Raw genomic sequence first — 72089 nt, forward strand, 5'->3', positions numbered from 1 at the left:
TTCGTGAATTGAAATAGAAATGTATTATTTTACATCTACTTGACGTGTGATTTGAATAATGTTAGAAAAATGTATAGTGCATAAGGTGAGTCTCTGTGCTTATGTGTGATAGTGTAGAGTACTCACCCTTATATTTATTTTTCAGGTGACTAAGACGATCAACACCAGACTTAGTGAAGGGATGGATGAAACTACTATAAGACTTGGAAATTTATTTTGAGAACTCTGATGTAATTAAATTTTAATCCATCCTTATTTTGAAAGACTTTATTGAAATCATGTATTGGGAACTAATGGAAAGAAATTTTTATTTATTCCTACTTATTGAGAAATTTATTTATTTTAGAAATTAAATTTAAGGTGTTACAATTTTGGTATCAGAGCAGTTCATCCAAACCAGACTGGGGTATTGGGCTGAAGCGTGCAAGTTGAGTGTTGATATGTTTTGATTACCTAAGATATAAATATTGTTATTGATCTAATATATTGAAATGTGGTTTACTAAATTGTTGTTAGATTAGATTAGAAATAGCTAGTAAAAGTAGAGGAGTTGGAGTCACCAATGACCTCTTAGAGCGAATGACCCAAGTTCTGGAAGCCTTGGTGCACAACCAAGACGTGGAGCTGGGTCAGTACTGAGGATTGTCTGCCTTCACTAGGCATAATCCTCCTAAGTTTAAGGGCAAGTTTGACCCTGAGTGAGCCTAGAGGTGGTTGGCTGATGTAGAAAAGATCTTCCATGCCATGGGATGCAGGGAAGAGCACAAGGTGAACTACGCCACCTACATGTTATATGGGGAGGCTAAAGACTGGTGGAGGTTTGCCAGCCAGACGTTGCCATAGAAGGGTGGCTATATCCAATGGGAAGCATTTAAGGCAAGCTTCCTGGGGAACTACTTTTCTCGGGACTTGAAGAAGCAGAAGACTCGAGATTTCCTTGAACTAAAGCAAGGAAACATGACGGTGAGGGAGTATACTGCAAAATTTCAAGAGTTAATGAAGTATTGGCCTCACTACCAACATGAGGATGGGGAGGAGGACTTGTGTGCTCAGTTTAAGCATGGGTTGAGGCTAGAGATCCGTGTTGTAGTCAACGTGTTTCAGCTGACCAGCTTGCCCACTTTGGTGAGCAAGTGTAGAATCTTTGAAGCTAACTCAAAGGGGAAGACTGTGGACAGTAGGGGGAGTGGTCCAATGGGACAAGACAGAAGTCTCCCTATATTCTCTAAGGGGTTGTATTCGAGCTCCAGTCATTCACAATCCAAAGGGACTTCATCACAGGAGAGGAGCAGTGAGAGTGATTCAGGTTCAGACTTTTTCAGAGGGTCGATCAAGTGCTTCAGGTGTGGAGGGCCACATATGCTGAGAGATTGCCCACAACCACAGACCAATTGTGGTAATTACGGGAAGTTGGGGCACACTGCTAATGTGTGCTGAGATGCCAAGCAGAGCAGTAGTACAAGCACAACCTAGAGGCCTGAATCAAGAGGGAGCTTGGGGCCAAGCATGGGGTCGAAGCCGAGTATTCGTGGGAGAGTCTTTGCCATTAGTGTGGCAGAAGCTTCACAGTCTAAGGAACTGATAAGAGGTAAATGCACTATTAAAGAAAGATTATTGGATGTGTTATTTGACTTGGGTTCTACGCCTCTTTTGTTTCTGTGGAATGTGTGAAGAGTCTGGGTTTGTATGTGACTAAATTTCCATGTAGTGTTATGGTGAGTACCCCTACAGGTAAGCCGATTATGATGTCGTGGGCGTGTCTGGGATGTTCAATAATGGTGCATGGTAGGGAATTTGAGGTAGACTTGATTTGTTTGCCTCTTTCCCAATTGGATGTAATTTTGAAAATGGATTGGCTAGCTGCCAACCATGTTTTGTTGGACTGCAAAGAAAAGACGTAGATTTTTGGTGCGTCAATGACAGAAATTCTTAGGCTTCTGAGTCAAGGTGTATGGGAGAACACAGTAAATGCTAAGGCCTTTATGGTCATGTTCTTGCTAGAGGCTGAAAGTATAATGAAACTGGAGTACATCTCGGTGGTGAGGGACCTCTTGGAAGTTTTTCTTGAAGAGGTTTCTGAATTGCCACCTGAGAGAGAAATAAAGTTCGCTATTGACCCCATTCCAGGAGCAAGCCCAATTTCTGTGGCACCATATAGGATGTCACCGATGGAGTTGGCAGAGATTAAGAAGCTAATGGAAGACATATTGCAAAAGCGGTTTGTGAGACCAAGTATGTCACTATGGGGAGACCAGTACTCTTGGTGAAAAAGAAAGATGAGAGCATGAGAATGTGTGTGAATTACCGACAGCTAAACAAGGTGACGATTAAGAACAAATATCCTCTTCTAAGAATCGACGACTTGATGGACCAGTTGAGTGGAGTAGCAGTGATGTGATCCTAGGAGCCAGAGGATCAAACATGTATATACTTTTGTACTGGCTTTGTTCATGTTTAGAATAGTTTGTTTTGGGCCTTGTATTTTGGCCATGGGCCCAAGAAGCCCATCCTAGGAGCCAGAGGATCACACATGTATATACTTTTGTATTGGCTTTGTTCATGTTTAAAATAGTTTATTTTGGGCCTTGTATTTTGGCCATGGGCCTAGGAAGCCCATTGGGCTTTCGGGTGGAGTCTTTTATATTTTTGTTTGGGCTTGTATTGAGGTATGTTTCCGGGCATGTATTCAGCCCAAATCCCCATCCTCTTTCTTTTCTTTGTTTTGAGGCCCATTAGAGACCATTTGGGGCTTTGAGATAGCTTGCCTATATATAGGCTAAGCTCATTTATAATTTTCAGATCTTAGATTCATTTGATGCATTGTGCATTTTTCTCCTCCCTTGTGAGTTAAGTTTTTCTCTGAACTTTCTCTTTAGAAAATTCAGAACACTACTCCTATCATGGATTCTTCCATGTGGTGAGTGCAAACTTGGCTTATCTTCAATCCTTTGAAGTGGTGCTACATCAACACTTTCTCCCTTTTGCTTTCCATTTGCAATTTTCTTCTTTCTTTTTGTTGGAATACGTGATTTGAAGCATATATCAAGTCAAAACGTGGCTAGTCTACCTCTTTGAGATCCAATTCTTTGGTCCTTCTTGAAGATCTTTTTAATGGGTGGTAACCCTATATCTTTTCTGTGAAATTTTGCCTTGTGTGTGGCTACTCTCAATAGCCAGAGTGTTTTTGCGCATTGCTACTCTCAGAGTGAAAGTGTTTACGTGCAAGGTGTATGGCTAAATTAGCCTTGGGTGTAGCTACTCTCAGCAGAAAGAGTGTTTACGCGTAGACCCTTCATGAATTCTGTTGCTGGAGTTTTCACTTTTAGTACTTAGAGTTGCTACACACTTGATTGATGAATCCATATTTTTACTGATATTTTAGCATAATTCTAACACAATTAATAAGAAAAATATATGAAGAAAGCAGAAAAACTCAGAAAAAAAAAGAATAAGGAATTGAAGTTTGTTTACATATGTAGTTCTTTTAGCAATTGTAGAAATTTTGCTTAGAAATTAAGTTTTTAATCTTGTTTTTGAAGGAATAAATTGAGCAAGGATCATGGAAATGGAGGCTTGAAGACAAGGAAGAAGAAAGAAGCAAGTCTGGACTCCAAAAACACAAGACCAAGAAAGTGCAGACTGAGCGTGATCACTATTGTCAGTAAAAGTGATCACTCCAGAGTTCAAAGAAGAAGAAAGCCTGGGCGTTATCACTTTTATCAGTAAAAGTGAGCGTTCCAGAGAGCCTTCAACCTGGCGAGTTGCGCGTAATCACTTTTATTCATAAGAGTGATCACGCGCAACCACTTGAACTCTGCGTAGTCACTTTTATCAGCAAGAGTGATAGTTCCAGAGAGCCTTCAATATCAGAAAAGTTGCGCGTGGTCACTTTTTCTTATAAAAGTGTTAACGCGCAACCATAAACCTTCTGCGTGGCTACTATTTTTCATAAAAGTGATAACGCGCAAATCTGAGAAATTCTATAAATAACAGAAACATGCAGATTTTTCGGAGTGCAGTTTTATTTTTCCATTTTTTTGTTAGATCTCGTTGAGAGAGATTGAGAGAGAAGATTGGGGTCAAGTCTTGAAGCTTCCACAAAGAGGAATCGGATTGGAGCTTCCTGCTATAGCTTCTTGGAGTTTTTCTTCTTCTTCTTCTTCTTCTTCTTTCTCTTTCTCTTCTCCCATGTTTGAGTAGTTTTCTTGTAGTTACGGGTTTATGATACTCGAATTGATGTATTGATTTGATTCTTGCTTCTGAATTTTGAGTTCTTAGATTAATTGAATTGTGAATTCTACTTTTCTTTCAATCTATGAATGGAAATTCATATGGTTCATCAAAGAGGAACATTTACCAATGGAAGTTGGATTTGAATCTCTAATCTGAGTTTGCAATCAAAATTTAGGAATTTCTTAGGGATAAGGGGACCTAATTCTGCAATCTTAAGGTTCTAAGTCTTAATGCAACTTGAAATTGAACTTCACCTAAGGGATTAGGGTGGTTTAGTTGCTTGTTAGGGTCAATGAGTTAAAGGATTAACCTTTGGCTATTGATATGCGAAACTGATTGTCAATTAATCAAGTTTTTGAATTTTCAGAAGCATAATTGAATTAATATTGACATTCTTATGAAGTAAATTCCTAACTACCTTTCAATCCATTTCTAATCTCACATTGCATTCATTGATCTGTTTTCTGCATGTTTTTCTTTACTATTAATTGTTTTGGTTTATTGCTTTTGTATGTTACAACTCTCCTTTCAAATTTGTATGGCTCAAATGGTTATAATTTTGTGAAGTGGTACTTGAAACCTAAATTTCCTGTGAAGACGATATTTGGATCTTAAATTTACTCATTACTTGCTGCAATCCTAGTGCACTTGCTAATGTTAGATTGCGAACAACATTGATCTTCATGGATTTTCTTCTTCAAAGTGTTAACTCTATGCACCCAAAGTGGCTACGCCCAGCACTTATCACTTGATTCTTGATCTTTTAAGCTCAATTCTTCTACTTCTTCACATCAATATCAACTTCAAAGTCTCAGCTCAAGCTTCTACACAAAAATTAATTCTTTTTAAGTTAAATTTCTCCAGAATTAAAATAAAATCCAAAATTCCAAACTAATTACATAATTATGAATATCAATGTAATTTTTATGGTATTTTTAAGTTTATTTAGTATTTAACATCTTATTTATTAACAAAAACTATGCTAAAAATGTGGTAAAATGTGGATTTATCAATAGGAAGGTCCTTTATGCTGCTTATATGCTGACGGGAATGCTGAGATGTGATGGCATGGAGCCCGTACTATGCTAGAGGCCTGAGGTCAAGTTATCACTTTAATTATATTAAAAAATAGTTTTCTAGGGAAGTTTTTCCCTACCAATGTTCGTGCTGCTAGAGAGCAAGAGTTCCTAAGCTTGACGCAAGGGAGCTCATCAGTTTATGAGTATGCTATACAGTTCGAGCAGTTGTATAGGTTTTATTCTCACCCAACCTCAGATGAATGGAAATGTGAGAGGTTTGCTGATGGCTTGAGATCTGATATAAAGAGGATTTTGATTCCGTTGAGGATTACAAAATTTGCTGATTTGGTGGACCAAGCCACCATTATTAAGAGCCTAATTGTTGAAGACACTGGTGGAGTTGGAAAGGCTCCATCCAATAGAGCCCCTAGCAATTATGTTAATGGAGGCAAGGATGCTAAGAAGGGCCCTTATAGTCGACCATCTCAACAGTAGCAGTCTCGACCATTTCTGTCGAAAGGATCGGCAACATCGACCCTGGTGCCGCTGGGGACTGCTACTTCTACACTTCAGCCTAGGGAGCAGCTACCTCAGCCCCTTGAGCCACAGCGCCGGAGACTGTTAGGTGCTTTAGGTGTGGTGGACCGCATTACCTAAACCAGTGCCCACAGGCTGATGTTAGAGTTTTCTTTTCACGCTAGCAGCCTGGGCACCTTGCTAGAGACTGTCCTACACCTAGTGGGGTAGCCTCATCTTCTGTTAGTGCCTTGCATTCTGTGAGGCCTAAAGTAGCCAGAGCCTTAACGACAACCAGACTAAGAGCAGAGGGACATGTATTCACTACTTCTACATCAGAGGCAGCCCAAGCGACGAATCTCATTGCCAGTGAGCGATCTAGGATGTGAATTAGTAGTATCGACACCTACTCTGAGTTTGATCAAAACTTTGACAATTTGTGTTAGGTGTCCCATAATAGTTGAGGGACGAAGGTACAAAGTAAATCTTATTTGTATCCTAATGTCATGACTGGATGTAATCCTAGGGATGGATTGACTGATTGCCAATCGTGTACTAATTGATTGTGGGCGGAGGTGTCTGATTTTTCCTAAGCAGCAGGGCTGTGTTGAGCTGACTTCTACTCGTCAAGTAGAAGCATCCTTGAGTGAAGGGGTCTCTTGTTATGTTCTTTCGACCATTATGAATGCAGAGAATGAGTAGAATTTGCAGTCAATACCAGTAGTATGGGAATTCTCTAAGATCTTTCCAGAGGATATTCCTAGAATACTTTCGCATAGAGAGGTGCTATAGACTTGATTCCTGGAGCTGAGCTAGTGTCTATAGCACCTTATAGAATGGCAGCGAAAGAGTTAATGGAACTGAAGGAGCAGATTGAGGATCTAATGCAGAAGCAAATGATTAGGCCGAGCGTATCAACTTGGGGAGCACCAATTATCTTAGTGAGAAAGAAGGACGAGAGTTCTAGGTTGTGTCTTGATTTTCGTAAGCTGAATAAGTTGACAATCAAGAATAAGTACCCATTGCCACAGATTGATGATTTGATGGACTAGTTAAGAGGCACTAAAGTATTCTCTAAGATTGATTTGAAGTCTGAGTAACATCAAATCTGAGTAAAGGATGAAGATATCCGAAAGACAGCATTCTGCACTAGATATGGTCATTACTAGTATATAATGATGTCTTTCGGAGTCTTGGCAGTGTTTATGGACTACATGAACTGGATCTTTAGACCTTTTCTGGATTGGTTTGTGGTAGTCTTCATTGATGATATCTTGGTTTATTCTAGTTCTCCAGACGAACATGTAGAGCATTTGAGGACTGTATTAGGTATTTTGAAGGAGAAACGGTTGTATGCTAAATTGTCTAAGTGCGAGTTTTGGCTAGAGAAAGTGATGTTCCTTGGCCATGTTATTTCAGCTAAGGGAATTGTAGTTGATCATTCCAAAGTTCAAGCAATGTTGCAGTGGGAAAGGCCGAAGACAATGATGAGGACATGACCATAAGCAAGGGCAAGGATCCACTTGAAGGACTTAGAGGACCTATGACAAGGGCTAGAGCAAGGAAAGCAAATGAAGCTCTTCAACAAGTGCTGTCTATATTAATTAAATACAAGCCCAAGTTTCAAGAAGAAAAGACCAAGGTTGTGAACTGCATCATGGCCCAAATGGAGGAAGACTAATGCGCCACTTTGCTTTAGTTTTTAAGTGTTTAGTTTGTTTTAAATAATGGTCCAATCCTTTCTAAAGTTGGCTGACCAAATTATGTTTTGGGTTAATCAATTAATGGGCTTTAGTTTGGTTTTATTTCAAGTTGTAATAAGGGCCCAATTGGCAACTTAGGCATCAGCCTTTGGGAGACCAAGAAGGCACATATCTGGTGGCTTTTGGGTGACTTTTGGTTGCCACAATTTCAGTTACAATAAGCCATTAAGTAGTTTTCATTTCCCTAGGTTAGTGGATCATTATTAGTTTAAGTGGAATGTATTGAAACCTTTGTAATTCTGATGGTAAAGTTTCTATATAAGTTGAACCATTCTTATCAATAAGACAAGTTGAGTTTTATTCAGAAATATTAGAGTTTATCTCTTTTATCTTAGTGAGAGTGATTCTCCTAAGTTCTTGAGTGATTCAAGAACACCTTGGTTGTATCAAAGGACTTTCACTTCCCTTTGTGTGTTGCCTTCCTTGGAAAGAGTGATTCTTTCCTTTCACCATTCGTTCTTTACCAAAATTCCAGAAAATTTAGTTTTGCCTAGAATTTCTTGTAGTCATAACTCTCGTTCTACTCGCCTAAATTGAGTGATTCTTGAGCCTAAATTGAAGTTCAAAACAAGAACTTTCACCTCGTTTTGGGATCACCTCAATTGGAGTTCTATATGGCCTAGGATGTGGTTTGGTGGTGGCTGGACAGAATTTTAGAAACGACGATATCTCGAGTTATAGAACTCCAATTAAGTTGATTCCAAAACGAGGTGAAAGTTCTCGTTCTGAACTTCAATTTAGGCTCAAGAATCATTGAATTTGGGTGAGTAGACTGAGAGTTGTGACTATGAGAAATTATGGGCAAAATTGAATTTTTTGGAATTTTGGTAAAGAACGAATGGTGAAAGGAAAGAATCACTCTTTCCAAGGAAGGCAACACACAAAGGAAAGTGAAAGTCCTTTGATACAGCCAAGTGTTCTTGAATCACTCAAGAACTTAGGAGAATCACTCTCACTAAGATAAAAGAGATAAACTCTAATATTTCTGAATAAAACTTAACTTGTCTTATTGATAAGAATGGTTCAGCTTATATAGAAGCTTTACCATCAGAATTACAAAGGTTTCAATAAAGGAAAATAAATTTCACTTAAGCTAATAATGATCCACTAACCTAGGGAATCCACTAAGTTAGTAATGATCCACTATCCTAGGAAATGAAAACTACTTAATGGCTGATTGTAACTGAAATTGTTGCAACCAAAAGTCACCCAAAAGCCACCAGATATGCGCCTTTTTAGTCTCCTAAAGGTTGATGCCTAAGTTGCCAATTGGGCCCTTAATACAACTTGAAATAAAACCAAAATAAAGCCCATTAGTTGATTAACCCAAAACATAATTTGGTCAGCCAACTTTACAAAGGATTCGACAATTATTTAAAAAAAACTAAACATTTAAAAACTGAAGCAAATTGGCACGTTAGTCCTCCTCCTTTTGGGTCATGATGCAATTCACAACTTTGGTCTTTTCTCCTTGAATTTTGGGCTTGTATTCAATTAATATGGATAGCACGTGTTGAAGAGCTTCCTTTGCTTTCCTTGCTCTAGCCCTTATCATAGGTCCTCCATATCCTTCAAGTGGATCCTTGCCCTTACTCATGGTCATGTCCTCATCATTCCACAGAGATTCAAAGTTTTGTGGGCCTAGCAAGTTATTACCAGAGATTTATAGAGGAATTTGCAAAGATAGCTGCACCATTGACATAGTTAACTCGCCATGATCAACCCTTTGTATTGATTGAGAAATGTGAGCAAATTTTAATGAGTTGAAGCAGATATTAACTACCTCGTCGATGTTAATTCTCCCTAATACTAGCCGACCATTCGAGGTGTATTGTGATGCTTGGCATCAAGGATTAAGGTGTGTGTTATTGCAAGATAAAAGGGTGATAGCTTTTACGTCTCGCCAGTTGCGAACTCATGAGCAAAATTACCTGACCTATGACCTTGGGTTAGTTGTTGTAGTCTTGCCCTAAAGGTGTGGCGACACTATCTTTATGGAGACCGGTTTGATATGTATAATGATCACAAGAGTCTGAAGTATTTGTTTGATCAGCGAGAGTTAAATATGAGGCAGAGACGTTGGATAGAGTTCCTTAAGGATTATAATTTTCAACTCCAATACCATCCAGGAAAAGCTAATGTGGTAGCTGATGCATTAAGTAGGAATGTGTAATGCGTTGTATCCTCATCTTTTATCTGAGGGATGAAATTTTTTAAGACAAATTTATTTTCAAGGGGAGAATTGTCAGCCCTGTAATTTATTATCGAGTGATATGTAATTTTTTGTACTTGTTAAATGTTAATTGAAGGATTATTTGGTATTAGAATAGATTTAGATGGAGTTTGAAATTATTTATATAAAAAAAAAAGTGAACAGTAAAGTCGGCGTGAACAGTTCCTTAAATTTTTTTGAAATTTTGCCTATAAAAAGGAGGTCTTGCACAAAATTGTCATTTTTTTACCCTTCTCAAAGGTTCTAAAGAGACCCAAGGCCATATACCATCATTTTCTCTCATACTAAACCCTCCTAAACTTAGCTTTCTCACTAGATCTGAGATTCTACGTCTGTTCTAAAGGATCTGAAGTAAGTTTCTATAAAATTGAAGTTAAATTTACCATTCGTTTTTCTTCTTCTCTTTCTTATAGATAGTTGATATCTTAGGAGAAACTTCGTTATAAAGCTAAATCTTCAGTGAATCCTGCCTTAAAATAAGGAATATTCAGTAGATTTGGTATGAATATCTTTTCTAAGGTAAGGAGAGCTTACTTTAACTATTAAACGATGTTTAAAACGATTTGGTATGCTATTACAAAAAATTTTGAGATGATTTTGTTAGATCTCTTGAATAAAAGTTATTTTCTATGCTGTAACTACTATAATTGATTTAAAATGCTGAGATTTGGCTGAAATATTGTGAATTATTTAGCTGAACTATTAAGAATGTGATTTTGTCTGTGCTGTATCATACTGAGATATATGTCTTACTTCATTATAGCACTAAGTTACATGTTTAGGTGGGTAGACGTGTAATGATAAAGCATGTTGAGTTGTGTTGTGCTGTGCTGTCTAGATTCAGATACTGAAATAGGTCACTCCCAGACTGGCTCGGTTCCTTCTGAATTACTTAGATTATGAAACAGTTAGAACTGTTTTCATGTTGTGCATTAGATGAGCTGGGAATGCATGAGACTGTTGTTATGAGTAATATTTTACTCTATATATATGATTTTTTTTTCTTTTGTAAGCTCACCCTTGCATTTCTGTCTATGTTGTTGTGTGCGTGTGTACTGCGATGATCGTACGATGGTATGTGAGCAGATGTAGCAGGTGTTGTCTCTACTTCATAGGCTGAGGGGCCAGTGGAGAAGTATTTAGAAGGCTGGAGTCAAGTAATTTTACATCAAAGTCCTTTTCCTTATATTTTGAGACCCTATTAACAGGGAGTTATTAGTATGATTTTTGTGTATTTTGAGTTTTATGAACTAAATGTAACATTATGTTGTTCTCCATTACTTATTTTGAATGAAAAGTGAATTTTATATTCTATTCTCCATTATTTATCCATCTTAAATAAGTAAGTGGTGTATAAATAATATTCTCAGTTTCTTATAGAAAGGGGTCTTGACACAGACAGTTGAAAATAGAGTGGTTAAGTTGAACATTAGGATCATTGAGTCAAGGAATTGACCTTTAGTTAAAATTAAGAAAAATTGATTATCAACTAATCAGAATACTTAAGAGTTCAAAACATGATTAAATTGTCATTCAGAATTTGCTGAAGTAATTCCTTAACCCATTCTATTAATCTCATTTCAATATAAAATTCATAGCTTTCTTATGATTACAAATTTATACTTTTCTGCACTTGTTATTTCCAATTTTCATATGATACAAAACCTTTCAATCATTTGTATGGTTCAACTAGTCATTAATTTGTGAAATGATACTTTAAAAGAAAGCAATCCTTAAGGACAATATTTGGAACTCAAAAATTGATTCTAAATTTTATAACTTGCTACAACCACACTAGTGCACTTGCTGGTTGACTCTCTCTAAGTTGTATTATGTGCGTAACACCCGTTGCACTTCTAACTTGCCTATTGGGATCACCTTTTCCTTGCCTCTACATGCCACCTTTGTACCTTTTCCCCTTATAATATACCCTCTAAAGCTACACCAACCCCTATGGACACCAATATCCCCACTCTTGACTCCAACCCTAATAGGGACCCTAACATTTGTTTGTCTCGACAATCCTCACCTCCTCCTGAGCCCGAATGGATGGACATCAACGTGGTGGAGTCTTCTGTTCGCCCATCCACCTGCCCAGTCACTTAGACCATTACCCACCGACGAGGTTGGACCTTCCCACCATAGTCCTTCACCACCTACTCCCTTTTCACCCTCCCGCATATCGCCACCTACTTATGGCTAGTTAGAGGATGTAGATGGAGACCTACCTAACCTATTTGTTGAACCCCAATGCTTCCTTGTCTACCTCTTATGATTCTGACCCTTCAGAGGAGTACACTCCTCTCAATTGATGTTCTTAATCTTGTTTGTTTTGGGTCTGGGATTACCCGAGAGGTTATTTTTGGGAGTTGATGATGCATTTTGTTTCATTTTGGTTATATGATAGTATCCTACCTTGAAATGTAATAGTTATTTAGTACACTTTTTGCTCCCCTTGATGATTGGACAAAGTTTTTATTATGTGTATGTTATTTCAGGCTTATGTAACCCAACAATGATTGGGTGGATTATGACGGTTCTCCTTATAGTTGGAATATATTAAATGTTTGTGTGTGACATTACTCTTTAGTATGATTTAGAATAATACAGGTACCTAGATAAAGAGTAGAGAGATGAGAGTAAATTTCTCTTGCTTGATGTTGATTAAGTGATTTAACTTATTGTATGTTATATATGTTAACTCTCTTTTGAGGATATAAAGGGTGTTGTATGATTTTATGTGTATGCTCATTGTATGCCAAGTCTAGGATTTAAGTTGTCATATTTTGTCTCCTATTTTGGTTATCTCGATGCTTGATTGCTAAGGCCTCTTCAATAGCTCCTTCTTGTGCCACTGCTTTTGTGCTTGCAAGGCACTTCAAGGCTCTACTAGAGTAATTTAGGACAAGTTCTTAGTATTCTCTATGGTGGTGATGGTAGCCTCTAATCTTTCAGGTACAATTACAAGGATTTTGTAAACAATCCTCGAATCTACCAAAGAAGAACTCAACAACCTAACTCAGTTGGCTAAGAAGTCTTTCAGAATACTCCTTAAATGTCTTAGTTTCCTTCATCTTTTCCAGCTTAAAATCATGAACCAAATTCAACACCTACATTCTACAAATTCTTTTATCTCCTTTAAATTCAGACTTTACATAACCTTATCCTTTGTTACTTTAGAGTAGGGATGAAAATAGGTTAGGTTAGGCTAGGTTTTGCATAAATAAAGCTAGCCTGTTTAATAATTTTGAAGCTTAAGCCTGACCTATTACCTGTCATAGGCTTTTTATTAAACTTAGCCTGGCATTTTTAAAAGCCTGATTTGACCTATTAGCCTTTTTAATGGCCTACTTCATATTGGAACATTCAATAGGTCATTAAACCTTTATAAATAGTGTATTAAACCATTTAAATATGTATGTATTTTTAAAAGTCATATATCTATCCAAATAAACTATTAAAAAATGATGTAACACCTTGAATATGTATAATAAAATTACATATTCCTATTTATCACTTTCAAACTATATATTTAATTTAAATAAGTAAATCACAACACATAAAAAATACAATAAAATAAACATCAATTTATAATTATTAAGCAAATCTAGTAACATAAATCCTACACAATAAATTAACAAACACAATATAACTAAATAAGTTTAAGACCTAAATTAGCAAATGCAACAAACAAAAATCTAAAATGCATAAAATAATAATATTTTTTCATAGTAAATGAGAAGCAACAAATATGTCATCAGATCTTTAAAAAGATTTCTTCTTGTTATTCATTAACCTTCAAAATAAAGAAAAATATTATTAGAATAAAAATATTTTAAAAATAGCAATTACAAATATTTCTTTAAAAAACTTTTAGAAGTTATTACCTTTGATTTTCTCGTCAAATTATACTTTTGATGAAGTCAATCTCCACCACAAGTTAATGCTTCAATGACTCCTCCTTCAAATGAGAGTGATATTCATCAATAACTCTATTTCCAGCACTAAATGTAGACTCTGATGCCATGATTGAGATTTAATATACTATTATACTATAATTTTTATATAAAATTATTTAATATATTATTATAAACTTTATAAATTTTAAATAAGTCATTCTAATAGGCCTAATAGGCTTTTTCTTAAGCACAAGTTTGGCCTATTTAATTAAACTTTTTAAAATGCCTAAATTAAGCCTATTTAATTAAATAAGTTAGGCCGAGTTAGGCTTTAAAAAGGCTAAGTCATAGGCTCATGTTAAATGGTCTGGCCTATTCCATCCATACTTTAAAGACATTATTTAGGTAAAAATGGTTAATGAAACTACAGCAAACAAATAATATTTTGTCTTTAGATCTCTTTGTCTTCTTTTCCTTATGAACTTTGATCTAGCCAAGGCGAGATTAGTAGGAATTGCTACAATTTCATAGTTCTCTTCCACTACTTCCTAAAGATCCAAAGCTTCCAAATATGTCTTCATGCATGATGAAATACCAAATGCAAATGTCAAGTGGGAATGGTGAAGAATAAGGTATCTTCCTATATTATTCATTGTATCGCGTATAAGACATGTTGCCAATTCTTCTTATAGAATTTAATTATGTTTTAATATGCAAGTTCTTTGTTTCTAAAAACATTTAGAATAAGATTCATGTTTCCTTACAAAGGAATGTTCAACAACTTGCTTATATGAGAAATCAAATAATTAAAAAATAATATCATTGAAATTAAATTTTTTACAAAGGACTATGTATGATTATTAAGTATTATTAAATATGAATTCTTTTTTATGTAATAAGTAGGACTAGTTGTGGATCATTGCTTATGCAACCTTATTACTTATAAGTAGGACGTCAGATTTCTTACAAAGGAGTTAAACCAGATCCTTCCAAAATTGAGGCACTTCAATAGCCTAAACCTCAGAATCATAGAGACTTAAGAGGATTTCTCGGCCTTTAGGGGTATTATAGGAGGTTTATACACAATTATGGCAAGTTGGCAACTCCACTAACAGCTTTATTGCAGAAGGAGGTTACATTCTCTTGGTCTTCAGCAACAACAATTGCTTTTCAGTCCCTCAAACAAGCACTGACTTCAGCCCCTATATTGGCATTACCTAATTTTTCTAAACCTTTCACTATTGAGACTGATGCCTCAGGTATAGGAATTGGAGCTGTCTTTTTATAATCAAATCATCCAATTGCTTTTATTAGTAAGGCAATGGGACCAAAGTATCAACTTTTATCAACATATGAGAAGGAGTTTTATGCCATTCTCTTTGCTGTAAAGAAGTGGCACCACTATGTTATGGGTCAACACTTTATAATCAGAACTGATCAAAAGGCACTCAAGAAAATTTTGGAGAAGCCACCTACCACTTTAATGTAGAACTGGGGATTGGAGAAATTGCTTGGTTTGGATTTCAGTATAGAATATAAAAAGGGGAAAGAAAATGTAGTGGTTGATGCTTTATCCAAGCAAGGAGGTGAAGGCAGTTTAGCCACCTTATTGGTAGTTACTTCTGATCTAATGACTGAGGCAAAGGATGCATGGAAAACTTATCATAAATTGCTGAAGATAGTAGATACAATCAGACTAACACAACAGTCTTATAAGCATTACAACTTTGATGGGGATATTCTGAGAAGGAATGGTAGATTGGTGATTGGTGTGACATTGACCTAAAGAAGAAAATTCTACATCATTTTCATAACTCTGCTATTGGTAGGCACTCTGGCAACGATATCATTTACAAAAGAATCAAGGAGCAGTTTTATTGGAAAGGTTTACAAAAAGAAGTCAGAAAATGGATTCAGGAGTGTGGCATCTGTCAACAATACAAACCTTTACTTCAATCATCTGCATGATTGTTACAGCTATTGGATATTCCTAAACAAGCACGGAAATCAATCACTATGGACTTTATTGTTGGTCTCCCTAAATCTCACAATATGAGTATCATATTTCTGGTAATTGATAGACTGATCAAATATGCTCATTTTATGGCTTTGGCTCACTCATTTGGAGCTGCAAAAGTTGCTCAAGTGTTTTTTTATCAAATTATTAAACTTCATGGATGGCCAACTGAGATTATTTCTGATAGGGACTCTATCTTCATGAGCAAATTCTGGACTAAATTGATGAAGGCTTAGGGAGTGAAGTTACTCAGGTCTATTGCTTTCCATCCTCAGACAGATGAACAGACAGAAGCATTAAACAAATCAGTTGAAGCCTATTTGCGGTGTATGACAAGAGATCTTCCCAGGAAATGGTCCTCTTACTTGCCATTGGCTGAATTATGGTACAACACTAAATTTCACACAGCTATACAAATGACTCCTTTTGAAGCTTTATATGGGTATCCACCTCCGACTTATTCTGATACTACATGGCGATTCTCTAGTGGAAGCAGTTAACCATACAATGAAATCAAGAGAGGAGATCATGAAGCTTTTGCAATAGAATATCAGAATAGCACAGGAAAGAATAAGGTTGTATGCGGATTTGAAAAAAACAGACAAAAAATACAACTGTGGTGATATGATGTATCTCAAATTACAACGATATAGGCAAAACACTGTGTCTAATACTCATTTTCACAAGCTGGTAGCAAGATTTTATGGTCCCTTCAAAATTATTGAAAGAATTGGCAAGGTTGCATACAAATTAGATTTGCCACCATCAGCTAGAATTCACAATGTATTTCATGTCTCCCTATTGAAAAAGTACTATGGTGATAATGTGGTATCCACGAAACTACCTTACACAAATGAGCAAAGGTGTTGAGTGAATCATTTCAACAAAAACCATATATATTAGCAAACTCTTTTACTTGATCACCTGTGAAGACTCTACCTGAGTAGTACACTGACCTGGTTCTGACACGACCAGTGCCAGCCATTGGCTCATAAAATTGAGTCATCACGGCGAGTGGGCACCCTAAATGGAGCATTTCAACCTCCACCTCTAGCTATTCTAGATAGAAGAATGAAGAAGAGAAACAATAAGGCCATTACTGAAGTTTTGGTACAATGGCAGGAGACTAGCCTCGAAGATGCAGTATGGAGAGACTTGCAAGACATGATAACTCAGTTTCCTAATTTTAATTGGCATGCTAATTGATGGACTTGGGGTCAAATCCATATTTTGTAGGGGCAGAGAATTGTAATTGTTGAATATAAGGGGTATTATTGTAATTGTCAGCTATAAGGCTGGCTTAGTTAGAAAAACCGATTAATTCGGTCATTCGGTAAATAGCGGTGAGTTTTTTAAGGCAAATATAGTTAAAGACAATTGTATAAATAGAGGCTTAAGGTCTTTGATTGTATTCATTATGCACAATAATATTTTCAAGTTTCCTCTTCAATCTATTACATTGAGAGTGAATAAGAGAGTTGAGAGTAATTATTATCTCAGCTTTCACACACTAACATTGTTATTATCACAATTTTTTAATTGTGCAATATTACACAAGATATATATATATATATATATATATATATATATATATAGCATTTTCCTTGATTACATTTCTATACGGGATGGGAAATTATATATCATGTTACGTTACCCTAAAATCTTAAATCAGGTATTCATTCAGGAGAGAAGAAAACCTATACAACAGTTCGAGTCGGCCTTGCTTGGTTTGGTTTGCATCTCTAGATGCCCGTGAAGAAAACTGTGCATCAATTCAAACTTATGACCAAGATGTATTTTGAAATGCAATTTACTCAGCCATCATAGGGTTATGGCATGAGATTGGTTGAGAACTCATTGTCCATGCCTGCACTGTACATATTACTTTCAAGTTTCTATTCAGGCGTCTGAAGATTGTGGCAACAATAATTCCCAAGATTATTGTCATCCAGGAAAGAACCGATACTTGGCGCAAGACACTAGTGTTAATTGTTAAAGCAAAGGCTAGTACTTAATTGGTAAGCGTAATACAACATCAGGCAAACGAAAGCTCACTTAGAACACCAAAATAATTCTTTCCTAGAAGCACAATGGCTAAAACAACAACAAAACACCCTGCAAAGCCTCCATTTACCACACACACACACACTGCAAATACAATTAATTTTTCTGTTGATTTACCACTAGAGAAACGTAATAGCTTTTAATTACAGCCAATAAAATCCTTGGCTAGGCTATTCATTTCAGTAGCTATGTATGTCTGTTCTCACTGGTCAAACTGCTGCTACCTCCACCCATACGATTTGATTCCCCAACCCTGGCTGCCAAAGCAAGAACTTCAGGGGACATTTCCCAGCTTCCACTTTTTCTTCCCCAGCTAGATCTCCGGGGATGTATTCCGGCGCGATCACTCGTGTTATCTACTGTTGCCCTCATTTCTGGAGACAGTTCACCAAATTCCCCATCCTTAATAGCCAAGCGATCGTTTAATTGACCTTCAGGATGATCAAGAGCGGTACCCATGTCACTCCAGACTGTTTTCCTGCCCATCTCGATGTCGTCAACAGCTTTTCCCATACTTGGGCTCATAAAGCCTCCACCCAGTGATCGAGCAGGTAATACTGATTCCATTGGCACCTTTGCCCTGAAATTGTTCTTTGATTGGGGAATGCTGCTGCAGAAAATCTCTATGAAATTATTGAACACTCCTTTGTTATATGGGTTGGCGCGTCGATCATATCGGTATCTGAAATTCTCATATGTAGTCTGAAACAGCAATGGACAATATAAAGTGGTAGGTCCATTAGGATAGCTAGCTTATCTTTAAAGAATAGAGTTTTAAAATTAAATATATTTTTTGGTCCCTTAAAATACATCAAATTTTGATTTTAAGCCCTATATTTTTTATGTTTTTTTGTTTTAATCCTACATTTTCAAAAAATATTGGTTTTGGTCCCTAGTCACTATTAAATTATGACGTTATTAACTCAAATGTTGTCACATCAATTTTTGTGCCATGTGTTGCTTTTTTGTGAAGTCTCGCCAGTGAGAGGGGCCAAAACCAACAATTTAAAAATGTAGGTGTTAAAACTAAAAATATTATGGCCCAAAATCAAAATTTAGTATAAAGACAAAACATATTTAAACCAAGATTTTAAAAAGAGTAATTACCTGATTTGTACTTATCAGATATAAATGAAAGGCAGTTAGGCCACCAACAAACCACATTGATATGAAGGTGTAACCAATTAACACTATGGAGGCTGGGGTTTTGATCATTGCCTTCCAAATTGTTGTATTCTCTGACTCCATAATTCTTCTAATATAAACCCAACAAAATGCGAAAACATATATACAAAGTAGTGTAGTTGAGAAGACAAACATGAAGAAGAAGCGATAATTACGCTGCATAACAATTGTGCACGAATTCAGAGTTCTAGAAAGACGTAACAAATGACAACTGAAAAAGTCACCAAACCAGAAATAATACACAAATGAAAGGAAGATAAGAAAAAATGTTCCTACAATACCCTCTAATAGAAAAATGTAAACAGGGAAATAAACTTAAATTGTATATCAAGCCAAACAACTTTTATATTAATTATAAATTCAATCCAACATAAACTATGAAATTTTTCCACAAAAGTGAAGTGTTCCAGTAAGAAGCATTGTTTTTTGTGTTCACTGGAAGCAACACACAATTGGGTAGCATGTCTCCTCACCATAATTAATAAATCACCACCACCCAACAAAAATTGAACTTATTTCCAAGATAGAACTCAGAAAGTTTTCCTAAATTAACTTAGCATGATCATATTATGAAAGCACTGATACTATAATGGATAAATTTGAAAGGAAATTTGTCATAACAAAATTCACCTTAAAGGACAATATACTCCATCTATAAGCTGGATTGTTCTAAAACTTCACATAATTATGTATAGCCAAATGTAATAAACCTGAAGTAATATTATATTAATATAACTAACTGTGATGAATTAACGTTTGAGTTTTGACTCAAGGAACTTAAAGTAAATTTTGGATTTAAGATATTTAAAATTGACAAATTTCTAAAACATGTTGGATTTTCAAGCAGGGCTCATGTAAACCACTTCAACAAGTTCCAGGCTAACAACTCATCCATCTCTTTCACTTTCACAACTTACAGAATCTACTCATCCTAGATACTGTGCCCAGCATTTTGCCTAGCATAGAACATTCAGCAGACTAGATTCACAATTAAAAATCAACTGTCAAACAAAAAGTCAAACTTACCAGTCCAATGCACTGCCCAACCCAGGGGCAGTGGTGATCAAACCGTTCTACACAGTTATTACAAATTGAGCAGTGAGAGCATCGAGGAGGCCTATAGAGCATGCAAGTATCACAATACTTGACCTTAACAGTAATTCCATTGACCTCAACCTCCTTAATGCGAGGCAACCGCAATTGAGGAGTTTGACCAGCCCCAACATCTAGACTACCTTCAAAACCTTCTGGCTCTGGAGGATGTGCATTGCGTGGAATTATGCCAGGGTCTCGGCCAGATGTTAAAAATAGAAGAACCAACACCTGAAATAGATTATAGCATCAGCATACAGTTGGAAATAGTATATTTTAGAGCCCAAAGTCATCGAAACAAAAGTGATGCATCAGTGCCTCCACCTTGTCACACAAAAGTAGCCTGTATGATTATAAATCAGCACATAAGTCAGTGGTCATGAAGAACATATTTCCATGCTGGCAGCTAGTAATACAGGGCTATAGGCACCATAAAAAAGTTACAAGTAGGAGAAACAAATTCCTTCCAAACTAATTTGTAAGAGATGTATTAGTTTAGTCAGCAATCATACTCACAAAGGCCTTGTCCAGTTGTCCACAATTTGGTTTTGTGACTAAGACGACAAACTCACAAGTAGTTGAACAATTTGCATTGATAAAACCACCCTGACTTCAAGGGGGAAATGTTAGCGTGTATTAGTTAAGATCATTACCCTAGTAACTCTTAGGCTCTGTTAGCCAGTTAACTAGCTGCCAGCTGGAACACTTAGTTACACTTCAAAATATTTCAGAAAATACTCTATTTTTCTTTCTCTTTCTTCATTTTCTCTTGTTTCATCTCTGACCTAATTAAACTCGGTTAAATTTTCATGACACTCAAGCATATCCATATTGACCTATGATGGCATCATCAATATTGTCCAAATTTAGCTTCAAGGTTTTTCCCTGATTAGGGTCAGCCATCATCTAAACCAGAAGGTACTGAGGTGTTTCAGTCTTTGATAGAAACAAAAATTGAATTCTATTAACTGAGAAATCAGGGAGTAAAGCTCCTTGCAGCTGAGGAAGATTCCTCAAATAATAGAATACTCAAGAAAAGAAAAGAAGACAGTCACCAGCATAGTGAAGCTAACCCTTCAAAACCTTCACCAATTTTTTTCCTACCTCCCTCTCTCTCCCTTTTTTAATATTGATTCCCCAATCTCCTCAGCCCACACACCCAAGCTACTTGTCACCATCCAGTGATGATTCTCTCTCTCTTTGCTAAACCAAATCTTCTCAGATATTTTTTCTTTTTCCTTTCATATACCAGTAGGCCTTTGTTACTATTGGACCCATCATATTTTCTTCTTCTCTTATACATTTGTTAAGGGCCAATTGACTTAAACCCAATGAATTTTGGCATCTAGATGAGATGGACTAAACCAGTTACCCCCAGGCCATCTCCATTTTTACATTCACACAAGGAGATGTAAATCATATATCCTGATTTGCCAAGCAAGACGTGCTCTTGGATTCAGGGGTAAAATTAAAAATATAGAACAATGTGCAAACCAGATCAGACATGCACTTGGGTTCCCTGATGTCACTTTCTCTGGACAAAGATGTTAAATCATTGATCTTCAACATGCTATGAACACAAACTATATATGATTCTCTTGGTTAATTATATTTTACACCTAAGTCAAGCTTTTTCATAAAACCACACATCACCCAATTTTATTAACTAATTATGCTTTGAATTCATATGATATCCACCACTTAAACAACTGAAAATAATAAACTCCAGTAAACTATATGCAACCGGACTTGTAAAAAAAGATAAAATATAAACCTAATAATTACTAAATTAGATTGGAGTTGTACTAGCAACCATTGGATTATCGATTGCTTACGTCAAATACCTCAAAAAAGTTAGATTGAAGTGGTCTTTGCGGCCTACTGTCTAAAGAGTGACATAATGCAAGCAGCATCCAAGAAAATCAAGATCCATGTGTCCCAATGATATCTACAGCCATGAACTCATATTGATAGTCTCATAGGATATTAATTTAGAGCCAACCCCTCTAAGGAATGCCTTATTAATAGGCCTTCGTCTCTCTGAAATCTGAATTTCCTTCCTTAAAAATAATCCTACCGTTGAATATTTTATATCAATTAAAACTCCAGGAATATCCACATGTTTGGGAACTTTAATGGGACGGAATCTTCAATCCTAGAATCCCTGGTGCTTTTGACATTTTTGTTCTATCTTAGTAAGAGGATGCAGACTCTTGACTTATTTGGTGTAATTTCTTGTGCCCCCTACCCCTAAATAACTTATGTATATTCTAGGAGGAAAAAGGTGAGATGCAGCGGGTCAAGGCTGAAGGATCATGACATGAAGAATATTTACATCGGGAACCTCCAGCATAACAGAATGGACTCAAGGAAGAAAGACAATGGGTGAGAGGAGGATTCAATTGGAAAGGGAGTATAAGAGGTAGTGGGAGTAAGAAAGTGATACAGAAAGCTCATACATCATAATACAGATTCATTTTCAGATACATGACATTTAATGCTTCCTGCAAATAAAGAGAACTTTCTAGAGAAGTCCCTTTGGAAACTCAAAGCTGCAACTGAAGTCCAGTACTTCATTTAGAGAATCCCCAATAGGATTACCGCTGGTGATTTATTGCAGAGTTGCAAACAGTACACCTAAGAAAGTTGTCTCCTAAGAATGTGTGATGTGCAGTTCAAACTTCTATTTCAGAAACTGCACATTTACAGTGCAGAGTAGTAGACGTTAGAAAGTTGTCTGCTAAGGATGTGTGATGTGCAGCTCAAACTTCTATTTCAGAGACTGTGCATTTACATACAGCGGAGGGATTTGTGTGTTTGGTGAATAATGTCAGTCCAGGACAGGGATGGTATTTACAGTCTTTACTCCTGTCACTTTTTCACACTATTGTGCCCTTGTCCCCCAAATAACTAATCAAGGGACTAGCAACCTGCCCAACTTGCATCTGTGTGCAAAAATATTTTAATGACATCTATCTATGTATACAAGACAGTACAGGGGCTCCTTAATGTATCTCAAAATTAAAACTACACAATCCCAATGACTATCACAGGGAGAATTAAGAAACTAATTGACAATACTAACTACAAGGTTTAACTTCCCAACAATGCTCCAATTGGTAGATTCATAGGAGTATCAATTGGCTTGCAATCTAGCATGCTAGCTTCCTCCAAAATATTCATAGCATACTTTCTCTAAGATATAGTAATTTCCGCCTTTGACTGAGTCACTTCAATTCTAAGAAAATACTGCAATCAGCCTGAATCATTTGTCTAAAAATGGTGAGCTAAGTGCTGTATCAATCTTGTAATCCCATAATGTCACTACTTGTGATAACAAAAGTCATCAACATAGACAACCATATAAATACAACAGTTAGAAGAGCATCTATAAAATAGAGAGTGATCAACTTCCCTCCAAATCATGCTAATTTGTTGAATAGCTGTATTAAATCTCACAAACCATGCTCTAGGAAATTATTTAAGACCATATAAGCCTTGCAAAGATGGCATACATATCTGTGAGACTCCTCCTAAGCAACGAAACCAAGTGATTGCTTCATATACAGTTCTACTGCTAGGTCTCAATGAAGAAAGGCAACTTTTATGTCCAACTGCTGTAATGGCCAATGTCACATAGCTTTCCAACTTAACAGGACTCAAACTCTAGGGACTCTAAAGAGGATAGGTGAGGAACCATTTTCTTTAACTTATTGAGATTTGGATGGCCAAACTATCAATGGAGGCTAGCAGACTTTTAATGTGCAAGTAAGTAGCAATTGACGAAGGAGACTACATGTAGTAAAAGCACACCTGACTCATATCTTGTACCAATCGTTTTCCCCTTACTCCAATCCTGTATAAAAAAAGTATCAAAAGTGAAGGTTAAAGAACAACTTTGACTACGAGTTAGACAACTACAACAACAACAACAATCAAGCCTTGTTCCACTAGATGAGGTCAATTACATGGACCACATGACACCATTAAGTTTGGTTAAAAACCAAATTCTCATATAATTTATTAGATCTCTTTTATTATCATTTAAAGTTCTTCTAGGTCTCCCTCTATCACACTTTACTGAACTAAAAGTCATGTCATCCATTGTCTTCACTAGAGCCTCTAGTGACCTCTCTACGGGACTAAATCACCTTAAACAATTTTCTATCATCTTTTCTATTATAGTTGCTACGCTAATATTATCACATATACAATCATTTTTTATCCTATCCTAACTCATGACAACCAATCCATCTTAACATTCTCATTTCTTTCACTTTCATTTTTTTCTCATGTTCCTTTTAAGCCCTAACATTCACTACTATATACGATAGCTAATCGTATAATAGTACAATAAAAATGTATTTTAGCTTGATAGGTATTTTACCCAACTAATAGAAATCAAACTAAAAGAACTATTAGAATCAAGAGATAAAGATGGTAGATGATTGACACAACAAATGCCACTAGCTTTAGCTTTTGGCCAATCTGTAAGGGCCATGATAAGGAATTTCAGGTAGAGACAACTTGAGAAAAGAAGAGAATTACTAGAGAACGACCAGATCAAATGTACTGAAGTCCAAAATTCAGTGACCATCAAATGATGATTGAAAGAAACTGTAGAATTACTAGTATGAGCAATGTGGCTGAAGATGAGGCCTATGATGTCTTAAACTGCAAAAACTCCTTATATTCATCATCTTACAACATATGCTTTTGGTGTTCTTGGGCTCTAACTGTTTCAATCATCAAAGGTCTAAGTCACAATGACTAATTCTTCTGAAAAACAAACAAGGGAATATCAACTTTCTAGGGTATGGCCAAAGTGCTTACAGTAGCTGCACTAAGGATGTCCCCCACCATGACGTCCTCTGCCACCTCCACAGCCACAGCCACAACCTCCACTTCAACAACCAACAAAATTAGAAACAAGAGCAGAAGATTTTGATCTGGTTATACTCTCCCCCATTTCCCCTAAACTGAGGAGACGTGTAATACAACCAATGAGATTTACTAGTTATACTTTGAACTGACTCATACTTCTTATCAAGGCCATGGAGAACATAGATCAAGCAGACATTATCAAGCCCCACAATCATCTTCTTTAAATGGATGTCAATATATAATTCGGAGCTATGTTGCATGGATACAGGTACAGTTCCGATACCAGGTACAAATACGCGTACGGGATACGACATTTTCTAAAAAAATAGGGTACGGGTACGTCAATTAAAAAAATAATATATATATATATATATATATATATATATATGTATATATCTATATAGACATATAAAATTGTACAAAATAAATATAAAAAACCATATATAAAATATAAGTACACAAATTTTAGCATATTTGTAACTTGCCATTGTCGAAAGAGATGATCACCAAACTTGCCACCGTTATCATTTGCTGTTGTTGCTCGATGTTTGTTGCTCACCAATGAAAGCTGATGGTTGAGGTTTGAGATGGGAGGAGAAAAGCAACAGTTTGCAACTTGTGGGTATGTGGAGGCTGGAGGAAGTAGTGATATGTGAAAGTTTGAGGGAAGAAAGAGACAACTAAATCAGATTTTTGGAAAATAAATACCTAAAATTTTAAAATTTTAGTTAAAAAAATTTCATTTCCCGTACCATATTTTCATTTTTTGCAAATTTTTTTGGGTACGCGTATTTGGTACCAGTACTCCATGGGAAGTGTCGTACCCATGCTTTAGAGATAAGGAGTTTATACTCATTCATGGCTGACTGGGCCCTATTAGCATAGGACATGAAATCATCTTCTGATATCTGTATGGTGGCTTATTAATAACATCATACAGTCGCTGAATGTTATCATACTACACATTCTGAGCCTTTTTCCAAATATCATTACATGTAGTGCAAGAACAATAATGAAACAAGGAAGGTTTGATGGAATGCAATAAAAGAGAGACCAATTCATACTCTTCTTCCTCTCAATCTTCCGTAATTTTGCATCAATCTTTAATAGCTTAATTATAGAATGTTTACATGTACACATTCAAATTTGTCATAAATAAATATAATGCCAACTAAATCATATCTCCTATGATATCTACATAATTAAGGTAAGATCTCAACAAATAAACCTTACTAAGAGAGATCTCTTACAACCCCATTGCTTGAAGCAATTCATATTCTTGAGAATATATCATAATGATTTCAATTTATTGTAAATATTTATTGCAATTATCTCTATAATTACTTGTTATTATCTCCAAGATTATTAGAAGATATTCTATAAAACCCTCCTATGTAAATATTAGGATAAATTCCTATATCTACATGTAAATTGTAATGTACTAAACATAGTAGTCAATAACAGCAATAGTGGGCACGATCGCACGAATCCTGGCCATGAAAGGTGAAAATTGCAGCCACTATATCAAACAAGGGCAAAAGGGCAAGTTTGCCCTCCCTTCTGTCTTCGCAAGTCGAGATCGAACCCTACCTCCATCTTGTTCTCTTATTCTTTTGCTTTGTCTCCCATCTCTCATTCTCTCATTCTTTTGCTTTGTCCCCCATCTCTAATGTCACTATTTGGTGCAAGTCAACATTTCTGGTGAAAGCCATGTGCGCTTTCCCAACCGTCATTTGACTCGCCATAAACATCATTTTGTTTGTTGGACCTACTCTATTAATTGGGATCCTTTTCTGCCCAAAGTGAAAACATTCAGACTTCATTCCTATTTTAATATGTACTTTTTCTTTTCCTCTCGCAATGCCTTGTTGACCTTTGCTGGTCATTCTGTTAGTGTCATTCTATTGGTCGAGACCTCTCTTGTTTCTTAAACCTTTTTATGTTCCCTATTAAAACGTAAGTTTTTCTAACCATGAATGACCCATGGACCTCTCTTGTCATGACTAGTAAGACTTCTAGTTTATCTTCTTTCAATACTTCATGTTCTGTACCTAGGGATATTTGGATAATTGACTATGGTGCTTCTGAAGTGCTTCTGATCACATAAACCCAAACCTTTTTTAACTTCTTACTCCATTTTATCTGGTACACATCACATTACAATTGTTAATGGTTCACAAACGCTCATTCATGGTTGTGGTAATGTTCAACTTATCACTTCTCTTTCATTAAAAAATGTTATTCATGTTCCTATGTTCTTGACTAATCTTATCTTCATTCATTACTCATTCATGAGCTAAATTATGCAGTAACCTTTCATTTCATCTCATTGTGTTTTTCAATATATTGCCTCGGGGAAGATGATTGAAGTTGCTAAGGAATGGAGGTTATATTACTTTTAGTCAATGTAAAATGAAGCCCAAGACAATGCTAGAAGAAGGGGGGTTAATTTTTGTAATCAGACTTCTTTTGAGGATGTCTATTCTCAAATTTGACTTCAACATAAGTGTCTAGGTCATCTACCTTTTTGTTTGCTTATGAATATGCTTCCTTATTTGTTTTTGAAAGAATCAGTTGTCTTTTCAATGTGATGTTTGTCAGTTTGCTAAACATCATCATGTTACTTTTCCAAATACTTTACATAAAGGTAATTCACCTTTCAATCCTATCCATTCTGATATATGGGGACCAGAAACTATTGCTAATATTTTTGGTGCCAAATGATTTGTATCATTTATTGATGACTGCACATATGTTACTTGATTTATTTGATGAAAGATAAAGTTGATGAGATTCAATTGTTTGTGAACTTTTATCACCTAGTTCAAACACAATTTTGACAAGCAATTAAACGCTTACGGCAAATAATGGACAGAAATATGAGACCAAAAATTTTCTCAATTTCTACAAGAAAAAGGAGTTGTTCCTAAGTTGAAGTGTGCAGATGCCCCTTGATAAGGCCCTATTCCTAAGTGGGTCAATTGAGCCTTGGCCAATGAAGGGAAATTAAATCCCAAGCAGTTGTTAGTGTATTCACGTAGGAAGAAAGGAAGAGCTGACGTGGCATGAGAGATGTGGGGAAGGCAGTTAGAGGAGAGAGAGAGAGAAAAAAAAAATAAGAGATATTTTTGTTATATAGGAATCATGAGTGATCAGGGGAAATCATTCTGTTTTTGTTGCATTTGGGTAGAGGAAACATTTGTTTCTCTATTAGGAGCACTGCTCTGGGCAGTAAGGAGTCTTTCTCCATTCTGTATGTTCTTTATTGCAATTAATACAGAATCACAGTTATTCTCTTCCTCTTTTCTTTGTTCTATTTCATAATCGTATTATTTGGTCCAACCTACCGGATTTTCTAGATAGTGGATGCCACCAAAGAAGAAAGGAGTACACATGAAATCAGCGGAAGAAATAGATGCTCGATTGGGCAAGGTAGAAGGAGACCTAGACAAGATTAGAGACTCGATGGAAACCATTCAACATCAATCCTCACAGAATCATTCCGCCATTGATGATGCCATGAGGGGGGTAGCTGCGGACAATCAGACGAAGCTCATCAAAACTCTGCAAAAGAAAGTGGCTAAGAACCAGTCCAAGTTGGTGGAGCTAATGACGAGGACGCTCAGTAGAAATAGTCACAATGAAGGCGAGAACTCGGCGAGAGGAAAGAAATCGGGAGACCCGAAAGGAAGTAAGAATACCTTCGTATCTGGTGCTGGAATGAAGTCCTTGGAGGGCGAAGCTTTGGATGAATTTCGCCAATCTGTTAAGAAGATTGAATTACCAATGTTTTACGGCGAAGATCCTTTAGGATGGATAACTCAAGCAGAGATTTATTTTCGGGTACAAGAAACAAGTAGGTAGGTGAAGTTGAGCTTGGCTCAAATCTATAGGGAAGGCGGCACACTACATTTTTCCAACGCATTGTTGAATGATTACAAAGAGCTGACTTGAGAAATATTGAAGAAAGAATTGCTCCAACGCTATGGTGGCTTGGGAGAGGGGTGTGTGTTTGAACAACTCACATTTCTGCGACAAACGGGAAGTGCGGAGTAAGTTCAGAAATTTGCGTGTTTGGTGGCTCAAGTACCTCGAATGGAAGATGAACAATATTTCGCATTCTTCATCCATGGGTTAAGTGAGGAGATCTGGACACGATTGAGGAGTCTTCATACGACGAATCCGTTGAGCAGGGGCAGAATGATGAACACCGCACGTGCGATGGAGGCTGAGCTGTCAGCGCGTCGGTTTGGAAGTCAAGAGCGATTTGACACGCGCCCAGGTGGATCAGTACATTCGGGTCATAAAAACCACTCCAACGTAATGGGTCAGAGCGGGTGAAGGAGTAATGGAGCAGGAAGTGGAACTAATGGGCCTAGCCCAAATGTTAAAGATGAGGGGGGTTGAGAAAAACAAAATGGGTTTCAGAAACAAAAGAACCAAACATTTAGCCTACTAGGATCTCCTTGAGAGGTGCCAAAAAGGCCTTTGCTTTAAGTGTGGTGGCACATATGGCCCATTACACCACTGCCCAGTAAAGCAGTTGAGACTTATTATGGTGGATGAGAAGTTTCAATTCGAGTGCAAAGATGAGGTTGGCGCGGACGGAAATTTCGGCGACATGGAGGCTGCAGAATTCAAAGGTGAATGTAGTGTCATTAATTTGCTTAGATTGGAGGGCAAAAAGAGAGATAATCCTAGCACGATGAAATTGAAGGGTCATATTTGTGATATTCCAGTGTTAATTTTAATTGACAGTGGGGCAACTCATAATTTCATCTCTAAGAAGTTGGTGGAGGCAATGGGTTGGAATTGGGAGGTTAATAAGAAAATGAAAGTTCCCATGGGTGGACATAAAACGGAGACTTTGGGAGTTTGTTGTGGGATTAAACTCAAAATTGATGCAAGGGAGTTTGCGGTGGATGCGTTTTTGTTTGAACTAGAAGATTTGGACGTTATTTTGGGGATGTCATGGCTGGAATCCCCAGGGGAAACGGTGGTGGATTGGCAAAGGCACACAATGAAGATTGAAACAGATGAAGGAAAAAGAGTCTTAACAGGAATTATGCAGAAAGAGAAACTTCTAACGTCACACTGTGGTTTGTTGAAAGAGCCACATGATCAAAAGGAGGTGAGTTTGTCAAAGGAGAGGCAAAAGGAATTAGAAAAGATCTTGATGACATACAATGATGTCTTTGAAGAACCTAAAGGGCTACCCCCAGTCCGAGCCAAGGAGCATGTAATTACATTGGTTCCAGGACAAGGACCAATCAATGTAAGACCTTATCATTATCCCTACCATCATAAAAATGAAATTGAGAAGCAAGTGAGAGAGTTGATTGATAATGGGCACATTAGACATAGTCAAAGTGAATATTTCAGTCCTATGATTCTTGTGAAGAAGAACAACAAGTGGAGGATGTGCGTTGATTATAGGGCACTCAATAAGGTAACCATACCTAATAAATTCCCTATACCCGTGATTGAGGAGCTATTGGGTCACACTTCTTCTCCAAATTGGATTTGAGGTCTGGATATCACCAAGTGAGGATGCAAGCAGAAGACATCCCAAAAACAGCGTTTAGGACCCACAAAGGACATTGTGAGTATCTCGTAATGCATTTCGGGCTCACAAACACTCCCTCCACATTCCAGTCTCTCATGTAAGTTCTTGAGAAAAGGTGTTAGTGTTCTTTGACGACATACTAGTTTATAGTATGTTTTGGGATTATCACTTGAGACATTTGAGGGCTGTTCTGGAAACCTTGAGGCAGCAACAACTGTTTGCGAATAAGGAAAAGTGTAGTTTCGCGCAGACTAGTGTGGAGTATCTGGGCCACGCGATTTCAGCCCAATGGGTGTCAATAGATCCTTCAAAAGTGCCTAGTGTAATGGAATGGCCAGCACCAAAAAATGTTAAGGGAGTTCGTGGTTTTCTTGGACTCATAGGGTAAGTTAATCAAGGACTGTGAAAAAATTGCACAACCTCTCACTGAGTTAACTAAGAAGGATGGATTCGGTTGGAATAGCAAGGCACAAGCAGCTTTTGAGGAACTCAAAAAGAGAATAACCACAGCCCCAGTTTTAATTTTACCCAATTTTGAGGAAGATTTTGAAGTAGAATGTGATGCATCAGGTTTGGGTATTGGAGCAATTCTCATGCAGAACCGCAGACCAATGGCATACTTCAGCAAGGCTTTGGGAAGTAGAAACTTAGCCAAATCTGCATATGAAAAGGAGTTAATGACAGTAACCTTAGCAATTCAACATTGGCAGCCTTATCTTTTGGGAAGAAGGTTTAAGGTGTATTCAGATCAAAAAAGTCTGAACAATTGCTGCAACAGAGGATTACCACAGGAAGCCAACAAAATTGGCTTGCAAAACTGCTTGGATATGATTTTGAGATTATTTACAAACCTGGGCTGGAAAATAAGGAAGCAAATGTGTTATCGAGAAGCATGGGTGAATCTGAATGCAAAATATTAATGTATGTACCTGTTTGGCTTGATAGCCAAGATATCATAGCTGAAGTGCATGCAGAAGATAAGTGGAAAAGCATTATTGAAGCATTGCAGCAAGGAAAAGAAGTCAGTCCAGATTTCACATACAAACATGGGATCCTGTTTTATAAGGGAAGGTTAGTTGTTTCTGAAAATTCAGCTTGGATTCCTAAATTGCTAGAAGAGTTTCATGCCATACCCCAAGGAGGACATTCGGGTTTTTATCGCACATTTCAGAGGCTAGCTGCAAATCTGTATTGGAAAGGGATGAAAAATGATAACGTGAAATTTGTACAATCGTGCGATACGTGCCAATGCCAAAAGTATATGACCACTGCTCCAGGAGGGCTCTTACAACCTCTTCCAATTCCAGAGAAGGTTTGGGAGGACATCAGTTTAGACTTCATAACTGGCTTGCCACGATATTCAAAGTTGTCTTGGTTGTGGTTGATAGACTGACTAAATACAGTCACTTTATCACTTTGTTGCTGACTTGTTTGTAAAAGAAGTGGTTCGGTTGCATGGGGTTCCTAACTCAGTGGTTAGTGATCGGGACCCTTTGTTTATGAGTCTTTTTGGAAAGAATTTTTCAGAATGCAAGGGACTACTCTAAAGATGAGCACGGCTTACCATCCTCAAATGGATGGTCAAACCGAAGTGGTTAACTGCTGTCTAGAGACCTACGTAAGGTGCTTTATCACTAATCAGCCCAAGGGGATGGAGTTTGTGGCTCCCATGGGCAGAATATTGGTTTAATACCAATTTCCACTCATCAACGGGCACTACCCCATTTGAGGCTGTTTATGGAAGGAAACCTCCCATGATTGTTAGGTGTGTTCAAGAGGAAATAAGAGTACGCACAGTACAACAAAGCTCTTGGATTGTGATGAGGCGTTGCGACAATTAAAGAGTCATTGGTGAGGGCTCAAGAGAGAATGAAGGCCCAAGCTGACAAGCATAGGCAGGAGAGAAGTTTCAAGGTAGGAGAAATGGTTTTTTTTTAAACTAAAACAACATAGATAGTATACTATTGAGGCTCGAATCAGTCCAAAGCTAAGTGCCAAGTACTATTGGCCCTTCGAAATTGTGGAAAGGGTCAAAGAAGTAGCATATCGCTTGAAATTGCCTCAAAACACCAGAGTCCACCCTGTGTTCCATGTATCGGTGCTCAAGAAAGCAATTGGTAACTATAAAGCTGATCTGAAATACCCACTGATTTGGAGGATGATAGAACAAAGATGATTGAACCTGAAGCTCTAGATACAAGAGTCATTCATAAGGGAGGCGAGGACCTGATTCAGTGGCTAATACTTTGGAAGGTGAAGACGAAGGATGAAGCTACATGGGAAGATGCAATGACAATGAGAAACCAATTTCCAGAGGTTGGTCTTGAGGACAAGACACTTGAAGAAGGGGGCATTGATAAGGCCCCATTCCTAAGTGGGTCAGTTGAGCCTTTGGCCCATGAAGGGAAATCCAATCCCAAGCAACTGTTAGTGTACTCACTTAGGAAGAGAGGAGGAGCTGACGTGGCATGAGAGATGTGGGAAAAGCAGTTAGAGGAGAGAGAGAGAGAATAAAAGATATTTTTGTTATATAGGAATCATGAGTGATCAGGGGAGATCATTGTGTTTTTGTTGCATTTGGGTAGAGGAAACATATTTGTTTCTCTATTAGGAGCACTGCTCTGGGCAGTAAGGAGTCTTTCTCTTTTCTGTATGTTCTTCATTGCAATTAATACAGAATCACAGTTATTCTCTTCCTCTTTTCTTTGTTCTATTTCATATTTGTTGTTAGAAACTGTATTACCCCTCAACAAAATGGAGTTGTAGAAAGGAAAAATCAACATCTTTTGGAAGTTACCTACGCTTTACTATTTCAGATGACAATGCCAAAATCATATTGAAAAGAAGAAATTTTAACAGATGGTTATATAATCAACAAGTTGCCCAGTCACATTTGAATGGCTCAAGTCTTGTTCAGTCAATGTCTACTTTTCATCCTTTTGTTCCTATTGTGAACAACCTTTAGGTTCATATCTTGGGTTGTTTTGTCTTTAGGTTCATGTTCACAATCAACATTGTGGTAAGTTAGAACCTTGTGCAGTTTAAGTCTATTTTTATATGGTATGCTAAAAAAGAGCTATAAATGTTATCACCTTTCAAGTTGTCGGGTCTACGTTTCTATGGATAGCACCTTTAATGAAACAGAATCATTTTACTTTCAATTCAACTTTAGGGGGGAAGTCGTCAAGAAGCTAAGTCTATTGGTCCTCATGAATCTTTGTCATCTCTTCCTCTTAATCCTTGTCATATGCAGAAATTGACTCCTCCTTACTTTGACTCAGGCAAAGAAGAAGGTGACTTAGTACCAACAAAAGCAAGCACACCTATAGTACCAACAAAAGCAAGCACACCTACCTTGGTCTATTAAGGGGAAGAAAAGTCCACCTGGTCCAACAGCAACTTCAGTCAGTCAAACTAGAGGTCCTTTAAACAATTATCAGCTTAATCTAGACAACTTGCCAATTGCTTTGCGAAAAGAAAAAAGTTATTGTGTCAAGTATCCTATTTCTCAATTTGTATCCACTAAACATCTATGTATGCAATATCAAAGTTTCATCTATGCTATTAATTCTTCAAATATCCCTAAGACAGTACAAGAAACCTTAAAGGATTTGAAATGGGTTTAAGCCATGAATGAAGAGATGAGTGCATTGGAAAAAAATGCCACTTAGGAGATTGTAGAAGAACTTAAGAACAAGAAAACAGTAAGTTGCAAGTGAATTTGCACAACTAAATATCGATCAGATGAGTGCCCTTGATCGGTACAAGAGCAGAATAGTTGCAAAAGGATACGCCTGAATGGAATTGAAGAGACATTTGCACAACGTGAATACTATTAAACTATCCTTTCATTATGAGCATACTTTGGTTGGAGCTTGCACCAATTTAATGTAAAAATTGCCTTCCTACATGAAGACTTAGAGGAGAAAGTGTATATGGATATTCCCCTCGAGTACGACACCATTGTTGGCAAAAACAAGGTAAGCAAATTAAAGAAAGCTTTATATAGACTTAAGCAATCTCCTCATGCTTGGTTCGGTAGGTTTACACAGGCTATAATGTCCTTAAGATATAAGTAAAGTCAGGGTGATCATACACTTTTCATAAAACATTCACGGGATGGTAAATTAGCATTTTTGCCAATTATGTGAATGACATGATCATTGCAGGTGATGTTGAAATTGAAAAACAAAGCTTGAAAAAGAAATTAGTTGCTCAATTGGAGATGAAAGATTTAGGAAAATTGAAGTACTTCCTAGGAATTGATATGGTCTACTCAAACAAGGAATTTTTATCTCTTAGAGAAAATATGCTCTAGATCTTCTCAAGGAAACGAGAAAGCTAGGTTGTAAAACTATTGGAGTACCTATAGAATAGAACCACCGAATAGGAGAACATGAGGAGAGTTCTATTGTAGACAAAACACAATACCAAAAGGCTAGTGAAGTTTCTTGATCTATGTGAAAGGCATTTACATGCAGTGAACAAGATCCTCCAATATCTGAAAACAAATCCTAGATGAGGCATACTCTCTAAAAAGGGAGAGTCTCTCCTTAAAAATATATACAGATGTTGACTATGCAGGTTTCATTGTAGACAAAAGATCCATTTCAGGATACTAGATGTTTTTGGCTGGAAATCTAGTCACATGGAGGAGTAAAAAACAGTGTGTTAGAGCCAGATCAAGTGCTAAAGCTATATTCTGGACTATAGCCCAAGGAGTGTGGGAACTTCTATAGATGAAGATCATTCTTGACTACCTCAAATTAAAATTCACTGGTCTTATAGAACTTTTGTAGGATAATAAGTCTGTCATCAACATAGATCATAATCCTGTCAAATATGATAGGACAAAACATATAAAGATTAATTGGCATTTCATAAAAGAAAAATTGGATAATGATCTCATAGCTACTACTTATGTCCCTTCTCAAGATCACCTAGCAAACGTGTTAACCAAGGGATTGGCAGTTGAGCGGTTCCAAGATATTTCTCGCAATTTAGAAATGATATATATCCATTCACCAGAATGAGGGAGAGTATTGAGAATATGTTAATGATTATAATTTATTGTAAATATTTATTTTCATTATCTCTGTAATTATTTGTTATTATTTCTAAAAGATTATTATTAGAAGATATTTTAGGAAATTCTCCCATATAAATATTAGGTTTAAACTCCTATATATACATGTAAATTATAATGTATTGAAATAAGAATAGAATTTCAGTATTTACAAGCTATATCAATTAAGTTAAAACAGAAAAGGATTTTACAAAAGTGAGGATAACGAGAGAAAAATAATGAGAACAACAAAAATAAAAATGTTAAGATAAATGTATGATCAAATAAGAACAAAATAGAATAAGAAATGATTGTACACAAAGTGATATTGACAGTGCTTATTAAGAAGATGACAAAAATTTGATTAAGAATGAATGAACATGTGTAATGAAGACCATTAAAGGCACCGGCAAAGAGAAGGGATTGCATTGGTTTTAGCCTTGTGTATAGGGATAAAGGGAAACTACGAAAAACTTTGGAAGAAATTATTTAGAGGGATATCATAATAATAATCTACTCCACCTTCTCCTTGTAACCTTTGTTTCCCTTCTAATAAAATATTTTCATTAATCCAAAACAAAATGGCACCAACCTACAATACTTAGCTTAGCCATGGATTTGATTTCTTTGTTAGGATTAAAATTGCATTAGTTGCACTAGTTTGAGCATATTAGTTTGATCATAATTATGGCTAGTTTTGTTTGAATCGTTCAAATAAACAGCTGAAAAAAAAAAAAAGAGCATCATCCAAGTCATATATTTTACCAAATCCCAGCTTCTACCTTACTTCAGTGAAGTGTGTGTGAGATGCAACATAGAGAAAGATCCCTCATGATTATAAAGTAGGGTCAAAGAACTAAATTGAATGTATCATGAGGGAGGGAGAGAATCTCACATAAATCGTGGATACAACAGCAATGACCATTATGGTAATCCCTAAGTGATCAGAAAAATCATCCATCAGTTTTCTGGCAACATAGACACAGAAAACTGCAACAGGAGCAACAATAAGAAAAATTGTCAGGGCCAACGATCTTGCATCTGGTCCAAATATGAACCTGCCCTGAAGAAAAAATTTCTGCAAGAAACGGATGAATTATAAGGAATGTGAGTCTAATAGTTACAAAATCACTAGAACAGCAACATATTTCAACTAATTGCAGTAGCAGTCACAGACATATTTCTGTTTTTTTAAGTTCTGTGGAAGAAACGATTTATGAAAAGAAAATACAAGATATAACTATGAATACATTTACACCACAATATATAGAATTAATCATAATCATAATTTATAATGTCAGTCAGTACTGCCCAAATTAAGTGACAAGGGTTCAGCCTAAATTCAATACATCATCTTAGAAAATAACCAGCAACTACTTTCTCCTACACAACTAAATGTTTAGCCAATAGCCCACCATCTTTGTCATACCTCACTTTATTATTCCGCTTTCCCAAACATTTTATATTTAACTAAAATTTTAAGATTTAACATGTGCCTCTCCAAAGTCACGAACCAGTTACAATAGTGTTAGATAACTTTACGAATGTATTCTATTTAGCACAAAGGCTTGGTTTTCAGATTTTACAATGAAGACAATGCCAGGTCTGGGGGGAAGAACGGGACTTCTCAGTTTTATTAACTCCATTTTTTCTTTTAGTACCTACCAATCCAAAATGCTAAAGAGGAATGCTCAGAAATAAGACTACTCTCTCACAAATGCTGCTTATTGAAAGATGAGAATCCTCATTAATCAAAGCATAAGGTGTTCTACACCTCCTTGGGGCAGATTCATTTTCCATGTTAGTAACATAAAACTGATTTCATCTAAAATTTAAAAGAAAAACACTGAACTATAGTAGTAAAAAAAAAATTAAAATTAAGAAGTGAATAATTTTAGAACGACTGCAACTAATTAGAAACTAAGCTAGAATAGAACGCTGACACACTTAATATTGATTTAAAAAAAAAAACTAAAAGCCCAGAAGAAGAACTCACATTACTCCCCTTCCACGCTTGGTAAACCCGTAAATCACCGGATCCTGAACTCGGATCCGACCGTTGGGTTGGAGGTACCACGTACATATCGTATTGTTAAGAAAGAAAAAGGAGAAAAATTCAGAAGCACTCTCTTTTCCAGTTAAAAGCACGCGAAACCCAGTGATCCCAGAAAATCAGGAAAGGGGAAAAGGAGACAGAGATTTGGGAGTGAGGGACATGGCGAAAATCAAGGGTCACCGGCGAGGTCACCGGCGAGGCACGAGGTGCTGCAATGCAATGCAATGGAAGTAAAGTAAAGTAAGGGTTTGTTTCTGTTTCTGCTTCTGTGGTTTTGGGGAAGCAACAATGGGATTCGCTTTACATTTGACTACTGCTGTCACAGTATATATGTCTGTGCTTTACAGCATGTACAGCATGACGTGGCTGATATAAGGAGCAAATGGGGACGCTTTTATTGGATGTGCCACTGCGTCTACTCTGCTGTTTGAGAAAATCGTCGGAACAACTTTTAAATATTAAAATTTGTCAAATTATAAATTTAGTACTTCGGCCTTGTTTTTATTTATTTCTTTAAAAATTATAATTTAATTATTACAAAAGTAAGTAAATGCTTTTGAATTATGTATTCCTAATTAAAATTCTCTTAACAATGCTAAAAGGAGAATCAAAATATAGACAAAACTAGTATAAAGACAAAAATATATGTACATCTAATATATTTTTAAACTTAAATATAAATGCAAATCAAGCCACGGGTATAAAATAAATTAAATAATAATATCTTAAAAGATTTTAATAAATGAAACTTTTTTTAAGGGACTATTTTTTTATATGGTTTATATTTTTTTAAATATAAAAAATATAGATTATTCTATAAAATTACAAGAATATAGAGTTTAAAAGCCGGCAATTTTTGGTATATAGTACAAATATTCAGAAATAAAAAAAAATTAAAAGTTGTTAATAGTAATTTTTAAAAAAATAAAAGTCGTCAATAGTGATTTTTAAAAAAATAATTAAATATTTAAAAAGTTTATTAAAAGTCGCTAGTGGCAGTTTTTGCCAAAATTCACTAATGATGATTTTTCAAAAAAAAATCATATTTCAGTAATTTTATAAAAAATTTCATATTTTTTGAATTTTTTTAAAAAAATCTATATATAAAAAAATATTTCTTTTTTAAAGAGTATGTACTAAAAATATTTTTTAATCAATTATATATTTTATAAATTTTAAATAGGTTTAATAAACTTTTTTTAAGCTCAAATTTAACATATTCAATTAATTAAACTTTTTAAAAAATTTAAATTAAATTTATTAATTAAATAGGTGATTGAATAGCTTAGTATATTTTTATTCTTAAAAACAAAGTTAGACTTGAAGAAAGTTAGACAGTAATGCTGATTGAATAGCCTAGTATATTTTTATTCTTAAAAATAAAGTGTTAAATAAAAAAATTATAAAATTTTAAGAGATTAAAAATTATATCTTAAAAAAAACTATTAATTTTATCTCTTAAAATTGATTTAAGTAATTAATTATAATAAAATTTTATTAAAAAAGAAACATCAATATTTTTATTTAATTTTATTCAGTTACATTTTTCAAATATGTTATTACTTATTATATAAAGAATAGTGAATGTCTATGAATTCTTGCACTTCTTGAAAAAGTGTGGTGTGAGCTTTTCTATGAGTGCAAATGTTTTTCTGTCCATGCTAATCCTCCTGTTACCTTTTAATTTCTTTTCATAAGTCCATAGCTCTTTTTAAGAATTTAGCATATCTTGGAATCTACTTTGTGGCTTCTTATTTGGTCTACACAACACTTTGCCTTTATAAGAATAGAAGAGGATTAGACTAACCACCATGGATTTTTGCATTAGTAGGAGAAGAAATTACAAAATTTGGAAGATGTAACACCGTTATTGTCATTGCATTTTCTCTCTTAAAAATAGAAAAATTTAAATTCTGAAAACTGTAAGAGATCTCACTCAAGTGAGATATGTCTCGCTCAAGCGACAATAGATAGAATCATACAAATTGTTCTCTTGTCCAAGCGAAAAGTCCCTCGTTCAAATAAAAAGATGTAACACCTTAAATTTAATTTGTAAAATAAATAAATTTTGTAATAAGTGAAAATAAATAAAAATTTCATTCAATTAGCTCCCAACACATGTTTCAATAAAGTCTTTTAAAATAAGGATGGATTACAATTTGAATCAAGTAATTGTTACATCACTAATTCAAATACATCATAGTTTTCAAAGATAACTTTCTAAGTCTCATAGCAGTTTCATTCATCACTTCACTGAGATTGGTGCTAATTGTCTTGATCACTTGAAAAATAAATGTAAGGATGAGTACTCTACACTACCACACACACAAGCATAGAGACTTACCTTACCCATTTCACCACAATTCTTAATATGATAAAATTACATTTAAATATACATACATTACATTCAACAACATGCATCTCATATTCATACATTAAACATATTCATACATCAAACATATTCTGGTGCTCTCACTGCACCTTCAATAATTTCACACAAACGTGCACTTACTATGGCACTATGATCACAGTTTCTTGATGCCCTTAATCTCAGGGACTTACTCAGTTCACACCAGGGATGGTCGCCGGATAATCCCCACCTCATGGATACAATGTGTGCGGTCATGGGCCTCCCAAGCAAAGGTGTTAGTTAGAGGCTGAGTCAAGAGGAGAGTATGTGGCTCGCGGTGCACCCATACTCACTGTTGGTGTCACCATCACCCTCTTTTTCCCAAGGTATTTTTACCGCGCTCATCTTTCACACTCCTAATGTAACCCTGAACCATTCATAGTTTCCAATCATTACAAACATCATCACAATCACATTCAACATGTCATTCACACATATTTCCAATCATTTCCTATTATTCAACATCAACCAATGGCATGTTAATACATACATTTCTCTACATTTTTAATCGTATCATAATATTCATTCTTACACATGGCACGTGTGCCCACATTCCATCACATTGCATTCAAACACCCAATTTCCATCAAAATCCTATGACAATCAAATCACTCCATCACACATATCATTTAATATTCATTACATCATGTCTAACACAGAATTTCTATCAAAATATAACCCTTCCTACATTCTACATCAATCACATTCTAATACATAACACAATAAACGAATCTTAAGTACAATGCTATATGGTAGAGTCCTCCCTTACCTCAGATTGAAGACCTAACACAAATTTATGGTAGAACACGTCCCTCACATGGTGCTTCATCCTAAGTACATGGAAAATCTCTATAAGAATTTAAGAAAACAAAGAAGAGGGATGAGAATCGAAATTCTAATCCATAAAACTTACCTCCAAGCATCCCAAACATGATTTCAACCTTCAATCTAGTTCCCAAATGGCTTTGGAGGAAATTCAATTGGTAAGAATGGGTTGGGAATCGAGAGAATAGAGAGAGGGATTGAAAGCAGAAGTGGGAAATGAATTTTTTGAACCCTAAGCAGCGAGGCATCTCTCGCTGCAGCAAAAATCTTAGACAAATATGCACTCTAGTTTCTGCAGAATCTCGTTATAGTGAGACTCTCTCATTACAGCAAGACTACACCTAAAAATGCACCTTCCTATGTTGTCCTTTCGTTACAGCGAGGAGACTCTAGCTACAGCAAGAACGTAACAGATGCACGTCCTTTGCCCAGGACCTTCTTGCTACAGTGAAAATATCCCTGCATCACACACTTAATCTACATTTTAATCCAATCACAAGTCCACATCAACCATGATACACACACACACACATACATATATATATATATATACATCCACATGTATTTACACACATATACACATCACCACACAAGTCAAATGCATATTCAAATAGTAATCCACATATTCATCAATAATTAAAATATCATTACAAAAATTCAGGGTGTTATAGAAGACACAATAGAATGAAGAACTATTAGGACTCACAGGTCTCATTCAAGGGAGAAAGTGTCTTACTCAGGTGAGAAGTCATGTTGCTAAGGCAAAGATGATTACTCTTGCATAGATTTGATGTTGCTCAAGTGAGAAATTGTGAGCAAAAAGGGGTATTTAAGTGACTCTAACATTTTGAAAACAAAAAACACCATTATTCTTCAAATCTCTCTTGAATTCAAGCTTGGACATCTTTTCTCATTTGATTCCGAGTAAATTATTGGAGCTTAATCTTCCAATCTCGTTTCTATTTTATCATTTTCTTTCTTTTTCAAGTTACTCCACTTTGTAATGCTTAGAGAGAACTTGATCTTTTAGACAATATCTTCCATCAAAACGTTGCACTTTTTCCTTGGATTTCAAAAAGAACTTGGTCTTAAAACACTATCATCTCTCATCTCTTTGTTGTGAAAGACTTATTTCCAAGTAAGGGGAGTTAATCCTAAATCCTAAGTCATATTTATGTATTTCGGTTAGAAAACTTAACTATCTTGTTCTAAATAATAGAGCTATGATGTTTTCTTGAAATTTTAATGTTAAAGTTGGATTCTTGGAGTGTGAAAAACTATGTTTTGGTTCAAGAATAACTTAAGATAAAGTTTTATAGTAAAAGTTATGGGCAAAATAACTTGTTAAGAAGTTTTCATGATTTTGTTATTCATTATCATGTATATGCCATTAATATTATGAAATATTAAATTTTGAACAATGTATGTGCTGTTATTGTTGTGAACTACTATTATTTTGAACAATATATATATATATATATATATATATATATATATTGAAAAATAAAAAACAAGAAATACTAAACTTATGGGTGATTTTTATTAAGACTAAAAGAGTATGATCTCTGGCAATATACTTATGATATGTAGTTTTGGTTTAATGTATTTTAAACTATACGACTGGTAGGGATGGAAATAGGCTAGGCTAGACTTAGCCTGTTTAGTATTTTAAAGCTTGAGCTTGGTCTATTACTTGTCATAAGCTTTTTATTAAGCTTAGCCTGACCTTTTTAAAAGCTTGATTTGGCCTATTAACCTTTTTAATGGCCTACTTTGTATTGAAACATTCAATAGGTCATCAAGCTTCATTGTAAATAGGCTATTAAACTATCTAAATAGGTATGTCATTTTAAAAGTCATAAGACTTATATCTAAATAAATTATTAAAAAAAATTATTCAACACCTTGAATATGTATAATAAAATTATATATTCCTTTTATTACTTTCAAACCACATAGACATATTCAAAACAACCCAATGTAAATCATTGTTATGTTATGCATATAAGATATGTAAAAGACTCTAGCAAGTATGACTCTCTCTCTTAGAGGGTATGTAGTAGAGACCTTCTTTAACTCAACGAAAATGATTAGAGTTTTTAATTTAAGATTTTATTATTTTGAAATTTAATTAAGTAATAGCATTGAAATCTATTTTTATTAACCAATTAGAATTGCCTCCCAAGATCTATAATTGTCTCAAGAGATCCAATATTCATATATTATTAGAACTTCTCTCTCTTAGAGGGTATGTAGTAAAAACCTTCTTTAACTCTAACAAAAAGGATTAGAGTTTTTAATTTAAGATTTTATTATTTTAAAATTTAATTAATTTAATATATTATTATATTATAATTTTTATATAAAATTATTTAATATATTATTATAAATTTTAAATAGGCTATTCTAATAGACCTAATACACTTTTTATTAAGTTTAAGCCTGACCTATTTAATTAATTAAGCTTTTTAAAATGTCTAAATTAAGCCTATTAACTAAATAAGCTAGGCTTTAAAAAGACTAGGTCGTAGGCTCCTATTGGACAGCCTGACCTATTTCCAACCCTAGCAACTGGTTGAGTTTAAAGGTATTTAACCTTCAACACATTGAATTGATTTGTGTGATATGATATTTTGAACTATTGGAAAAGAGTGAAATTGATTACATGTAAACAAAATTTTGAAAACACAATTGGTGTAAATGAATATATATATATATATATATATATATATATATATATATATATGTGTGTGTGTGTGTGTGTGTGTGTGTGTGTGTGTGAAATTGAAATTGCTTATGTTACCAAAATGAAAAGAATTATTAAGAAAGTGTGTGTGAAAGGGTGACAAATATGTATGGAATGAAAGAATATAGTGCAAATTGCCACTGTTAAGTTTTTGTATAGATAGTTATAGAGATATATTGGAGGTATGAAAAAAAAAGTTGATTTTGGAAATCTAGAGGAAATATAGGGTGATGAATGTTATTCGTGGATGTGTACATAATATACTGGAAGCAAAATCATCACATAATCTCACACACGTTTCCAGACTCATACTCATGACCATACCTTTGCTATGGGACCATATAATACATACGTTGTATCTGTGTATAATGGCTATCCAACGATTATCCATGTCAACATAAGTCCTTCATGACTAGGAAGGACATGTTGGCAGCAATTTAAGGCTCGTGAGTGCTAAAAATATCGATAAATGGTGAATCCATCGGAATTGAAATGATGAAAATAGTGTGAATTCATGAATTTTACAATCAGATTTGGCTTAATGTGAAATTTTGTGTCTAAGTGACTTTTGCATGAAATTTTAAAAATTAATTATTCTTACTTTGGTGCATGTGTATCAAATTAATGTTTTTTTTATACTAGTTGAATGTTTTATAAAATAAGGATTTAGTGGGGCAGAAAATACTCCCTCTTACAATTATTTCTAGGAAATGAAAATGAAGAAACAAAGGAAGTAAATGAGAATAATGTGTTCGATGAAGATTGATCTGTTCTAGGATTATATTCTTAGTTGTGTAATAAGGAAGAATTTGCTCTGTTAGGATTTAAACTATGCTGAGATTGTAATAATTTTTTGAGTCCTAATTAAAATTGATATTGATATATAAATATTTGAATGTCAACTTTAGAATTTATAATGTGTTGATAAAGTTTATTGTAGATAATGAATTGATATGTATCTATAATAATTAATAGGTTAATTATTGTACTTGTAAATCTAAATTCGACTTTAGTTGAAAACTTAATTTGCTAGAAAGCTAATTTCAAGATGTCTGTTTAAATTTAATTTCAATTTTTACTTTAATTAAAATTTAAATTGCAAAGATAAATTTTCATCTCAATTATTAAAGAAATCAATGTGATCTTTCTTGCAAATGTGTAATAGATGAAACTTATACATAAAGTTTTAAAATTTTACTAATTTCTATCATTTTAAAATTTATGTAATTATAAATTTTTCTAATTTATTTACCGTCTTTACTTGTTTCAACATAATTTTACTAAAGTTTATTTATAAAGTTAAGAGAAAAATAGTTAATTAACTAAAAGTGTCATAGTAGAGGCATAGCAAAATTTTGCTTGCTCAGGTTGCTCTCTAGGAACATTATGATCATTTTTAATAGATTTGAATTCTCTCTAGTTTTGGTAGAAACTAAACATCTAATTTCATTTTCATTTAAGCAAATACAGACTTACTTAAGTGAAAATGCAGAAAACAACAAAATTTTTTATGCAAAATTAGCTTAAGCAAATTTTATACATTTGAGTAAATGGAGGTTTAGTGTAGAGAAAGAGAGGAGTGAGGATGGATGGAGATAAGGAGAACGAGTGATATAGAAGTGGTGGTGGAGGAAGAGGAGGGTGGAGAGTTGGGTACGGAGGAAAGAGGGAGAGATAGGTATGGGCTGGAGTGAAAGTGGGAAGAGAAAGAGAGGAGCTGGACATGTGGTAGAAGAAAGAAGGAGTTAGGAGAGGAAGAGAGAAGTTAGGTATGTGTAAAGGAATAAAGTTGAGTATGGAGGTTAAAGATGATTGAATATGGAGGTTGAGAAATGAGTGTTAGACATAGAAAAAAGGAGAATAGAAGATTGAAAGAGAATAACAAAATTTGCTTAAGCCAAAATAATTCACTTAAGTAAAAAAAAATTGCTTAAGCTAATTTTGCATATAATTTCTTTGTCCTCTTTTGTATTTTCGCTTAAGCAAAAATAAAATTAGATGTCTAGTTCCCGCCATAACTGGGGAGAATTTAGATCCATTTTCAATAGGTGGTGGTTGTTTTTCTAGTAGTTGGATAATCTTCCTGGTCTTAAAGTAATTACGCTTAGATGTTTCATATTGATATTAGAACCGTAAGATTACATATGATTTATAAGTCAGCAATCTAGTTTTCCAATATCGTTGGCTTTAGTTCTTCATTAGAAGTTCAAATTATTCATAATTATTTGTCTCCTCTACTCTTCCTGAGACGTCCCCATTATTATTAACAGTTTCATCCCAATTATTATGTTACTATATTCAACTTAGAGACTCTAATAAATTCAACCTGTTCAGTAAACATAAATGAAGGCATATATCCCACACATAATGCACATCTACATATATATATATAGAGTTGTTATTCAACACTAGATAATATAATACAGACCTCCTACCTTTCCTAGGTTATTCAAGTATTTTACAAACTAAAGGAAAATGAAGGTCAGGCGAAAAGATCCTAAGCACTTATAATTTACATATACCCAATTTTTTACTATTTTTATTTCTTTTCGAGCAGATCACTCTCTTCTAGTCATCTAATCCATCTGGAGGAGGATCAGCATGAAGGCCCAGGTAAGCTGCTTCACAATACATGAGGTAGAGAATCTCAACTCTAATAGGACTCTACATAATTATGGGAGTAATATGGGGGTTGTTAATGGTAGTAATAGTTAGTATCACACAACTCATAAAGATAATAGTTTGATTAGCATTATTATGGCTCTACGTTCCTGATCCCATAGTAAAAGTCATGTTCTGCTTAGGAATAAAGATACTCTCAGCACTCATTCTGCATCTATAACATAGTTAATAGACACAAACAAAGAAAGAGTGAGTAGATCATTTATAAATTATTTCATAAGGTAATACTAATTGCTGAATAAAGATAACCATTACATAACTTATAAATAAGCATCTCATAGTATTTTATCTGTATTATTTCTTTCTTCCATGGAGTAATTAATTATCCATTTAATTTTTTGGGTTGGAGATTGGGAGTTTTGTGCCCGCAATCCAGGTAGTGTTATAGGTACAACATCACAAATAGGGAACCGAGCAATCCGTGCTTAAATTCTATTATGGTCACTCATAGCGGCTCATACTCTAACCAATCTTGTTATGCTCTAGTGCCTGTCAGAATAGTTTAGTATATTTCCCATTGCCTGCGACACAAATTAGCTAGGTTTGGTCTTTTGCTAGGACTTGGGTACCTTACTATCCCCTATGGTAAAACCAATACTATTTGCCCCTTGTCTGTACCTGACGTTTTCAACCATTGTCCCTATGAATTGTTTCATAATCACAAAATGAATTCTAACCATTAATCTGCCCATTGGATACACACCTATCATAATAATTTATCCTTTAAAACAAGATAATCATTCATTTTATGGACACGGCTAATTTCATATTTTTCCAGATTTCATGCATCAATTTGTAAAATTCATAACTACTTTAATACAAATCCAAAAATCATGAAATCACCTAGGTTTTCATTCTTTAAGTGTCTACTTTTTGACAAAAATATGCACATAAATAATTTTTACACATAAAGTAATACTTAACTTAGTTTCTTTCTACTGCTCACATAATGCCACTTTTAGAATCCAATAAATTGTAAAATTTGTAATAACTTCAATTCTCTTCCAAAACAAATGAGACCAGTGATATTATTCTCAGTATTATGTCTATTTCAAAGTAAAAATACTTTCAAATTCAAACTGTTTACATACATTAATTCATGCTTTAATTTATCAGTACATGTCACAGGTTAGGATAATTCTACAACTGCATATTAAAAAAATCATAAGTTATTCAATTCACCACCAAAATTCATGAAATCAGTGACATTCTTTCACTTTGTTTATGTAGTTTCACAAAAAAAAATATAAGTAGAAATTCATCACTTTCATATCTCAGAAGTAGTCCTAATTATTCTCTATTGCTCACATTAACTCACTTCTTAGAATCAATTAAATATAAAAATCATAAATATTTTATTTTAAGTCTGAAATTAATCAAACTAGTGAGGATATTTTCCCCATAGTATCTATTTTCATGTAAAAATATGAATAAAATAACTCCATATATACAAACCATTAGTTTCATATAACAACAACGAAAATCATAAATATTTTGTTTTAACTCCAATTTAAGTAAACTCAGTAAGTATGGTTTCCTTATTTAGTATAGTTTTGTACAAAAATATAACTAAAATCACATCATGCATGAATTTTAAGAAGAAAGAAACTTAAAGTGAGTTGTTCTCAGGAATCATTTGTACACATCATAATATTCAGAAATTCATATATATTTTGTTTCAAATCCAAATCAAGTGAAATCAGTGAGAAACGTTCCAATAAGAAGCCTATTTTCATAAAAAAAATAAATATAAAATAACGCCACAAACAGATATCAAAACGAAATTGAATCAAGACATACTGATCCTAGAATATTTTTTTTCATGTAGTAGAACTTAGAAAAATCATAACTAATTCAATTTAAATCCAAATATAGTAAAACTAGTGGGAAATGTTTCAAAATTTAACTATCTACATGAATAAAATACTAACAGCAATTTTTTTAAAGGTTTTTTCATATGTTACATTATTTGCAATTTAGTCCTTTTACTTTATGTTAATTGCAATAGGTCCTTTTTCCAAAACTTGAAGAAGTCAGGTTGTCTAGCACATTTTCCCTTGCCTCTAAGTTATTGTCTGGGTCTCAATATGGTTAAAAACATTCTTTTGGTCCTACTACTCATATGATTAATTATTTTAAACTTTTTGAAGTCTATTTATGGTCCAATCATAGTATTTTCTCATTTAAAGGTCCAATCCTTCAAATTTAATTCCATATCTTGGTCAAATTCATATGATTCTTATACTTCAGAGGTTCCAAAAACTATCCAAGAGTCCAGGGTTTATTTCTTAGTAATTTTTTATTTTTAAATCATTTTCCTTTTACCCTTTCATTCAAAATCTTTAAAAATACATTTAAAATATTATTTCAAGTCAAGATAAATCCAAAATATCAAGAATATTATAATAATACAAGCTAATATCTCAGGAATATTTTTTTAATTTTTAAAAATTTAAAAAAATAAAAATCAACACAAAAGAAGTTATAACTATCTCAAAATCGTAAATCTTCTTAAAAATTTATGAAAATTCTTTTTTATGTTCTACCAAAGCCTAATTACGAAATTTTTTACTAAGTTTAGAGTATTTATGCCATATAAAACTCAAACAAAAACTTAGAACTCATATCATGCATCAGAAGAATATTTACAGAAATAGTAAACAATTTCTGATAGAAAACTCCTGATCATTTACAGAAAACTTTAACAAAATCCTTAATCAATTTCAAGGCATGGATTCACATATAATCAACATAATATTATAATAATAACACATAACAAGCAAAGTCATCAATAAAATTCCCTCAAAATACCCACTTATAGTTAGTTAAGATTTTTCTGCAGAGTTTTCTGTTTTCGCTGTTTTTAACGTTTTTCTTGGATTTTCTTATGCAAGTAAATTTTGTTTTCATATATCAATTAGACCCACAAAATTTTCATTCAATATAAAAGGTTAAGGTTCCTCTTGACTCAAAATTAATTAGCGAAAGTATTCCCCTAATTTATGAACTATACTTCCCTCCTTTACTTGATTTTGTCTTTGCCTATTTGGGTGAGGTTGTAAGGGTGTGTTGATCTCCTCTTCTTCTTCTTTTTCTTAGTCGGGTTTGAGCCTCTTTACTGCCTTTCCAAGTCAACTTTGAGTTTGCCCAAAAAAGTCCTCAAATGTTGAAGTTCTTTTGCTAAATTTGGTGGTAGGGTTATTTAGTGTTTTTGGAGTTTTTACTACTTTGTTGGATTGGAGAATGACATGGCTAAGTGGTGGGGTTTATTTTTTGCATGTGTTGGATGTGATCAGGTGTGTAGAAAAGTTTGGTTTGGCTAGATTTAAGAATTTTGAATTTGCTCCATTTATACATGAATTTAGGCCCTGTATTTGGAGAATGCTTTTTAATTTTTTTTCTTGGTTTTTATGTGACAAAGAGTTAATGACCATTTAGAGGGGTTAAAGTGGAGTAACTTTGTCATTGGAGCCTTCCCCAAATTCAGATTTTATCATGGTAAAAAGTGGTCACTAATAATCATGCTTAGTGGATATTTTGGACCCTTGTGATGTTATCTAGTTGGCCTAAGTTTTCCTTGTTAGTTTGCCTTTAGTTCCTAGTTTCTAATTTCAGATTTTTCCCCTCATATAACACTATATTTGACTGACTTTGGTTGGGTTTGGTTGGCATTTGGCTAGGTTCCTTGGTTAGAGATTGAACCATTGACCCTATGTCATCATTAAGGAATTTTAGTAAACCAAGTCTTCTTTCTCATTGGCTTCCTTCACTTCAGCTAATACTTTGCTCAATTATTGACAAATTTAGTCTATTTTTTGTGCCAAAATCGTGCCAATTGGGTTGGGTAAGATAGGATTACAAAATTGAAAGTTTTGGTCCATTTGCCTAGCCCTTTTCACACCACTTTGAGTGCTGAATTTGTAAAAATTGGTTTGAATTTTTTATTTGAAGTTTGGATCTGATTCTTAAATGAATACAACCTCATTTGGCCCAAAAATTTGCCATAAATTTTAGAATTTTTTATTATCATTTCCTTATCCAACTTGGGTCTTCATTTTAGGCCTATTCTAGAGGTATTTTGGTCTTTTTGGCCAATGTAACTTATTTTTAATTTTCTATTTTTATTCTCCCAATTGATTATAAATTTTGTAATACATAATTAAGATGATATAAAATTATAAAAACAAAATTTTTAGTTAATTATTCATTTTAAAATTAGATTACACTATAATTCGTTACTCGATTTTTCTTTAATTCGTCTATTTTTTAGATAAATTTAACTAAGTGTGTTTTAATTCCTAACTATATATATATATATATATATATATATATATATATATAATTTAATTTTAATTTATTTATATTAATATGATACTTCTAAAGAAGATTACTTAAAACTAATCAAATATAACACATTAATAAAGATTAGACATGGTTTTATGTTCTACTGTCATACTAAAAATATGTAAATATCATTACATTTACATATTATATATATATATATATATATATATATATATAGTTAATTTTCAGCTTTGAACCACTAGCAGTGCTGAGTTTTTCAGAGGTTTTTTCAAAATATTTTGTAGGAATTAATCCTTCTAAAATACAGTTTGAATCAGCACCTGTATCAAAGAGGGCCAAAGTATCAAGAACAAAATCTTTGATAACGATTCTGATATTAATATAAAATTTTTGTATTTTGACCTTGTTGATCAAACACATAAAGGTTTCTTCTGGATTATCAGAATCAACCTTTACAGAATCATTATCTTCAGGAAGTTCTTCTTTCTCAATGTCAGAATCATCATCTAACTGAGAAAGAATAACTTGATGAATTTGTTGTTGATCTTTGATTTCTCTGATCTCTTTTTTGAGATTATTTATCTCAATCTGGAGATCTTGAATAGTAGTAGGTTTAATACTAGAATTCTTTTCTAATCTTTTGAAAATATCCGTAATGTCAAATTTGTTTGAAGTAAAATATTCTTTAGGTTTAGGTTTATTTTCTAAAACCTCTTTAAATTTGTTTAAAAATTCTTTTCTTTTTTGAGAATCCGAAATAGAATCTGAATTTTCTTTCTTTCTAAAGCCGTGATTGAAAATCAAGGGCTTAAGATTGAGACAAATTTTCTTCTTGTAAAAAATTTAAAAAATGAAGTTATTTTGGGAACACCTTTTATAAAGGCCCTCTTCCCTCTACAAATTTCGAAAGATGGAATTTCCACTCGTCATTTAGGAAAACAGATAACTTTCAAATTTTCTAACAAACCATTTACAAAAAATGTTAATTCTATTCAAAACAAAATCAATCAAATTAATTTTCTAAAAGAAGAAATTTCTTTTGCCAACATTAAAAAACAATTACAATGTCCTTCTCTCCAGAAGAAAATTCAATCCCTTTTAAGAAACATCCAAACTTCTATATGTTCTGACCTACCCAGTGCCTTCTGGAATAGAAAAAAACATATTGTCAATCTTCCTTATGAGTCAGGTTTTAAGGATAGCCAGATTCCTACCAAAGCCAGACCAATACAGATGAATGAAGAACTCCTTCATTATTGTCAGAAAGAGATTACAGATCTCTTAGACAAAAATCTTATTAAGAAAAGCAAGAGTCCTTGGTCTTACTCCGCTTTTTATGTTAATAAACCTGCTGAGATTGAGAGAGGTACTCTCAGACTTGTCATCAATTACAAACCCCTCAATCAAGCCCTTCAATGGATTAGGCATCCTATCCCCAATAAAAAAGATCTTCTTAACAGACTTAATTCTGCTAAGATCTTTTCAAAATTCGACATGAAATCTGGGTTTTGGCAAATCCAAATTTGCGAAAATGATAGGTACAAAACTGCCTTCACTATTCCCTTTGGGCATTACGAAAGGAATGTTATGCCCTTTGGTCTAAAAAATGCTCCTTCTGAATTTCAAAAAATCATGAATGACATTTTTAATCCTTATTCAAAATTTGTCATTGTCTACATTGACGATGTTTTAATTTTTTCTCAATCCATTGATCAGCATTTTAAACATATAAATGTTTTTATCAATGTTATTAAACAAAACGGTCTTGCCGTTTCAAAATAAAAAATTAGTCTTTTTCAAACCAATATCAGATTCCTTGGACATAATATCCACCAAGGTACCATTATCCCTATCAGTAGGTCCATTGATTTTGCTGATAAATTTCCTGACAGAATTCTTGACAAAACCCAATTACAAAGATTTTTGGGATGTCTCAATTACGTAGGGGATTTCATCCCCCACCTAAATAACATCATCAAGCCCTTACATGATAGGCTTAGGAAGAATCCTCCCTCTTGGACTGATGTCCATACTAATGTTGTCAAAGAAATCAAAAACAAAGTTAGGAAGATAAATTGCCTATATCTTCCCATCCCTCAAGCCTTCAAAATCGTTGAAACTGATGCCTCAGACATAGGCTATGGAGGTATCCTTAAACAAAAAATCGAGTCTCATGAGCATATCATTGCATACACTTCAAAACATTGGAATTCTGCACAACAGAATTATTCTATTGTTAAAAAGGAAGTTTTGGCAATTGTTTTATGCGTTTCAAAATTTTAATCTGATTTATTAAATCAAAAATTTTTAATTAGAGTAGACTGTAAGTCTGCCAAAGAAATCTTACAAAAGGATGTTAAAAATCTTGCCTCAAAACAAATTTTTGCGAGATGGCAAACAATTTTAAGTGTTTTTGATTTTGACATTGAGTATCTCAAAGGCACTTCAAACTCCCTTCCTGATTACCTTACTCGTGAATATTTACAGGACAAGTAAAATGCCTAGAAAGACAATCACCCCTTCCAGGGGAGGTACCACCAGAGGCGGCAAAGTCAGGTTAGCCCTGACTCTAAACAAACCAAAACCTTTCCAAATTGGTTCCTCCAATGGTGGGATTATTTTGGGCCAATTGAAGAAATCCTTCCCACACCTGTCAAAGAAGGATACAAAATTTACAAAGGCAGATATCTACGAGAATCAAGAATTCTAGCAGATCTTAAATACTTCTCTGACTTTGCCCTAACATGGGTATTCTCATGGCAATACAGATATGGCAAGACAGAAAATGAAGACACTCTCCCTTTGTTGCACAGGTATTCCTTTGTAAAATGGTGGAATCAATTCAATGCGGAACATGCCGGACCAGAAGGAGTTGCTGAATATTTTGGGAAAAATCCCAAATTATTAAATCTAGCAGACCCAGCAACATTTCAATTCCTTAATCAGAAATCCAAAATTGCAGCATTCTTATCAGGATGCGATACCAAAGAAAAAATGAAGAAAAATCTTCAAGATGTTCTCCTGCTATTGCAAAGCCAAGAAGAAGGAGAATCTTCTAACCAAGATGCCAATATTGAAGAAAATCAAAATGAAGATGATTGTTTCGGTATTGACATCCATGATCTTTAGAAACCGGTACTATAGTTAATAGTTCCAGTCAGGAGTTCTTCATTCATCTGTATTGGTCTGGCTATATATATATATATATAATCATATGTTAGAAAGAGAAAAGTAAAAGACATTTTAAAATCAAATTTATTATAATTAAAAAAAGTACTGTGTGAGATAGTCTTTATAACTATGCAAATTTTGAGAAAAGTTAATGGAAGTGCCGAAGACTACATTTTTTAAGAGAGAAAAGATATTTTTCTTACAAAACGAAATATGTGCAGCAACTCAAAATTTTGCTTTATAAGGACGAGGGGAAATTGTGGAACAACTCAAAATTTTGACTAAAAGTATTGCAAATAAAAAATTAAATATTATAAATATAAACAGAGGCATCTCTAAAAAGAAAATTTAAGTTATAAGAAAATTTTACAAATGTAAACATTTTTTAATGAAAGTTTATATAAGATAATAAAAAAATTATAAAGTAAATATATGTATTTAAAAAAATATGAAAGCTTGTATAAGTTAATAGGAAAAATTTAAGTAACAATTTTATGTCTAAAATTTTAAATGAATTAATAAAAAAAGTGATTAAAAAGTAAATTAATTGTAATGAGTAAATGTAATAAATTTTAATTTTAAAAAAGATTTGACTAACGGTAGAAGAAAGTAATTTTATTAAATGTTTTACTTCCTAAATAATATAGAAGTTGATTGATGGTATTATTTTTAGTTTAAAAATTAATTATAAAAATCACAATTATGATAAAACAAATTTTTAAAATTATTTGTCTTTATGTATATTTTAAAGAATTTTGGTACCTCTTTTAAATAAAACAATAAAATTTTAAACATGTATATGTAATAAAAACATAAAGAACTGCATAGTTAAATTTAAACACAGTAAGAAGATAAAAATAGTTACTCATGATTTTTATAATATAACATCAAACTGAAAAGAGAAAAAAAAAAACTCTAAATTTGGTATCTATTTCAATCTAAAACAAAACCTTGTCATTATTTTTGTCATCTTTATATTTTAATAAATTTTTTATAATTTAATGGTAACTGATTGGATTTCATTAGACAAAGAAAATATTTTCAAATGTTTCATAGATAATTTTTCGTGGGACTTACTTGATAAAGTTGTTTAAGCACCATTACATAGACTTTGTTGAATTACAAATTGAATTTGATGGTTCTTACGAGATATTTCCTTTTCTTACAGTGATTTTGAAGGAAACTGTTATCAACGGCGCCGAGAGAAGATAATGGGACCCCATAGGAAGCGAGACGATGAATATCCCTCGGAAGTGGAGATTGCCAGAGGGCGTCCCACCAAGCAAAAGGGAGAATCGGTGTGAAGGCACATTGGCTCCCCTGATTATGACAACTCTGTGGACCCGCGTATCTGCTCCACACATGCCCCCACCCATTTTGATTCTTTAGGCCATTACTCAACAAACTACTTTGAAAACTACTCAAGAATATGAACCTTGAACTAGACCACTTGTCCCCTGTAGTAACAATTTAATTTGCATTTCTCATCAGCATAATCTTTTAATTGTTAGGTTTATGCAGTTAGAGAAATACCTAGATTGTATGCTGCAGCAAGTGCAGCAATTAATTGGGCATAGGTAGTCCCAACACGCCGATGAGCACCAGAAATGGCACCATGTCTCGCACGAGATGCTAAAAAAAAGTCTACAAAAGCAACCCATCTTGGAGCTACACCCCAATCCTTCTTTCTAAAATCTGAAGTTGGTAAACTTTTAAATATACTTCCCCTGAATTTCTCATAATCAAAATGAAGAACCTGCGAAGAAGAAAAAAAAAATATAAGAGTAAGACCCACAGGTGCCAATTTTTTTTGCATTTATTGATTAGTTTCATCGCACCTCACATTGGAAAAGTAAGCAACATATTAGATAACGAAGAAATAAAGCATTTAATTAAAAGATTGGCAATATTGAAAATAGCTTGTTGCCAGTTCTTATAAGGTTTTTTTTTTTTTTAACAATCACATGTGATGCGGATGATGTATAAAGAAAAGTTAATTGCATAATTTAGTAATTAAAAGTGTGAAAATTTTGAGAGGTGTAACTAGAGATTGTTTTATAAAAATAAGTCTATACCAGGAATTTTCTAATCTTACTTATTTAACTTAGACTTAAATATGATTATTCACACTCTAAACTTTGAACATAGACTTTTGAACGTAAGAGTTTTTTCTTGAGTAGAAAAGAGAAAATATGTGTATTGCAATTTTAATTAAAAATAAAATAAAAATAATTTAGAAGTTAAATTAGAAAAAAGATATAATACTATAAATTTTAAAGTTTACGTAATCGAGATTTAGTACACATAATAATATAAAAAATTAAGAAAGATATTATACCTGGAATACAAATTGGGTATAAAAAATAAACAAAGGTTTGAATAGATAATTGTAATTGTAAAGTACTTATTAATTTTTTTAAAAAAATTATCAAATTATAGTACGATCAACTATCCTCTAAGTTAGTGAAAGTTAGACTTTAAAATACTTTATGAAAAAAATAGTAGAAGTAATAAAATTAAATATGTTAAGTGGATGTGGAGTCATAAAAAAAAAGTTATTTGTGTTATGTGATGCATTATTTAGTGAAATAAAGCTTTATTGAAATAAGACTTTATTGTTGTTGTATTGATAGTAATATATGTTGTCATCTGGACATTAATAAGTCAATTTTGCATACAATTTAGTAATTATGACTTAAAATTACCTCTGCAAATTCACTTATGTTAGACTTGATCCTTTTAACAAGAGCAGGTGTATCTGATACCAAAACTACCTTTGGTCTTGATGACATTAGAGGTTGACTTTGTATGACTTTTCTTAGGCAACGCAATGCTGCTTGTATAGCTCCTATAGACCTAGAATATGGGATACCAAAAATATAATTAGTCATTTAAATCTATATTCTATTTGAAGATTAGGAAGTCTTATTTCTATCCTAAATACAAAAAATGTTGAGGTGCTACACACACATCTATGAATAAATATTTAATTAATAAAATGATAAATTTGTGTCAAGTGTAATAAGAAATTAATGTGTCAATATAATTTAAAAGTCAAACTATTATTTTCTTTATCAATTTATGATTTCTCTCAAATGCCTTTAAGTTAGAGAAATTATATGGTCGTTTAAAACTATCATACCTCAACTCCAATATAGCATTAATCACTAACATAGGAGTCTCAATAACATCTATAAAGTACAATTTTGCCTAAACTCCAATATAATAGCAATCATATGAATGGTGACTCTAACCATGCTTAGTTTTAAATTTAACAACTAAAAATATACAAATATACAAGTATACACACACATAAGCTTGACTATGTAATTAGTTACCATAAAAATTGTATTAATATACTCAACAATTATGTTAAATTTATTCAAAATTGAGATTTTCAACACTCAAATACTTCTAGGTGATTACAACCATTAGTAGTTTTATTCTTTTTTAGTAAAACACAATAATGTTGTATCCATAATACAAAGTCCTAAGTTTTTCAATTAAATAAATGAGGAAAATAACATAGTAAGCAACAAATACAAAAGAGGTAATAAAAGTTAATTTCTTAATTTCTTAAATATATTTTACTTCCATTTAACATGAAAATGTAAATAAAAGTTGTTAATAAGATCTGAGTCAAAATACTATATTCTCTCCAAGTTATTAACTTAATTTCTCACATACAATCATATATTCTTTAGTTTTTTTTATAAGTATTTTATTATTTTCTCAACAACAATTATATAATCACTTCCAAGATTATATTGGTTTCTATCCAAAATTCTAATTATGAAGACAATTTGATGAAGTTAGAGTTAAGCTAATATTTAACTATTTTAATTTAATATATTATTTAGATTAGTTTACTTAAATTTTATTAAAATATTGTTTACAAATTATAAATTAGAACATTGTATAAATTTTATTTAAATTATTAAATAATTATTAATTTTAAGTAATTTATTATAAATTAAGTTAATTTGTGCTTTTTTTATTCTTTATGACACAAATTGGAATGGAGAATGCCTTAAGAAACCAATAAATTACAAAAGTTGGACAAAATGTTGAGCTTTTCAACAGTTAAATTGGACGTTCTAACGCTTATTTGCAAAAGAACAGAGTTTTAACAAATAGTTGGACATTCCAATGCCGAGTTACTCAAATGCATTGAGCAATCCACTACACATATGTTTAGAGATGATTATTTTAATAGCAATCATATTAAGTCAATTTGACCTTTCTTACTTAATTGACACTCTATTTGTCTTATACTTTCAATAATAGTCTCAACTTATTTTCACATAGAGTCACGTCAGTCTTTAATTCCTAAAAAAAATATGTATTTTTCATTATTATAGTTTGATTAATTCAAAATCTTAATTAAAATATAATACTTTTTTTTTATGAAAAAACTCACTATTAAAAAAAAAGTTAAGAATAAATTAAAATACATAATCAAGGTAAGACATAACTTCAACCAATATAAACTATCATAACGAGACTAACATAATTACATGTTCCTCTCATATCAAGATTGCAACTTAGGTTAAATAAGTAAGCACATATTAGGTTAAAAAAATCTATGTATTTGGATAGATAAATCCCTTAAACTAATGCACCTTCAATACAACTTTATCCATAAATTTAAAATGTGTTGTTAGTAATGATATATTGGCTTAAAAAAATTCATCCCCTTTAATTAGATAGATCTCTTAGATCAATACACTACAACAACTACGTCAAAAAATTTCAAACATAAACTACTTAATAAATTTATACTATACATAAAAATTTAACTATTTTAAGCAAATAGATCTCTTAAACCAATGTACTTTTAATAGTGACATTTATAAATCAACTTTTAATTACAACACACCTTTAGGTAGAAAATTATATATAATAATAAAAAATATTCCTCAAGCTAGATAGAAACTTCTACAAACTAGAATGAGTAATTCCATTTTTGTAGTATTCGGTTGTATTTGGATAACATCTTAAAGAAGCACTTACAGGAAAAAAAAAATATAAAAATATATATAACTTCGTTGATAAGTTAGAAACAATTTATCATTTCAAATTTTAGAAAAATTAAACAAAAATACTTCTCAAAAAATAAAGAAATATAAATTATTCATAACTTCTAAATAAAAATTTATTTTCTTTCTCACCAAAATTATGATGTAGTAATTCATTACAAGTTTTATACTTAAATAGTTTAATTAAAAGCATATAATTTTACAAAATAGAAATATAATTTAAGCATAAAAATATATATAATTTTGCAATAATATCCAAAAAGAATTAACACTACTATTAATTTTAGATAATTCTAATTTTAAATATAAAATAAATTTAAATTAATAATAAATTTACAGTAGCAGAATAAAAACAAATATCACAAAAATCAGGCAAATATACATACTGTAGCCAATGTAGGATATGGTTGGAACATCACCGTACATGCTCATAAAATTTATCTGTTATCTGGCTCAAGATATTAACCATAGGTCCAGTTGTTTTTAAATTATTATATCCTGGGAAAATTTAAGTTTTAATAAAATCAGTTACAAGTTTTATAACAAAAAAAAATTTAATTTATTTCAATCTAGAATTACCAAAAAAATATCAAAAGAGAGAACTTTAAAGAACTCAATATTAATAATAATTAGTAATGATTAGGTTCTAAATCATATAATCTAGACTTTAATATGAAATATAAATAAAAATAATTTAAATAAGATCATGATTTTGTGTAACTAAAAGGTTAGATTTTTTTTTTAATAATTTACTTTTCAAATCCCATGATGACATTTTAGTAAAAACCTATAGACATATTAATTCACAGTAACCAGTTACGCACGTTTAAGTTTAAATAAACAGAAAATTTAAATTAATTAGTGAGCTTATTTATTCCGTATTAACCCATATTTATTAAAAATAAAATTGCAATAAACTTATTAGATAAAATTCAAGCATAGTTGCATTACCTATCATTCATAAGCATTCGCATATGCAATGAGAAGTGAGGATTCTCCCCAGCACCAATAACCCAATTGACAGCTGCTTCAACATCCTGTGAAGGGGATATGAGAACTCTCATGAGCTCCCCAAAAACATTTGGCCTTAATTCTGGAACTTTGGGGTCACCAAATAAATCAAGAGCAACAATCCTCATCTCAGAGTGTATATTCTTCAAGAAAAATTGTGCCGCCATGGAATCAGTAGTTCCTTGAAACCTAAATCATCAAGTTTATGAGCTCATTTTATGATGCGTGTAAGACTCATCATTTACAAGACCATTATCACCTTACCATATGATAGGTTGCTTCCATTTCTTCCAATTGCTACAGAGAACGTTTGTTTCAATTGGTTTCATAAAATCATCAATCCTCATAACTAGTTTCTTCCCGTATTTGCTTTCACATCTTTTATGTCTCCACAAATGCTTGATTTCTTCCATCGTAAAGGTAAAGTTGGAATAAGAAATGTAGTCTCCAAAAGGATACTTTCCTCTGATTTGATTGTGCTATATGTTGTAAGATCAGAACAGTTTCACAAATTCATCAATTTGGCTACTAAGAAAGGATTGAGAAAGAAGAAACATGCCTGGTTTTGCCAATGATCAAGGATCGGTTCAACATTACACTAAGTGCTGCAGCAGTTAAGACCTTGTACATTTCATTCCCAAACCCTGCTTCAGCTGTCTTCCCCAGAACAAAGCCATGACTACAGAACTGCTCTGGGGGCAAATCCCTTACTCTTGAAGCACCTGATACAAAATCAAAGGCACTTAATAAAGAATAAAATTGCACAAGACTATGATCATACAAGCACTCAATCTTAAAATAACTTGCTATATTTATTTGGAAGTGGCACATAACAAAATTTAAATATGGGTCTCAACTGCCAAGAGAAAAACACAAAACCACTAGGCAAGCATCGTCATACACAAATTTGATCCCACGTATTAAAACAAAATAACAATAGTAATAATTTTCCAACCGTATGCAGCAGTTACACACTTGAGGGGCTAAAATATAAAATGTTTTGAACGTAATAAATATATTTTGTACTCCTTGGGTCTTCTATTATATGTTATTTTAAAAAGATCGAAGTATTTTCTATAAAATATTAATTATTGTTAATAATATATTATTTATTAAAGATGAGTTTTACCAACTAAAAATTATAATAAGACTATTAAAGTATTGATTGCTTTAAAATTACTTTTTTATCAATTAACTATTACAATAATTTTAACATTTTTAATATAGACATTTTAATATTTTATTTATTTTATCATAATAATCGATCAAACTATTTTTTTTAAATGTGAAATACCATCTAATATGAGACAGCAGAGGCATTACTATGATCAATCTAATAAATGCATCTTAAAAAAAATAGTTTCGCCCATTATTATGAAAAAATAAATTAATTTTGCCAAAATATTTTTATTAAAAATATGAAAGTTATTGGAGTAATTAGTTGATAAGAATTATTTTTAATTTAATAACACTGCTAATATAGTAGTTAATTGACAAAACAATTATTCATAATAAATAAGATATTATTGAAAAATAATTAAAATTTCTAGAAGTACATAAATTAAAATAAAACAAAAAGTAATAATAATAACAAAAATAAAAAATAAAACAAGTGAAAGAGTTAATATTTATTTAAAGAAAATAAGCATTTGATATTATATCTTGAAGTGAAAATATAAGAATTGTTTAGTTTTAAAAAGAGGAGGGTAGATAGCGAAGGTGGCCAAAAGTACCGTTGACAATAAAATGATTATGAATGATCCTTCTGACTCTGAGAGACTCCTTACCAAGAGCTCTTTTGAAAGGCTTGCCCATCTCTTCCACGGTGGCGCAAGTCTTGGAGGCCACACGATGCTTAGAATCCAAATTTGACCCTTTCTTTGAAGCCTTTGGGAATGCCACGCTAGTGCGAACGTCCAATGGCCTACTCATAAGCATTAGCAGCCCCAAACCACTCCCCAATACACACAAAACAAGAAATGGCACTCGCAGTTCCACTCTTTTCCTCCTTCCTCCACCATTTCTCATTCTCTCTCTCTCTCTCTCCCCCACACACTGGCAATGTCCTTATTCCTATCAAATCCATTAACGAGTGGAGATCATAGATTCGTTACCCGATAGGACCACCCCAGAATATAAGAGTTAGATTATGATTTTATTTTATTATTATTATTTAGAATCCAAGTAAGGATTGTTTGGACTAGTTTATTAAGAGTGTTTGCTAGGAAATGAATATTCAAAATTATAGTAAAAATATGGTAATGTTAACATATTTTTAATAAAAATTTATTTTATTTAATATTTTAAAAACTAACATATTGACCAGTTTAGATAATGTTGATACAAATTAAAGAATTTATTATTTAAAATGAAGAAATAAATAAAATAAAATCAAAGTTTATCTATAAAGATTTTTTACACAAATTTTAATATAAATTTTATATTTTTATTTAAAATAAAACATTAAAATATTATGATACTACATTTTGGTTTTTAAAATTTGAAAAATAATTGTTCTTAAAATTGATAGTAATAAATTATTTTATATCCTATTTGCATAAGGTTTCAAACAAAATTACATAGAAATTTAAAACTTTTAGCACCTTATAAAAAATATTAAAAATTATGTAAATAGAATTTTTTTTTTATTTTACACTTAACTCACTCCTGAAAGTCAGTTCGAAGAATAAGGGTCATCGTCTAGTGCATGAATCTTTGGTATATGAAATTTGTAAGACTAAATATTTATAACTGTGATCAATTATTCAAGCTAGATAATCTCTAACATCATATTAAAAAACCAGTCCTAACTTGCTTCTAAAGTCTAGCTTTAGTTCTACCTCATAAATCTTATTTAATATGAGATATCTTAAGTCTTATTTGGGTGAACTTTTAAAGAAATTTTTATTAAAAAAATTAAAATTTCTTTCATAAGTTAAAAATAATTTATGTAAAATTCTTAATTTATATTTCTAATTGTAACATAAATTATATTAAAGAAAAACAATTAAGGTAAACACTTTTATTTTTACTGCTCAAAGAATTAAGAAAAAGTCAAACTTTCATTTTCTAGTATTCAGTTTTATAAAATCTTGAAGGTATTCAAAATTAACATTTATAAAATTTTAAATTTGTAAAGGAAATGCAACTAAAATTTTCTTTTAAAGAATTTACTTAGTCCACGATAAGTACATATAAATTTGAAATATAAACAACACGGCCTTTTGACAGAGTAAATTTTTATTTAAAATAAATATAAACTTCAATTAAAATCACTTACTATCAATATTACATACAAACTTCAAAATAATATTTACAACTAAACTTATTAAAGTATTGTAAATTCAAAATTCGATGTTTACAACAATTACATAACTTTGTCAAATTAAACTAGAAGCTTATTAAAATATTATAATTTTAAATTATTTAAATTCTACATAGCAGTCTTTGCTCTCAATATCACTGAACTATAATTTTAGAATGGACCAATCTTCTTTTTATTCTCTTCGATTTTATCTCCTAAAAATAACTAGTAAGGGTGAGTATTTTCCACCCTACTAAATCTCTTATTTGATAGAATAATTATGTAATACTGAAAATATTGTCTAACACATTTCTAACATACATTGATTAACAACAACACTCAAATCAGACAAGTCATTATTACAACAGAGCACATACAATAAATCAATAGCCTTTGCACTATTTATAACATACATTTCTACACTAATTTGTATGTCATAATACATTTATTCTATCATATCAATCAATATGTTACAATACATGAATCACACCCGTCGATATAATTATAACACATTTATCATAACAACATCAATTGATATGTTACAATGTATATATTATAATCACACAATTTTTATACTACTTTACATTCATCATGCTTTCATAATCATTGCCCCTAAAATCTCTTGAGGACTTAATAGCATAGATAGTTATTGGTTAGTCGTTGCACACAAATACAACATGTGCCAACCTGATTCCTTTTAGCAAAATTATGATCAAAGATTTAGGTCAAGAAATGAACCTGAGGCCTATGATATTTTTTTCACATTTAAAGAAAAGCATCAATCACTCTCATTTCTCTCAGATTTTCAAAATCATCCCCATCTTCCATACTCCTAGTGTATCTCTATGACTATCTATATTTATTCTCATTATTTCTCATATTATTCTCTTTCTCAACATTTCTCATTTCATTTTCACATTCTTTTTATATATCAGCATGTCATAATACGTGAGTTATGATTAATGTAAATCCATATATTGCAATACATGTATGTACACGCTTCAATGAATTACAATACTTGCATCATAATCACACCTATCAATTAGTTATGACTCACGTATTATAATCACACATCTCATAATTCCACGATCATGTTACATTATTCATTTCTCTACATAATACTATTTCTTCATCCAAGAACATTCAAACATTTTCCCTCAATAATGTAAATCTACCAATTTCAACATACCTCAGCTATCATACAACATCCATATTTATTGTATTACCAATCAATTTCGCACCACCCTGCTTAATACAATGTGCCAAAGGTGAGAAGGGATTTCGCTCAGGCGAGAAGTGACCTCACTTAGGCGAGATAAGCTCGCTCAGTAAAAATGGAAAACTCTCTGAACCCATTCTCGCCCAAGTAAGAATGCTTCTCGCTCAAGCAAGATCCTGCTTGCTGAGGTGAGGTGCCTATCGCTCAAGCTAGAATAGCAGAAAACTGACTAGTTCCATTATTTGATTTTTTTGCCCAAGCGAGAATAGAGCTCGTCGCGAGAGTTGGCTCGGTCAAGCGAAAACATACAGATTTGGAAGGGTATTTAAGGAACCTTTGTCAAGTTAGTGTGATTATATGTATTATTATTATGCTGATTGATTATAATTGTTTAAACTTGAACTATATGAATTGGTTATGTGTTGGAATATAAAGGTTACGTAATTGTCGAATAAGGAGTAATGCGATTATTATGCTGAACGATGATATTGATTGAATAGCAGAAAACTGACTAGTTCCATTATTTGATTTTTTTGCCCAAGCGAGAATAGAGCTCGTCGCGAGAGTTGGCTCGGTCAAGCGAAAACATACAGATTTGGAAGGGTATTTAAGGAACCTTTGTCAAGTTAGTGTGATTATATGTATTATTATTATGCTGATTGATTATAATTGTTTAAACTTGAACTATATGAATTGGTTATGTGTTGGAATATAAAGGTTACGTAATTGTCGAATAAGGAGTAATGCGATTATTATGCTGAACGATGATATTGATTGAATGCAAAGTGCAATGTAAGTTGAATAGTGATTGTTAAATGTGTTAAGTGTTTAGATAATTAAAAAAATGATTAAGATTTGGTAATATTTCACTCGAAAGAGAAATTTCAAAGTCTGGGTGCAGGGTACCTCACTCAAGTGAGATCCGATATGATTGTCTCAGCTGTAACCTCGCTCAAGCGAGAGATGACCTCGCTCAGGCAAGAGGTGCTCGCTCAAGTGAGATGTCGCAAGAATAATAGGTAGCTCTCTAGACGCAATCTCGCCCAAGCAAGAATGTTGCTTGCTCCGGCGAGATGTATCTCGCTCAAGCGACGTATTGCTCGCTCAAACGAGAATATCAAAATGTGAGAGGTTCCACTGTTTGGTTTTCTAGCCCAGGCGAAGGTTGGCTTGCCCAAGTGAGAGCATAGCTCACTTAGCCGAGAAGTAGCTCGCTTAAGTAAGAGCGCATGGGCTAGAGGGGTATTTAAAAGGCCTCAGCGTCCAGAAACTTCATTTTCTCACCAAACAACTTCTCTCTCTCTCTCTCTCTCACTTTCTCTCTGCTCTCTCTCTTATTACTCTTAGAAAAAACCTTCTCGAAGTTGAATTCCTTCCTGATCAAAGCAAAATCTTCTATCTCATTGAGATCTAGGTGAGTTCTTAAAACGCAATTCTCAATTTTACCTTGTTTCTTCTCTCTCTTTCTCAAGGGACTTAAATCGGGTTGTTTTGAGTAGATCTGAACCGATCAAGTCGTATTCCATACCTAAACGGTTGATCTTCCTTTACAGAACTCACTAGGAGCACTATTTTGGAACTCATTCCAGAAAAGGGGAGCTTACCTAATGTGATCTAATTCATTTAGTAGAGGCTGAGATGTTTATATAAAAGATTTCATTCTACTTGAGAATAATGGACTGTAGGAGTCAACTTTGGGCTAAAATTCAGAGTTTGGATAGTTAAGTAGATTCCACTATTGTATGATGATTGTTTAAAAAATTGTGCTAGAATATAACATGCTGGAATGCAGTGATATATGAGCCGAGAGTGTTAATATGTGCTGGAATATTTAGTTAATATTTTGAGCCATTTAGTTTTATTGGGTATTATGCACTAAAATGCTTGATATGGCTGTTAAAATATGTATATAGCTGAGCTGTTAATACTAGATAAAAATGTATTTATTACTGTATTGCTGAGGCTGAAAAAAAATATTTTGTTGTGCTGTAATATGCTGATTTAGCTGTGTTGCATCCTATTCATTATCATCATTTTAGAGCTGATTAGGATGCTAAGTTGTGCTGTGTCTGGATTCAAATACCGGAATGAGTCACTCCTAGACCGGAACAGTTCCTCTGGATTACTTAGGCTGTGAAACCAAATAGAAACTAAATCGCTGCATTTGCATTAGATGGACTGGGAATGGGCTGGACATGTTGCATTATTGTATTGAAGTTGTGTAATGCTGTGTGTTGACTGATATGAGCTATTTAAATAATTTTATCTATATTTATTCATATTTCATTAATAAGGTTATCAATTATATAAGCTCACCCTTGCATTTTGTTGTGTTTGTATGAGTGTGTACTGTGATAATTGTACTTTGTTGTGTTTGTATGCGTGTGTACTGTGATGATTGTACTATGGTACGTGAGCAGAAGGTACAGGGAATGTATCCACTTCTCAAGCTGGGCGATCTGGCTGAGGGATGACGAAGTTATCATTTGAGGAAAATTGTGATGTTGGATATTTATGGTTAGTCTAGGTTATAGTAATAGGTCTAGACAGTTGGAACATATTTTTTTAAGTAATGTAAATTATGTTTTAAACACTTGTATTCGACTATCACTGAGTTGGCTGATGTAAATGTGAAAGTTTATGTAAAGACTTGAATATTGTATATAAAGGTCCATGAGGCTCGTTATTTATTTATTTGAATGTTGAAGTTCAATTTTTTTAAAAAAATTATACTCTTTTACATATATATATATATATATATATATAATGCCTTATAAATTAAATAAATGAATTAAGAAAGATAAGCAGAAATGTTATTGACTCTTTATAAAAAAGAGTCGTGACAACCTCAATCCTAAAAAACATTCATTTCTCACCAGACAACTTTTTCCTCTTATTTTCTCTTTGTTCTCTCATCTCCTCTTCTCAGAGAAAACCTCTCTAAGCTCAAACTTCTTCTCAATCCAAATGTGAACACCTAACCCGTTCAAATCTAGGTTAGTCTCTAGAGCTTAGTGATGAAAGAATTGTCGCTACCTCTATCAAAGTATAGTTAAATTAAATGTGTACTAGGCTAAACTAACCTAAGTCGTCTTTTTGTGAACATTGGTTGAGAAATTAAACATCAAACATGAAATGTGCATCAAGTTTAGAAAAACAAAAAAGCGGCCGGGGGGGGGGGAAAGGGAGGGGGTTTGTTGGTTTAAGTTGTCAAGCATTCAAGTGAAAATTTAAGTTGAAAAAAAATCAATAAAATGTATTAATCCCTAGCTCATCCATATTGGTTCAATAATTAATCACCAAGAATTAGTAACTATTCTTTTCACAAAATTTAGTTAATTGGAACAAGCATCAATCAACCCTAATCTCCTATGCAAGATTAAGCAACTTGTATAAGCTTTAATTTCTGGTCTTTAGAATTAAGCAAACTTAGGACCCAACTTAGGATTAAGCAAACTGAGATTTGAAACCCTCGTTAAGAAAGGAACCTAGATTGATTAAGCAATAATCCTCATTCGATTCCTAATTTAGTTCTCAAGAAATTAAGGAAATAAAATTCATAAGAAGGAAATTCGTATTAGCAATTAAACCAAGATGTCAAGAACTATTATGAACTGGTTAGGAATTAATATCCAAAAACTAGCCTTCCATATAGATGGGGTTCAACATTGCAAGTATTAAATATTCAATAAAACCAGAAAATCAACGTTAAGAGATGAGAGAAGAAATAAGAACCCTAAAAATAAGCTCTTGGCAGCCACCCAGAATTGGGAGTGATTATGCAGAGTGCATAATTACTTTGGTTGTTGGGAGTAAACATGCGCAGCTTCATTAGCTAAATAGGCTTGCGCGTAATCACTATGAATGGTGAAAGTGATTACGCACACCCTCGCTTCTCTAAAATGCTCTTTGCAATATTTACTATCAACCGTGAGAGTAAACATGCACAAGCTTGCCTCTTGATAGAGTTATATAAAATCTTTATAAATATATTTGTTGAATTGTTTTTTTTTATATGTTAATTATTATTTTAGTGACAATTATTGTAAGAATGGTAATTTTTTATACATATTAAAATAATTAATGTACTTGACAAATTTGTTTTATCAAACTAGGGATAACAATATCAATTGGTCATAGTCTTCTATTTGTGATATGAATAAAAATTTCTTACAAAGCTTATTTTTTTGCTTTTAGTTATCTGATATAGTTGATTAAATATTGGTGCATATTATGATAAAACTTGATATTAGAATATTTTATTGGAAGAGTGTAACTTACAACATAAAATCAATGATGTTGCAACCGAATGGTTGTAACAATACGACGAAAACATGTTAAGAAATAAAAATATATTTTAAGAACAAATATATTTCTAAAAATTTAGAAAAGTCGTTACCAAAGTTTATCAAAGAAAATCTTGAAATTTTTTTTAAAAATTATGCTTGAAACTAAATATGAGTTCAGAAGTTATTTACTTGTAGGGAAGATATTAGCATTCTACAGCGTCCATTTAAATAACGGTTACCTTCAATTAATTGTTCAAATTTATTTTAATTTTGAAAAATATTTTACTTAACTCCTAAATAACAATTATTGTTATTTTTATTTTAAAGAAAAAAAATTATTTGTTGAAATATTAATAAGTCTTTTAAAAAAGAGAAAAATTATTTTGACTTGACAAATCTGGGTCCTGCTCCTGCGTATCCCCCCAAGTGTAATAGAAAACTCAAAGTCATGTAATTCTATCAATAAAATTTTGAAGTTGGTGGATTAAAATTAAATTTATTGAAAGAAAGCTTATTTTAAAATTAAAATTATTTTTATTATATTATACCATTTAAGATATAAGATAACACAATTATACATGTATTTTACGATAAATAATATAAAAGGCAAAGGAAGATTGCATAGCATTGCAAATTGTTAAAAATAATTTAATAACTTAAAAAATATTTTTATTTAAAATAAAAATAAAAATTTTGAATTTATACTTGAATTTGAATATTCATATTGAAGTAGCATTTAAGATAGCGTAAACTATACATAAATCTCTTATAATTTATTGAATAATTGAAAGCAATATAAATTACATATTAATATTATAAAAATTTGTATAATAAAATTAAGTAATCAAATGTTTGGTTATTTAATTTATCAAAATTAGAAATATAACTTAAAAAATTTTAAAATATGAAATTAATTCTATTAATGAAAAAATAAATACATTTGAATTGATTAAAGAAGATACTTATTTAATAAACAACTTCATTTAATAAATTTATATTGTATAAAATCTAAGGTAATATTGGTAGACATAAGTTTTGATAATTTATAACTCATAAAGATAGAGTCGCTATCCATTAGCGTCATAAATTGTTGTATTATAAAATAATTTTAATTTAAGAAATTAATTATTAAATTAGTAATTAGAAAAAGAGTACATCTTAATTAATTAGTAAGATAATTAACTAATTAATTAAAGATAACATATAATAAATTAATATTGCATAAAATCTCAATAATATAAGTACACGTAGACTTTATCAATTTATAATACATAACGATATAGAAGTTATACTTTAATATTATAAATTAATGCAATTATATTACTATTTATTCATTGATTATACAAAGAAAATAATTTATTATTCATGATATCAGAGGAAATAGTCATAAATACAAAATTAAATCACATCAATATTATAAAAATATACAATAAATAAACTAAATAATCCTAAAAAGTAAATATAAACAATGGGATAATATAAAGAGGGAGAATTTAATGTTAACATGAAATAAACTTTACAATAAAAAAAACACAACTCAAATATAATATAATAAAAAAATTATATTATGCTTAATAAATTTTAATTATTCTAATTATTATTGCTTGAAAAAGAAAATCAATAAATGAAATTAGGAGAACTAATTTTAAAATAAAATAAAATTAAATTAAAAAGTGAAATATATTATTTAAGATAAACTACATAAATAAAATAAAATAGGATTGAAGCAAAGGACAATTGGACAAATCACTTAGATAAAATAGAAAGAAGAAAAAAAACATTTAAGATAAAAAAAATCTAGAAGAAAAGAAAAAGAAAGAAAGAAAGAAAAAAGTAAAAGTTGATGAAAGTGATTTACTTTCAACACTACAAAGGTAATCTTTCAGTTTTAGACTTCAAACCATCTTTTTAAGTGCAAATCAATGATGCATCTAATAGTATTATATTATATTATTATCAAAAAAGAAAAAGAAATAAAAAATAACAAAATTAAGAAACATTGAAAACTTTCTTATTTCACTTTCATTTTTCATTCAATGCAATTTTTTTTTAAACATTTTATTTTTATCATTCATTATTTTTAGAGATATTTAGGGGTGAACAAAGTAAGACAAAAGAAATACCTAAAATAGGTAATGAGTTTTTCTTTTCTTCTTTTCCGATTTCTTATCCCTTCTTCTTTTTTTTGTTCGTCTTTTATTTTGTTTTCTCTCTTCCTTTCTTTGAAATTTTTTTTCCTGTTCCGAATCTTTTTTCAGATCTCCTCCTCTAAAATTTTGCTCTCTTTCTCCCTTCTCCTAGATCTCTCAAAAATCTTTTCTCTTAAAAAAATTTGCCGCTCTTCAAATTTTGTATTTATACTAGTCCTCTTTTTTTATTCTTTGTTAGGGTTTAACAAAATGCTAAATCTGATTTTTCCTCTTCTTATGTATAAAATTGCTTCTTGGTATTGGGTATAAACCTACATAGTACAGGATTTTCATTTTTAGGAGACAGACAAGCTTGTTTCCCAAAATTTTCTATTTTTCTATTAAACAATCTTATTATTATTTTATTTTATTTGGAGGTTAAATCTTCTCAGACAAAAAATTAGTCTTTACAAATGATGTAACACCCTAAATTTTCAGTTTTTTTTTATATTGCACAATTTATTTATACCAAATTGGAATAAAATAATGTAAATTCCATTTAATAAGTTATATATAAAATATATATACAAGGAAATTAAAAACTTTTCCATGAACATAATTATCTACAACAATTGCCAACATGACAATATTAGATGCTAAACTGCATTTACATATAATAGGTATAATAATTTACAACTATTTATCAAAATATGTAGGACTGAGAATAATAATTACATAGTCAAAATAAAGGACATGGTGCTAGTCATCGTCATGCAATCTCTTTATTTTTGCTAAATCCTCGAAATCAAGGTTCTCATATGATCTAAGGTAGAGATCTCCCAAATCGACCATAACCTCAACACCTAGAATTCGCTCAAAGGTCACTCGGGTCGACCTTCCAAGATGGTCATGATCATGGTATATGCACAAGTATGTCACTACTACAAGAGTTCTAACAGTACCTTTATAAATTATATATACACAGGGTGTAGTGGATCCTACTATTTACAGAAAAATCTACTGGAATACTATAATATAACTTCATTTCCAAAATATAAATATGGCTAGGTGTATCATCACAATCTATGGCCATAAAATAACAAATCCTCTGACACTCATTAAATACATAATTTAGTCTACAATGTATAGAACTATCTATTAATCTAATTCTTTCTTGGGGTGTCATCATCTACGTTTCTTGAAAATTTTAGTAAGGATGAGCATCTATTCTACCATTTTATCAATCATAATGCAAGAAATCATAGTTGTGACATAAAGAAAACATAATCATTTCAACAACTAACTTGCAGAACAACAATAATCACCTAGTCACAACACATGAATTAGTCATAAATTATTTAGTTCTC

The 72089-nt window shown here is 32.7% G+C and overlaps 3 protein-coding genes across 3 annotated transcripts; 1 reads left to right on the forward strand and 2 right to left on the reverse strand.

The window, feature by feature from the left end:
- The first annotated feature begins 16307 nt into the window (after positions 1 to 16307).
- LOC113866894 lies at positions 16308 to 16886 on the forward strand. Its single transcript, XM_027501692.1, has 2 exons — positions 16308 to 16508; positions 16656 to 16886. Exons 1-2 carry the CDS (start codon positions 16308 to 16310, stop codon positions 16884 to 16886), a joined length of 432 nt encoding a protein of 143 aa, XP_027357493.1.
- Positions 16887 to 17912: 1026 nt separating this feature from the next.
- On the reverse strand, positions 17913 to 37877 carry LOC113867587 (probable protein S-acyltransferase 7). Its single transcript, XM_027502980.1, has 5 exons — positions 37533 to 37877; positions 36432 to 36614; positions 19956 to 20252; positions 18852 to 19085; positions 17913 to 18446 (listed from the first exon to the last, which is right to left on the reverse strand). The coding sequence occupies exons 1-5, from the start codon at positions 37617 to 37619 to the stop codon at positions 17931 to 17933; spliced, it is 1317 nt and encodes a 438-aa protein (XP_027358781.1). The 5' UTR covers positions 37620 to 37877; the 3' UTR covers positions 17913 to 17930.
- A 16973-nt stretch (positions 37878 to 54850) lies between these two features.
- LOC113866895 lies at positions 54851 to 61809 on the reverse strand. Its single transcript, XM_027501693.1, has 7 exons — positions 61515 to 61809; positions 60341 to 60503; positions 60046 to 60246; positions 59722 to 59970; positions 56437 to 56587; positions 55265 to 55487; positions 54851 to 55188 (listed from the first exon to the last, which is right to left on the reverse strand). The coding sequence occupies exons 1-7, from the start codon at positions 61807 to 61809 to the stop codon at positions 54851 to 54853; spliced, it is 1620 nt and encodes a 539-aa protein (XP_027357494.1).
- Positions 61810 to 72089: the final 10280 nt, after the last annotated feature.

Source organism: Abrus precatorius, unplaced genomic scaffold, assembly GCF_003935025.1.
Source record: "Abrus precatorius isolate BTA unplaced genomic scaffold, Abrus_2018 Scaffold5, whole genome shotgun sequence".
Classification (NCBI taxonomy): domain Eukaryota; kingdom Viridiplantae; phylum Streptophyta; class Magnoliopsida; order Fabales; family Fabaceae; genus Abrus; species Abrus precatorius.

Coding starts and splice junctions, on each gene's coding strand:
- LOC113866895 (XM_027501693.1), bottom strand. CDS start 61,809: ATGAGAAATGGTGGAGGAAGGAGGAAAAGAGTGGAACTGCGAGTGCCA. Junction 60,247..60,340: donor TTGATCATTGGCAAAACCAG/GCATGTTTCTTC, acceptor CAATCAAATCAG/AGGAAAGTATCCTTTTGGAG. Junction 59,971..60,045: donor TGGAAGCAACCTATCATATG/GTAAGGTGATAA, acceptor TTGATGATTTAG/GTTTCAAGGAACTACTGATT.
- LOC113867587 (XM_027502980.1), bottom strand. CDS start 37,619: ATGTACGTGGTACCTCCAACCCAACGGTCGGATCCGAGTTCAGGATCC. Junction 36,615..37,532: donor AAGCGTGGAAGGGGAGTAAT/GTGAGTTCTTCT, acceptor CGTTTCTTGCAG/AAATTTTTTCTTCAGGGCAG. Junction 20,253..36,431: donor CTGTTGTATCCACGATTTAT/GTGAGATTCTCT, acceptor AATCTATTTCAG/GTGTTGGTTCTTCTATTTTT.
- LOC113866894 (XM_027501692.1), top strand. CDS start 16,308: ATGTATCTCAAATTACAACGATATAGGCAAAACACTGTGTCTAATACT. Junction 16,509..16,655: donor AGTACTATGGTGATAATGTG/GTATCCACGAAA, acceptor TGACACGACCAG/TGCCAGCCATTGGCTCATAA.